Genomic DNA, 72,089 nt, shown 5'->3' on the forward strand with positions numbered 1-72,089 from the left:
GAGGGCCCTTCCCACTTTTGAAGTGGGAAGGAAGAACAAGAAACCCAGAGAGGCCAAGGTTCTGCATTCAGTCCTTGAACCTGGCCTTGGACATTAATATCACCACTCCTGACCCCATACCTTTCAGTGCATCTCTCTGTCACTGAGTAGATTTGAGGGACAGTCTCTGAGGATAGCAAGGTGTGTGTTGGTGGATATACTGGTAGCTCTCTCTCTAGGGAGGCAGAAGAGAGCCATAGCCCCAGACCATGGCCCAGCCAGGAGAGCCAGCCATCTATGACCTATACCCATGCCACACAGTCTCTTCGTTCCCAATTTCCTCCCTGAAATCAGCACCCCGGAGCCACTCTTGAAAACACAGTCAAGGTCCACAGTCGCTCAGAGGCTTGAGTTTTCCTGTTATTCTCTAAGGCACTGGGGGACCAGAGCCTGTTGAATGCATCATATGGCTTTACTGCCACTTGATCTGGCCCCCGCTAGGACCCCTCCACTCCAGTGTGGCTGTTCTCTGGTCCTAGGCAGTTATAGCTCAGATAGCCCCTCTTTTCCTTGTCCCTTAACTTACAGTCTGACAAGTCTCCTGAGATTTGGAAGGTGGACTGGCAGGGCAGTTATAAGCCCTGGGTGCTTGAAAGCAGGAGAGGGTTCTTGGTCCCAGCAGGCAGGAGAGAGGGGCCTTGAGTATGTGCCAGACCCAAAACAGCTTGGAAGATAAGGTCAGCCTTTAGCATCTTTAGTTCTGAGGCCAAGTCTGGTGTTCACATACCAGCCCCCACAGTGCCTGGGATGTAGGAATGCAGGGGAGAAGGACAGACAACTCACTAGCTAGGGAAGACTGGGCTCTGGAGCTAGCCCTGAGTCCTTAAGACTTGAGTTGTCCCAGGATTGAGTTATAGCGGAGAAGGACTTACTTGCATTGACAAATGGCAATTAACAAAGGAGGTGATTAAAAGTGAGAGAAGCTACAGTCTCAAAAATGTCAGCGGTTGGTGTGCAAGAGAATTTCTTCATTGAAATTTCCTCTGCCTTTTCTTCCCTCCCCTTTTGCTCTTCTTCCTTCTCCTCTGCTCTCCTCCTGCTTCCTCCATCCACCCCCACCCGCAGCTACTGATGTGATTTCTCATGATCTACAGTCAAATGCCATTAATCCCGACAGGCTCACGAGGGTCTAGCTAAGCTGTCTGATGAACCAATCCTGTGAGCAGACAGACCAGGGGAAGCGGCAGGCAGACCACCCCCCTCACCCCGCCCCTCAGGGTAATGGAAGCTAAACCAATGAACTAGAGTGGCTGCCCCGAGAATAATCAATAAATCACTCGGGGTCCGAGAGAGGTGGAAAACTCCCCAGCAAACAGTGCTCAGGACATATTCCATGGCCTCCTCTTCCGTGAATGTTCATGGCGCACCAGCCGCACAGGCCTGGCCTAACTCTGCTTTCAAGGTGCTGCTCCCAGATTCCGCCTGGCCCATCTCGGTTTCAGAGGGAGGTCATTCATTCCAATGGGATGTGACAGGTGCCATCTTCAGGCGCCTGGCTCTGCTCCCAGTGGCAGGGACTGTTGTTGACTGCAAATCCCCCAAGTGCCATGCTGGTCTGAAGAGAGCAAGCCCTGGGATGGGCAGATGATCTTTCAAGAGCCCACGAATCCAAGGTGAGATGACAGTGTGATGTAATGGACCGAGCCCTCGACTAGGAGGCTGGACACTTGGCTTCTAGTTCCATTTCAGCCACTAACTTGCTCGGCGATGTTAGGTAAGTCACTTTCCCTCCCTGGATCTCAGTGTCCTCCCTGGGATGTGAGGAGGTTGGACCGGATTATCTTTAATGACATTTCCAACCCTGATAAGTGAACCCTGCAATTTAAAAAACAAGCAAACTATTTTTGGAAAAATTCCAGCTCTGATTAGATTGTGGGGGGACTCTTTCTCTAGGGCTTCCATTTAGCTGTATTGCCACAAAATCCCTCACCTCAAACTCCCACTCAGTACATGCAGCCATTTTCCCACCACTCAAGCTCCATCTAAGACATCAAAACCAGTCATGGGTCCAGCCTGTCCCTCCTGCTGAGCTAGTTCTATGCTTGGGGCTGGGACATTCTGAAGGAGTCCCTGTAGGAGGGAATGTGCCACTGACCCCCAGATTTTAGCATAGGCAGGTGGAGTGGCTAACTAGGTTGGAGAGATTTCCCCCAAGTTTGTATTTTCAAACTTTTTAACGTACAGTAAAATTGAAAGAATGACACAAATATTTGTACATGCCCTCATTAATAATTTGCCATATTTGCACACTCTCCCTTCTCTCTTTCCTTCCCCACCCCCTCTCCTATACTGTAGACGTGATGGCACTTCACTTGCAGATACTTCAGCATATATCTCCTGAGAATAAGAATGTCCTTTGCCGGGAGGCATTTAAAGGACCCTACGATGCTCACCTAGGGGAAAGGCTCCAGTCTCTAGAGTCCAAAGGAGATCAAAAAGTATATGAGGTCTAAAGACCAGATTTAAATCTGCATATGGGTAGTGTGAGAAGGAGCTAAGCACAACAGAAGGAGGCACAAACAGTGCTCCAAGTGCAGAATGACCTTGGGCAAGTCACTTCCCTTTCTTTAGCTTCACTTTCTTCATCTGTAAAATGGGGATTGTGCTAATCTCTCTCCTGCCAATCTCCCAAGCTGTATGAGGCTCAGATGTGAAAATAGATATGAGAGCACATGGGGACCTGCCACACTTAAACATTTAAGGGCAAGTGATTTACAGAGATGACCTTCAGAGCTAGTAAAGAGCAGGAGCAATAACTTCCCTGGCCCCAGTCCTGGATGCCTCTGGTAACACATGAAGTCGATAGTCCCCCAGCTCAACCCCCAAACTCTTGTTACTGAAAGCCACAAAATTTTCATTTATAATGGAAATTTCAGTGGCTCACATCTTTTGCAGTTTTTCAAAGGCATAAACACTCACCCCAGTTCTTCTAGTTCTTTTTTCAGATAACTCCATTTTCTCTTACTGATTACAGCACAAAACTAAAAGATTACCTCTCTACTTTTTCTTCTTCCTGACATTTTCTTCTGTGCTCCCCCTTAATTCCTACTATTCTGCCCCACCCTGTCAAGACTTCTAAGACTTAGAAAATTCTATCATCCTAACTACCTTAGCTCAAAGAGCAAAATGCTTTACAAAATTAAGTGAGCATTGGGGATTTTTAACTTGATTTTATCTTTTCATTCAACCAGAGGGATATATGTGTGGGAGATGCACTTGTCAACTAAAAGCAATTTCTCTGCCTCCTTGGGGACCAAAGCGTAATCGTAGCTCTGTCTTCCTGGTGTCAGGATGAAACTTGCATTTTCCTGAGTGGTGTCAGCACGCTGACAGACAGCTCCTGGGATCTATTGAGGGGTACTGGAAAAGAACGGGCAGGGGGGGTGAGAGATCTCGAGGCTGGTCTTGGCTCATCTCTCCTCCCCTGGGTGACTTTGGGCTAGTCACTTACTGTCTTTTGCCTCAGCTTTTCTAACTTAAGAAATGGGAATAATTTTCTCCCATTTCTACCTCACAAAGATGGTGCCAGGACCTTGTCAGGCTTTGGTGGTACGAAAATGCTTGGAAGTAATAGAGCTGTGGGGAAAAAAATAAAGTGCTGCAGAAGCAGTGTATCCTAGGAAAGCTAAGTAGCTGCAAAGGAGCTTCAAGTTTTCTTGGTACAACTCCACTTGAGAAATGAGGAAACCAAGGTCTTTCTGAGGTTGAGAGAGGTCCCAAATGGTCCCCCATGATTTTGCTATACGTTCACCATGAGCCCAGACAAACCCTCCCCAAACAGAAAAGCAGAGAGGCAAAGTCTTGGGGTTCTAAGGCTTATAGCCCCCTTTAGAGAACATATATGACCCTATACACACCATGTGGACCTTCTGATAGGACTCCTCAAAAGGGGGTGTTGGGAGGCAAGCTTGCTAATCTCCCAATTCCTTCCATGGGCCTGGGGTTAGTTACCTTTGTTATCTCACCCCTGAAATTGCAGAGACCTTCATAGCAACCTGCTGAGGAAGTTGGGCAGGCGGACAGGGACCTTCATTTCATAGAGGAGGAGTCAGGGGTTCAGGTTGGGAAGCAGACATACTTGCATCCATTCAGTCAACATGCCCAGCCTCACTCCTAATATTTTAGCTTTAAATGCCATACTCTTTCCACGGTGCTTCTGCTGCCTCTTGCCTCATGTAAGGACCCCAAGCAGGGAATCCAAGTGAGATAACCCGACTGAAAAATGCTACAAAGACATACACAAGGATTCTTAGAAAATACAGATGAATGACCTTTATGGTGTAGGCTCATTTTGAATGCCACTAGACCCTATCAGGAGTCAAGTTTTGAGGTTTGCTCAATTTCTCATGCTACATATTTACCCATACACCCAAAGGAAGTAGAGTGGGGTTAAAGGGATCAAGTTCTCCATAGGGCTGCCCCAGTGTTCCTTGTAGCTGGAGTGCAATGGGAAGAGACAGTGGTGGAGGGTTTTCAGGGAAAGACTTCTTTCCTCTATACTAGAGTTTCTCTAACTTTATTGGGTATAAGAGCCCCCATGGGGAGCTTGTTAAAAATGCTGTTTTCTGGTCCCCATGCCCAGAGATTCTTGTTCAGTGAGTCTGGAGTGGGAGCAGGGGATTTGCATCATTGCAGCGCATCCCAAGTGATTCTGATGCAGCTGGTCCAAAGGACCATACTTTGGAAAATCCTGGTCCATGACAAAGTTTACAGGCCTTTGATGCTTGGAATCCCATTTAAATAGCAACTGTCTGCCTGGGTGCCAACTACTTTTGAGCTTCAGGAAAAAAGATAGAAGGTTTGAAACCTTTCTTCTCAAAGTCAGCAAGCCCCCAGCTTGACTTTATCATCGTGCCTTCTTCTTAGCTAGAATATGTTTTCTCCCTGCTAAAGACTTCATGGCAAACAATGACCTAAGTTAGGAGCAGTGTGCTTGGCTTTTAACTGGAATTGCAATGAGACACCCTTAAGAGGCAGCAAGCTGTCAAGCTCTAGGGTGAGGGCATATATACCCAATGTGCCCCTTGTACACCTTGGTGTGAGGGGTTGCAGGTCCAGGCTAGCAGGTTCTTGGCTGCTCAGTTGGGGTGCTAAGGACCTCTGAATTCTTGGAAAGGAGATACCATAACGGGTTATGTGGCCCTGCACAGGACAGGAGTTCTACATTTTACTCACAGACCGACTTTTAGCTTTTTCTGGGTCACCAAAGCCAGGCCCAGTGTCCTGTACCAAGAGAACAATTCCAGCATAAAGGCCCCAGTCTTTCCCTTACCTAACCTCATCCTTTATTCTGTGGACAAGGTTATAGTTTTTCTCCTATCAGTAGCATTTTCTAACTCCAGAAAAAGACATATAGAAAAGTTGGAAAATACTAAAATATGGAAATAATAAAACAGTTTAAAATTGCCCATAATTGCATTGCTTAAACAATCACTACTAAGATTCTGGTGTGTTTCATGTTAACACTTTTTTCTATGTATAAGTTTATTATTTATTTGCACTGTTTATATAATAGTGTGCACACATTTTGCATTTTGATTATTTTTCACTTAAAATAATCATAAATGTTTTTTTCAGATTATCATATAGGCTTCCAAATTATACATTTAAAAATAATTCATTGAGTGAATCAACATCATATACATAGCTCAATATCTTGCACACAGAGGACATTTCATAAATATTTGTTGAATGAATGGATGGATTGATGGATAAATGCATTCCCCTATTATGTGACGTTAGTTAAGGGTAAATATTTTCAAAGGAAACAACACTAAGTAATTAAGTGGCAGAGGAGGTAGGTCAAAGAAAAAGGAGTTGGGGAGAACTGCTAACTTGACTGCTAAATAAGATTTTTTGAGAATTCTGAACTCTATATTTCCCTTTTTCTTTTTTCGAAATGAGTAGGCTTTGGTTTGCCAGGAGCTTGTTCACAACTGTTAATATCCCCATTTTACAGATAAGGAAAACTAAGCCTCAGAGAGGTTAAATAATCTTCCTAAGATTACATAGCTAGTATGTAGCACAGTTGGGCTTCCAATCTAGGTCTGTGAGCATCCTTAGCTTTGTTCCTTTACTACATCACACCTCCTGCAGAAAGAAAACTGACCAAGAGGGATACTGGTCATGAGTTTGTACTTTAGGTAGAGCTATTTTGGAAACAGAGAAACTTCAGTTACTGAGGGCCATTGGATTGGACTGGGCAGGCAGCCTTTATGCCATGAGGGAGCCCCCCGAAAAAACCTCATTCAGCTGGAAAAAAAAGAAACCCATTGAGACCATTACAAAAGCTGGTGGTGTATACGCTCATGGGGAGAGGTAAGGCTGAGATTTCAATATCCAGAGCCAGAAACTGGACATTTCTAGATGTCAGACTTGTTTGGCTTGGATGACTGGGTATTTGTACAGCAGAAATTGGTAAAAGAGCAGGTCTGGTGAATGTTTGTTGACTCTGATTGCTTTTAGAAAACAGAGAAAATTGGAAATGATTTAGAAATTGGTGTAAAGGCAGAGAAGTACCATGTTTCCCAGAAAGGAAGGAAAATGAATGGAAGCCCTTTAAACTCTAACTACAGCTCTGCTTTGCTAAGAATTGCATGGTGAAGTACAGGCGATTTTTTCATTTTACGCACCCCTTTTGCTGCATTAATGCTAATATCAGTGGTTAGCAAAGCAAATGTAATAACTGCTCTCCTCAAAGGACTTGTGATTGCAGCTTCCACTCCTCAAGCCTGCAATCGAGCTGTTGGAAGAGGATTTTGCATATTACTCTCTACCTCCTCACTAGCGTTTTGATCGACAGAGTCCCATTTTCCCAGCGGAGAAAAACAAGGCACAGAGTCATGTTTGTACAACTGCCAATGGAGAACTGGGGGAGAAATTAATTTGGGGCCCTGAACTTGAATAGAAAAGGAAATTTCGATTAGAAGCCCTTCTTGCTCAATATGGTCCATCTCTGGTGGCTGCTTCTACTGCAGGATTTGGAGGTAGGACTTGTTTACTACCACCAGATCCCCCAAACACTGAACCTATAATGGTATGTGTCCCCATATGTATTTAAATTTTAAAAATACAAAGCCATAAAAGAAGTGCAACGAAATCCAACACAGTACCACCCCCCACATTGAAATATCAAATATCAAATTCTTTCTAAAAATAAAGGTTGGTGCCCCTCCTATGCCAGTGCCCTGAGCAAAAGCATAGGCGGTGGAATCCGTAAGTCAGTGGCAACTGGGGTGCACCCCATATTTATACACATTTGACACCGTGTTCTTTTATCTCAGGGATCAACCCCCTCAAAACAAAAGTTCCCAGGCAGGAAAGCATCTCCCTCTTCCCCGAAGGATCTGCAGGGCAGGAACATTAAAATTACTTTTAACTTTGGGGCCCCTTGGGGAGCAAAACTCTTTTCTCCTACTCACATTTTTGATCCTCGAGAACAGAGCTGTGACATAACACATCACATCTGGAGCTACTCACAGCTGAGGTGATGCCTCCCCTAAGACGGGGGTCCCCAAGGGCTGAGGCAGTGCCTCCCCTTCCGGTTCAGGGCTCCTAAGGCAGACACCACTTCCCGCCTAGATTGGCCCTCCTGAAGGCTGAGATGATGTGTCCGCTAAACGTGGGGGTTTCAGGGCTGGAATACAATCTCACCCTCAGATCTGCGGCTCCCAGGGGCAGGTGCACTATCTCGCCCTCAAATACCAGCTTCTAGGGGACAGGCTTGCTTTTACGTGCCAGAGTAGGGCTCCTGGGGGCAGGGGCCTCCCTTCCCTCTCAGATTCGGGGCTCACCAGGGCAGAGATGGCGTCTCCCCTCAGACTCTGGGCTCCCTGGGGATAGGGGCACGGTCCCGCTCTCAGAGTCAGGGCTTCCCGGGGCAGGAGCTGTATCTCGGCCTCCCTTTGCGTGGGGGAAAGGGGCTGCAGGACCAGCGGCCTCTTCTCCGGCGGGAGGGGGGGGGCTCCCCTGAGGCCCTGCCCCCTTCGTGACAAGCCCGAGGTGTCCGGTGACCGAAACACTCTTAGCTGGGTGCAGGGTGCGGCTCAGGGCGTGGTCACCGGGGGCTACTTAGGGTAGCTGGCGCGGGGGCCAGCGCGGAAGCCGGCTGCGAGGCTGCGGCGCCGAGCGCTGGCCATGGCGTGGATGCTGGACTGCCTTTTCGCCTCGGCCTTCGAGCCCCGCCCCCGCCGTGGTGAGTGGGGCCCACCGAGTCCGGGGGCTGGGGTCCTTCGCTGGGGCTGCAGGCGGCTGCAGCCCCGGCCAGGCGCCCTGGGGCTTGGCTCGCCGTCCCTTCGCCTCCCTTCCCGCTGGCTTTTAGCTAATTGTTCCTGGCTCAAGGACTGCCCCGTCGAGGCCCCGCATAAATCACCGGCTTTGCCGGGAACAGCGAGCAATCGCGCTAATGGCTCGGCGGGATGCGGGTCGAGCGCGGGGGCGGAGTCGCTGGCTCAGCCGTCCTCGGGGACAGCTAGAGAGTCGGGGCCAGACGCGTAGGAGCACAGTCCTGAAACCCAAGGGCCCTAAAGGCCCAAGGATGAACGTCCCTGGCCGGGCAGCTAGGGCCCGCGAACCCTGAAGATGGAGGTGGGGGGATCCTTTTGCCTTGAAGCTTGTCCCATCTTGTCCCAATCTCAACTACCGAATATCGACATGGGTCCCTCAGAGTCATCGAATTCAACCCCTTTATTTAAGAGATGGTGACGTTGAAGGCCAGAGATGGCAAAGGCCTGCCCAAGGTCATACAAGGAGTTGGCAGCAGATCTGGCTCTGCTGAGGCCCTGCCAATTGCCCACTGCCCCAAAGCTCCCAATGGCAGAGGCCTGGGGTCTTTAGTCCGGGTCTTCCCTTGGGTACTTTGATATCAGTGCTGTTTTCCCTATCCTTGCGGAGTTGAGGACATAGGTGTGTGAAGGATCACAGCACCACTGTGATACGTGGGTGGCATTTCACCCCCTTCTTGGAAGTGCTTCTATAAAGTACGTTTTGGAAACTGATTATTTATTTTTCCTCCTTAAAGTTTCAGGAGACTTATCTTTTCTGTTTGAGATTTCCCAGGACCCCCACCCACACTGTCCTTCACTCCCCCTTGGTAGGCCCCACCCCCTCGAGGCTGCCACCTGCCCCCACTGCCACCTGTTTTTCCATAGTCTCCACCTCCAAAATCTATATTGGTGAGACTGCGTCATTGGTCGCCAGCCATAGACCAAACCTGGGCTTGTCTCCTCTTTCCTCTGCCCCCTCACAGGCGGGGGAGAAGAGGCAGGGAGAGGAGGGGCCTCAGCAACTTAATTCTGCAGAAACCCATGTTTAGTCCTTGCCAGCCCCAGCACCCTGAGAACCATCCCAGGAGTCTGACCCACTACTAAGGGACTGCAGCATGCTTAGCAAATTCAAGAGCTGTCTCTGGCAGGCCGCAAGTTCTCTGAGAAAGCAAAAGATGTGCATACACACAGAGAGTTGTTTTGTTCTGTATATTTTTTCAAGTTTATGTGATCGCGGTGAATCGAAAAAAATTAAGGGTGTTTTCTAAGATGCCTTTTAAGGCCTTACAGCTCAAACACCCTACCCTTGTAAAGGGGGTAGGGTGAACCATTCCATCCCTGTCTGGCCTGCAAGGCTGTCGTGTGACTCCAATAAGATCAAGGATATGAAGTCTCCTTTATGAATAACCCCATTGGGAAGGGGTCAGTATCACACAAGGAAGCCCATCCCCATCTAAAAACAGTCATTTCTATTAGAATTAGGAGGCTTTTCCCTAAACTGAACCCAAATCTCTGTTTTTCTGGCTCTGGCACTGACCTTCATGATCCTTCCAAGAGAGCAGCGCCAGCCCTTCCCCCACCCCCACTCACCCCTGTTTTTATCCAGGCCAAACCTCCCCAGTTCCTTCATCTGTTTAACATGTGATATGGCTACAAGGCTCCTACCCGCATCTAGCTGCTCTTCTTTGAGCATGCTCCAAGTTGTGAATGCCCAATGACCTGTGGCCAAAAGAGGATTTCCAGCTGTGTCCCTGTAAATATAGTCCTGGATGGCTGACTTTCCCTCTTTTGGAAGCCCACGTTCACACTCATGGTACACAGACACATAGCCACAAATACATACATACATACACATTCCCACACCCGCACATGCCCACATACAAAGTCACCAACGCACAAACACATACTTCACATGCATCACGTACTTTTCACACACAATGCAACATAACCACATCACACATGCACGCACTACACACAAATCCTTTGTACATGCTGCGTAGTTCACACACAAATAGCTAATTTATATTGGAAGTACTTTCTTCACCTGAAACTACTCATTTTTTAAAAAGTAAACTCAAGTTCTTTTCAGAGTCTCCATTCTATATTTTGTTGTTTGAATCCAAGTGCAAGACCTTATATTTACTACTGCATTTCCAGTCTGATGAGACCTGTCCCCCTACATATGCCAGTGGTACACCACTGCCTACCCCAGCTCTATTACTTGTACACAGCAGCTAATATATGTGAAGTAGTTCCCAGATGCTGGGCCCTAGTCTCAGCCCTTTACATGTATGATCTCACTTAAGTCACACAACATCACTTTGACATAAGTAATTAGTCTTTGGGTACAGTTTTTGACCAGGTAAGAACTCATTCACTGCAACCCTCCCCCCGTCCCACCAAGAAATGCTGTGCAATATGAAAGGTAACTTTGTGCATAACTATTGATATTCTGTAGGGCTACAATTGCCCTTGGTGCCTCCCTTCAAATGCCTTCCAGAAATCCTCAGGAGTCAGAGGGAGGGAGTAGCTGGCCGATGATTGGGAAGAGTGGGGGAAGTATTCTAAATGTTCCTTCACCCACCCACCCACCTCTTGCTAAGGAGATTGTTGGTACATCAGAACAATCTTTTGAGGGTTGCAATGGGCAATTGACGACCATATGAAGACATTTTGGAGATGCATCATTGAGATCTGGGAAGAAGGGGGACCCAGAAAGGTCTTCTTTCCCAGGGAAAGGGACAGCACGACTGACCCACTTGAAATTCTCTCTCCAGTTCACTCCTGGCATTGGATTTAGCGTCAGACAATTGGACTTCTGTAAAGCAGCCAAAACTCGAAAGCTGAAGGGACCCTAGGGCCCACTTTACATACAAATTTGATCTTTTCTTGGGGATGGGACCCAATCGATTCGCTGAGGCCAGGCCTGGTTGAGCTCCATAGGATTATTTTCCAGAGCTGGGGTGAGTTTGCCAATGAGACACCCCACTTCCCTGGTCACGGCATCAGACGAGCACCCTCATCCACTAATGGCAGGACTTCCCAAAGTTCCTTTGAAGATCATTTGTTTCCACTTCAAAAGGCATTTCTCCATAGGAAAATAATGTGACACTCTATAGAGCTTAGGTTCCTAGGTTAGGCCACGCTTTACCCACCATAAGGATAGAATGCAGAATCTGTGTGATGAAAACTGGTAGAAAACAATACTCTTGCAAGTGTACCTCAGGCTCCAGCAGTAGAGCTGACATTCATCAAGCTTAAATATCAAATGACAGGAAGCATATTGGGCATTGATAGAGCAGGATACCAGGTCCCTGAGGGTGACGATGGCAACAGGAAAAACAGTTTCGTTCCCTTTTCCACACTTATCAGCCAAGACAACCTAAATGTCCAACTGTAGTGGAATGGTTAAATAAACTATACGACATATCCACTTGTTAGACTAGTCTACATCCATAAAAATGCTGTTCATGAAGAATATGTAGCGGCATGGAAAATGGTATGATTTATGTGTCAAATATGCATTTTTAAAAGACTGGAAGAAAATTCAGCAACAAGGTAAACTAAGAGATCCTTTTAGGTTGGTGGGATAATAGTTATTTTCTTCTCTGTTTCCCAAAATCTCTATTAAGTTTGTTCTTAAATTACTCTTATAAGTTAAAGAGGTGCTTAAAAGGCTAACTGAAGGCCTATAGTATACAAATAGCCCATACAATAATTACAATGCTCTAAAATCCCACTATACATAGTTTAATCTAAGGGATTTTTTCCTTCAAATTTTAGTTTAAGTGTAATGACTAAATCAGGTCAGCCAAATGTGATCCTCCCAGTGATCATGAAATGTCCTCTAACACTGGGTGGGAAAAGGTAGAACTGGATTGAAACTGCTTTCATAGTTTTGCAATAAGCAAGTTTCTTAGCCTCTTTTAAAATAATAATATCTATATTTCCAGGTTATAAATTATAATCGTTATGATTTTAATAACTATTTACTAATAGTTATATTATTGTTATTGGAGATATCATTATATTAAGTGCCCTCTATGGTTCATGTATCAAAAGATGTGTTTTAGTCCTTCTTCAAATATTTACTGTGTACCAGTCATCTTACACAAATGATCTCATTTAACTTTCATAACAACTCTTTGAGGTAAGTATTATCATCTCCATTGAAAAGACAAAAACTCAGAGAGGTTCAGTAACTTGCTCACGGCCACACAGTAGCTGAGCAAGGATTACAACCCCTTTTGGTCTGATTTCAAAGCTTAAGTGAGATTAAAAGAAATAACACATGCAAAGCTTCTAGCACTATTGCTGATATAGAGCAGACATTTACTAGGTGGTCAGTACAATGTTGCTGACGTTCCCTTGCCCAGAGTTCAAATTCTGGTCTTTGATCTGCTTGACTACTTATAGATTCCTTTCTATGAAAAGGTGCACATTTCAATTGAAAGATGCAATGCAAACACCACCTGTGTCCTTATTGCTGGGGCTCTGAGTCACTAGGAAACGATTTCTGTTTCCTTCTGGCAGTATCATTTGTTCTCACATGTATCAGCAGAAGTAGGTACACGGCATGTTTGATGAGCCTTGGCAGCTACTGTCACGTCTCAGATACACTTCTTGAGAAACCATGCAGCTTCCTCGGGATAGGCACCTGCTACCCAGCAACTGGTAGGTCCCTGCACTCAGGGATGCTTATTAAATGGCTGGGGCCTATCTTGAACCCCTGTTCCAACAATTCTCTGTATAGTTTGGCTGACCCTTAATTGTTACCCCTCCCACTTTCCTCCACTAAGCAGGGGCTGCGGGACCTCCTCAGAAGCCGACAGGGGTAGGAACTAGAGAAAATTTTAAATTCCTAAATCCTCAGAGGGACTCACTAATAGATTATCTTGCATGGTGGAGTCTAGGGTCAGTGAGGAGTAGCATGCAGGATGAATAAGAGAGGTGAAGGAGAGGGAGGAATTGAAGGCGTCCTCCAGAGACTGGGAGCACCTGAGGCCTGGCCTCTCAGAGCTTTTTCTGCCATGACTCTCAATACTTCTCTACTCTGTAGCCTCTTTATCCCTCCCTGAGATTATATCCACCCCCTACCCTCAACTTCTTAACCTTCGCCCACCACTCTCTGCCCAAATGCAGCTTCAGCTTGTAGTGACTTATTTTTGTCTCTAGAGGGAGGCAATAGCATCAGGGAGGAAAGGGCACAGATTGGGGTCTTCTCTTACTTTACCAAAGGGTAGATTTTATTTTCCTTTAACTGTGAACAGGTAAATAACAACTAATTGGAACAGTATTTTAGGTGCTGCAAAATATATCTCAGAGAAACGTCATCTCTCCCCTCATCTACCCCCCAACCTTGGTGGCTGCTAGAAGAAGGGTGGCCTTGGGAGCCCCTCCTAATTTCTAGGTTAGAGGTAGAAAACAAAAACAAAAACAAAAAAACAAAACAGAAGTCGTGGGGGCAGTTTAGCCAAGGAATATTTATGCTGTCTTTCTCTTGGGTACTATGGCACACATTTAAGAGACAGGGTCTGGACTGGGTGTGAAGTGAGGGTTGGGGAGCTCAGTCCATAGTTGGGGTGGGAGGAAGTCTAGATGCTGAGCAGGTAGTTTGAAACTTTCCTGTATGGAGTATTACGTCTGAAACGTTGGTTTCATTAACACTGCCAGGAGAAACTGCAGAGTGAGAATTGGACTTAGGATCCAGTTCTTCCGGGCTGCATTAGGCTGATAAAAACATCACCCTAAAAGAAGAGGGGCTATTTCAAGAGTGTCAGACACAATAGTAATGAGGGAAATTGGCTTAGTCAGTCAGCTTCAGTACCTGAACACCCCGGTTGAGACACTCTGGGCTATATGGGCAGGGCGTGAGTAAAGCAAGAGAGGGAATTAGCCTTTTCTTGAACATTTATTAGACATGTTAGACATTTGGCTGACACTTTCCATATTTTACCTCCTTGTCATCTGAACATGTCTAAGGCAGGTGTTAACAGCTCCAATCTACAGATGAGAAAACTGAGGTTCTGAGAGATGAAGTAACCTTCCCAAGATCACATAGCAAGTAAGTGATGGAGCTGGGATACAAACTCAAAGTTGTCTGAAGGTCCTCATCTTTAAAGGGTTTTACTCACATTTTTCTTGTGAAAACCAAGGTTTCCCTCTTCAATAAAATTCACATTTTGGTTCCTTGCCTGTAATGGGGGTTATTAAAGCATCTTGGAGCTTTTTAGGTTCTTCAAAGTTGAAGTTTGTTCCCCATTTCACAGGTAAGAGTACTGGACTGGAGCGAACCAGACAGTCTTCATGAATTCAGGTGGGACTTACACAAAGGAATTTAGATAGGTGGTCCAGTGGTTGAGTGTATGTGTGTAGGGGCGGGAGGCAGAGGCCTCACAGGATCGACTGTGAGGAAGCGGAAGTGGAGCTGGTATATTCAGAGGAGAGTGAGGAGGTGTCAGACTGGCCCGCAAAGCAGCAGGAAAGCCAAGTGCCTGAGACCAGATGCTGGGAGACACCAAAGTTTGCATGAACTTCTGGTACAGATTTACCAAGGGGCTTCAGCTACTCTGTGCCCTGTGTGACTTACACTAGCCTCTCTAGCAACCCCCACCCTGCACTTTAAAAAAAAAAGACTTTCTGGCTATGTAGTAGTTTAGGCAATGCTTTTCCTGCCCACCCAGGATGAGGTGCTGACCCAGGCCCAGCTGGGGGTGAAGCTTTACTGATGTTACAGCTGCTTCTCGTCTGCACGCCAGGCTCATTTGTGCCAGTTGGAAGGGCACAATAATAACAGTAGCAATTTAAATCGTGTTCCTCGCTTTCTGCTTTCCCCCCTGAAAAGTGGCGAAGTGACTCACCACTGTTGAATTGTCTCTCTCTATCCACTCCCTGACCTCTTTGCGGCAGTCTAGGCTGGTTCCCTGGGGGCCGAGCTGGAAGTCTGTTCTTCCAGCGGCCCTTTAGCTGTGACAGAGCCACCCCCCCAATAAATGTGTTCCCCCAAAATGGGATGTATTGTTTTAATTTGAAATTCTCAGATGAGGCTGCTTGGAAGGCATTAGAGCAGCATGAACCCATTAGGTAAGCACAGTTCTCCCCTCCAAACATGAATAATACAAAATGGGACCCATTCTGGAATCTTTTGAGGGGGCTCTGCTTGTTTTTCTATATGCAGTTTCATATGGAGACGACTGGTCTGCTTGAAATTTACTACATACCAACTTCTGGTGGTAATGCCGTAAAAATAGGTCCAGGGGAGCTGTGAAATCATTCCCTTACTCCATCCTGACCCCTCACCCCCATCCCCATCCATACCCAATTCCCCTGACCCTATGGCTAGAAAATGCTCATTCTCTGCTCTTTCTTTCAGCACCAGCCTAAGGAGAGCTCCCAGAACTGGAGGTGGTGAGGTGCTTATGAGCCTAGAGTAATTAAAGATTTTGAGGTGTCAACAAAGCAGGTAATTAGGTGGAGAAGGTATCAGCTGTCTGAGAGACAAAGAAAGTAATTATGCTGAGCACTCTTGGCACTGTCAGTAAACTCCAAAGAAAGATTTGTTGGGAAGTGATACTGTTTGATAGAGACTTCAATGCCTAGCAGAAATGAGGGACTCTTGGTGAGGCTGCCTGGAACAGGAGAAAGGTTTAGGGAGCTTGGCAAACGTGGATTCAAATACCAGCTCTGCCTTCCACTGGCTGTGTGACCCTGGAGAAGTTACTTAACTCCTCTGAGTTCGATTTGTGATGTGCGAAATATTGATAAGTCATAGCTCTAATTACCTCATTAGGTCATCGTGAAGACTCAAGGAGATAATGCATGTAACAGCACTAGCACAATGCCTGGTATACAATAAGTGCTTAATAAATGGTAACATTATTATCATGATCACTAGTATTATTCTTACTATATACCAGGCATTCTCTACAGGAGCCCAGAGTTTAAAAGGAGAGACAAATAATCACAGTTATGTATGTTCGTGTCATGAGAAGTATGAAGAGGGTAACTATGATGGCTCAAAGGAGGGAGCCCTCAACTGGGAGGGAGGGGTACAGAAAAGCAGAGAAAGTTTTGTGACTCCTGAGTTAGGTCTTAAAAAAATAAGTAGGAGTTTGTCACGAGGCCCAGGGGGAAAGGGATTCCAGGCAAGTGTATCTGCCCACACAAAGCCAAAGAGGTGTGAAACAGCCAAGCCTTGAGCTAATAGTTGGGCTTTGCTGGGCACGAACTGGGATCTCCTGGGGGAGGGGGGGAATCAGTGACCAAGAATCTTTCCAGTTTATTCCCACCAGCCCCTGAACCGCGCCTTAGGCGCCCTACCTGGCCAATCACGTGCGACGCCCTCCTCTTCTTTCCTCTAAGCCGTCAGGTAAGCTCACACCCAGCCCCCAGCGGGCCTGGTGCACACAGCGGGGGGTCGGCGGACCCAGACCCGGCAGATCAGGCCAAGGGGAGACTGTGCCCAGGTCGCGGGCCCCTATCTCCTTCCTCGTCCCGGTCCTGGTGCAAAGCCCCCCTCCACCCCCAATTTTAAAAAAAACTGCCAAGCACACAGCCACTTGGGTTCTTTAGACAACCCTGTGCTCTCTCACACACCACACCCGTAAACTCACGCCGCGACCCCCTCCAAGAGACACACGGTCTTCAGCCCTCCATCCTAGCACATACATTGGCTGCATGCGTCCCCACCACACACATGAATACATCACACTCAAACACACACGGACATTGCACCCTCACACACACAAACCTTTGAGCACACACGCCTTAAGTAAGCTCACATATAAAGACACCTTGCTCACAAACACACACAGTACACACAACCACCGCCCATAAGCCCACATTGACACAGCACAGCTAAGGGTAAACACACACCAAACAAATATATACACACAAGCTTCAACGGGCACACACACATACACACACTGCATACACATGCACACTACAGCACGACCACAAACCCCGGCAGAAACATACATCGAACACACCCATATCCAGACCGCACCCACAGAGTCACACTGTCATCGGGCAGAAACATACAACCTACAAACGTGCACACACAAACACCGCACAAACACACGCTCCACGTCCGAGCGCAAACCAAATACACTTCACACCCAGCACTTGGACTAAAACATGCAACACGCACACACACCCCCACACCCAGCCACACACGTAACTCACAGGCGAACCGCACTTGCGCGCGCGCACACACGCGTACATGCATACATACATACACATACAGCCCGCCCCCTCCTTCCCTCAGGGCGGAAGAGAAGGGGGCGAGGATGGGAGGAGGGGGAAGAAAGGAGGGGGGGATGGGCGGGCGAGGCGCTGCGAGCAGAGACGCTCTTTTCCCTTTGACCCGGGGTGTTGTTCCCATTAACCCGGCTGTTCCCCATTCCCGAGCAAAGGGAGTGAGTGAGTTGGGTCCAGACGGGAACCAGTCAGAACCAGGGAAAACTGGAAGGGCTGGAGAATCCGCCGGCGGGCGGAGGGCACGTGAGCTCCAGCCGGGACCCTGCCGGAGGCTCCTCCCCCCAGCAGCCTCCCTCTCAGACCCCTTCGCAGCTTTGACCTCTGCTCCCCACCGCGGGGGGAGGTGGTGGAGGGGGTGGAGTGCTTCTTCCTCTCCTACCCGAGAGAGTGAACAACTGTTAGGGGTGGAAAGCTTTACTGGTTTCAAGAAGTAAGGAGTTTAGATCTGCAGAAAAGCTTTTTGCGAAACCTGTTCTAATCTAGTTTGAAGACGTCTCCTAATAGAGAGCTCACTATTTTGCAAAGCAACTAATTTTTACATAAAAGGCAATGGCTATTAGAAATCACCGACTCCGCGCTGGACACATAGTAGGGCGTTGTAAATGTTCCTCCTTCCCGCTTTTGTTAACAAATCTGGCAGGGCTGTCTGCAGCCCAGCACCAGCCCGCGACAGCTCTGGGGCAGTCGGTGAGCTTTTTCTAGCACACAAGCCCCTGGAGAACAGCCGCCTTGGCCAGGGAGCCATCGGCGGCAGGGGGCGGTAGTGTCGCTTAGGGTGCTTTGCACGTCTGGCGGCATAGCCCCCGCGGGACAGTCTGAGGTCCCCTTCCTCTGTGGCGGGCTACAGGGGTCACTCTAGAATACTCCGCGGCCAGATGAACATCTGGCTCCTGTCCTCCGCCTGCCCCCTTTCTGTAGAGATGGACAGCGGGTGAAGGAGAGGAGGAGGAAGAGGACTTCCGCCTGAGGCGGCGCATTGTGTAAAGCGCCTTGCGGTGCAAAGTGCACAAGCTTCGGAGTCGGTACAGGTTCGAATCCCAGCTCTACCACTTCGCAGCTGACTACCTTGGCAGGTCACTGTCTTAAGTTGCGGGGTGGGTGTGAAATTTAAAGGAGGAAATATATGTAAAGTGCCAATTCCAGTTAAAATCCAAAGGATGTACATTCCCTTCCATTCCCTCTCCCTAACCCTCACCAAGGATAAAGATTTGGGAGTTTGAGGAAGAGGGGGATCAGAGGCCAGAGATATGGCCACCAGGTAATGCCTCTAAGCCAGAAGATGGACAGAGGTTCAATCAGCGCTCAATTTCTTAAGCAATGTGCTGTATTTAAGGGAAATGCCTGCACCAGTGATTTTAGTGATGCCATTCACTAGCCACAAGACATTTCAGTTCACAGCCCCAGTCCTTGGGGCTGCAGTGAGGCCACTCTGCCCATCACCTCACCTCTCACAGGGACTTCCTAAATCATTCCCACCCCCACCCCGAATTCTTCTCCCCATTTCCAGGTTGCTGAGTTATTTTTTCATTGTAGTGAACACTCATTGGATGCCAGGGACATCTTCTCTTACCTTATGCTTTGCCAGTGCCTAGCACAGTGCCAGATACAGCACAGGCTGTATACATGCAGCAAAGTGATGCCCTGGGTGAAATCCCTTGGAAACACTGAGACTTAAGGGCACATAAGGAGTTATCATAAGGAATTGAGAGAAAGGATTCCAATAGTAGCACCCCAGGCACTGTCGGGATGGAGGGCAGTGGCTTTTGAATAGGGGGCTATTCCATTCCTCCTCAAAGCCCTCCAGCCCTAAGCTTCCCTGGAAGGGGGTTGTCTCACTGTGGCTGAGGCTTCTGCAGTCAATTAAGAAGAGAGCCTCTTTCCTGGAGGGCAGAGGCCCTGGGCAGCTAGAGGGTGAGTCACTATCTCAGAGTTGGGCAGCAGAGGTGGCACTAAGGTGACAATGAATTAGTCCAAGATGGCAAGGGGATATTACCTGAGTGATGATCTGGAGGAGGATAAAGCAGAAGCCTGAGCCCTTGAGGCTGGGATTAAGTGGTAGAATGTCTATATGCTTAAACATAGCACCTAACCCACCTCCACACTTCTACCCCTCCAAGTCCCAAAGCGTAGCCAGGCAGCTTCTTAGAGGAGGAAGTGGCGTGGAAATCATCCTTTGGGAGACCTGGGTTCCAATCCTGACTTGGATACTTGCTGTATAACCTTGGGCAAACCCTTTTCCTTCCTGTTCTCAACACCAGAAGGAAGTTAAGTGGGCAAGGGGCTCTGTGCTGGGCCCTGTGCTAAGTATTTTACCAGTGTTATTTCACACACTGTTCCCCATAGTGCTATGTGGTGAGCATTTATTCCGCTATTTTGCAGTTGAGAAAACTGAGGCTGAGTGATATTCAATCATCTACTTTCTAATATATCGTGCAGTCTTTATGTATTTATGTTACCAAGGCAATCACTGTAACTCAAGCCAATAACCTGCCAGTCCTCTGCCTAAATTGGCTCCTTATGCACTCAGGTTCATATCACGTCTCCTGGCTGCCCCCAACGCCAACCCGTGTTGCTTTCAAGGCAGTTGGCTACCTGGGTGGGTTTCTCTTTTCATCTTCGGTGACACCCACCTACCCCCAATTCAGATCTTTCCCTGGCATATCAGCATAAGATCCTACATTAGAAAGCAAGCATCACCAGAAAGATGCGCCCCAGTATCAGTCCCTTATCACAAGGGTGGGGGATCTGGCTGCAAGATGTTGCAGTGAGGAAGGGGAGCAGAGCTGCCAGGGCCAGAAGGAGGGGCTGCATAAAAAACCAAGAGGAGAGAGAGAGAGAATGCCAGGGACAAATTGGACCATCCTCAAACTGCTGCTCCCTCCCTTTTCCCCCCTCTCCTGTTCTGGTGCTCTAGAATGTATAAAGGGGCAGCACCCAGCCCATTTTCAGCAGGTGGAGAGGGAGAGATCCTCTCCTTCAAAGGAAGGGAAAACCACCCTGAGCATTCAAATTACATTCCTGTGTCGGGTAAGATTTATTTAATTCCTGAGGGGTGGGGGTAGGAAAGAGGAGCAGGGAAGAGGGCGCCTTCTTGATAGTGCTGGTGCCCAGGTGGTACTTTTAGTGAAAAGAGCGCCACCCATGCTGCTGTCAGAGCCAGAAGCTCTCTCCCTTTGCTAGGAGTCAAGAGACACTTGCCACTGGGCTTCTGGATCTCATTTCTAAGCCAGATCCCTATGAGCCACATCTCTGAGCCTTTGGGGAATAAGTCCATGTCTTCCTTGGCTACCTCAGTACCCATGTATGCCTGGGGTCAGCAACTGCCCTCTGTCCTTCCCCCTCCCCTTCTTTCCTCCTCTCCTTTGCCTAGGCTCTGCTCCTTCTTCCTTCTTGCTGGGCTAAACTAGAGTCTCTGACATTCTTGATTCTCTTCTCCTCTTTCTTTTCCATCCAGTCAACAACACTCTCCGTTCATCCATTTACTTCATCCAGGAGAGGAGAAAATTCAACTGGGAGGGAGTGTAATTGTGTATTTGAAATTCTCCCCACTTGAGATCTTGTGCTTATAACCCCGTATTGCCCTTCTTGCGTCAGATGAGAATATTTTGTGCTTGTGAATAATACATTTTTGCTTGGCTGAATAGTGATTTGAATATATGATTGTTGAGCTGCAGATTAGAAGAAGGCGTTTTTGGAAGCAGTATTAGAAGGTAAGATGGTGTGAATGGCCTTCTGACTTCTCCAGGTGCCAAGAAGATAGAAAAAGAAAGATGAAGACTATAGTAGTGTGTGTGTGTGTGTGTGTGTGTGTGTGTGTGTTTGTGTGTGTGTGTGTGTGTGTGTGTTGGGGGTGGGCTACTGAGACCGTTCTCATCCAGATAGGTAGAGGAATTCTGTTTGCTCTTGTTGTTCATTGAACTCTGAACCAAATGATCTTCCTTGTCTCTGAGTTTGGAAGATCAGAGGCCCTGGACAAGATGGCGAACAAGCAGCAGGAAGGGTGAGGCAAGGAGGGGCAGGCAGTTGTTCCTTGTGCAGTCCTTGTGTGCAAAGGGATGCCACCTGCCCTTCAATGCCCTACTAGTCAGGGCAGAAGGGAAGTGATGAGGGGTAACAGAAAGTGTGCTGAGCAGGGTTCCAGGAGTTTGGGGCCTTCCTTTTGGCTCTGCCAGTAATTAGCTCAGTGACCTTTGGTAAGTTTCTTATCCATCTGAACCTCCACCTCTGCCTTTCCTTCACCTGTAATGTGAGATTGTGCGGCATGGCCAACGGAAGAGAAAGGGAGCCCTCAAAGGAAGGGACCCTTGGGCTGAATCTTGAAAGAGAAATCAGCTTTGAATAAAGGGAGAGATGATTGTGGGGTATGATGAGAGACAGTGGGAGTAGCCCCGGGAATTTAGCAAACAGGTATGCGTAAGGCACTGAGTTGGCTGCTGCGTAGAAAATTGCTATGAATCAGCTCCTGCCCCACCGCGGGAGCTTCAGAGAGAGAGAGAGAGAGTGAGGGAATCTGCGTGGCAGAGCTAAGCGCTCACAGTGCCTGCAGCTCGTCCCAGGACGGGTCGTAGTCGCGCCGCAGGACTGACCAGCGGGTCACACAGCCATTTATTCCCTGGCCGGACCAAGAGAGTCGCCAAGAGGTAGTGCAGGGGCAGGACTCCAGAGGCCTGAGTGCAGCCCCTCGAGGCGCTGAGTGGGAGGTGAGTGCACTCCAAGCGGAGCGCCCGACGTGCGGGAGGGAGAGGAAGCCTACGGGTCCTGGACTAGATGCCCAGCTTTTCGCGTTCAATGGCTCAAACGTGGAGCACGCAAGAAAGATTGCATTTTTCAAATTCTCGGCAGCGGCAAGCAGCAAGAGTGGTTTTGGCGCGCGGCGGGGCTTTGCTTAACTTTGCAGGTTCTGCGCGCTCTTGAGCCACGTAGGGGCGAGACGCAAGGGGCGCAACCCCGCCTGACCACGCTCCGCAGCGGCAACCTGTGGCCTGGGACAACCCTTCGAGGGGAGGGCGCAAAGTCTTGGCTGGCCGGTTCCTGTCCCTTTCCCCCTCACCCTGCTCCCCCTGCCTTCACCTTCACCTAGCTCTGGGTAGAGGGCAGACTACCGGGCTAGGGCTCCATTAGGGAGGGACAGGGAGACCAGCTTAGACCCACTCTCCACTCTGGCGCCCAGAAACCTGCAGAGGGGGGGCAGGGATGCTCTCTCTTTCCAGCTGTGGACAGTGGCCACAGCGTGGCCCTGTGTCCTGGAGGTGGCTAAGTCCTGTAGAAGAATCAAGGACTAGGCAGAAGTGAGGACTGTGTCTCTGCCGTGTTCTTAGATAAACCGGATAATAATAAATGACACTGGCTGTGTTTTGGGGCTGGGAGATGCTCACAGACTTGCCCAAGGCCACTCAGCTGCTTAGTAACTAGGCAGACCTCCTGACTCCTGGTCTAGGGTTTTTGTTTGTTTGTTTTTTTCTTTTTTGCACTGCGTCATAGCCAAGACAGTGGTCTAATTTTGAAGGAGGATAGATACAGGTAGGTAGACATTGATTATTTTTTAAAAATACATTTATTTAAATGTAGTTTTAAAATACCATTCCTATCATAAAAACTATCAGGAAAACATCTCCCACAGCCCCAATTCCCTATGACAGCCATTCAGACAGGGTTTTGAAAAAGAAAACTGCAGAAAATTGAATGCTTCTTGGGGGAGATACAATCAAAGGAGAAGGGAAGCAGGTGGGAGTGGGGGAACAAAGGTGAAAGAGAGGTAGCTCTCAGCACAGATTTGAAGAACAACTTTATTCTGAAGGTTTCCTTGACAGATCTCTGTCCAGATGGTTTGGGGAAGTGTCCCTTCTGGTCTTTCCTCTCTCGTGCCCACTCTGTAGAAACCCCAGCTGTGGTCTAGAGGGGCAAATGTTTGATGGTTCTTTTTTTTTTTTTTTTTTTTTTTTGCGGTGGCCTCTCCCGTTGCGGAGCACAGGCTCCGGACGCTCAGGCTCAGCGGCCATGGCTCAGGGGCCCAGCCGCTCCGTGGCATGTGGGATCTTCCCGGACCGGGGCACGAACCCATGTCCCCTGTATCAGCAGGTGGACTCTCAACCACTGCGCCACCAGGGAAGCCCTGATGGTTCTTTCTTTAATTCAGAGTCTCCTCCTTCCCTCTGTTGTAGCAAATACATTGGGTAAGTCTATTCTGTGTGTGTGTGTGTGTGTGTGTGTGTGTGTGTGTAAATGCATGTGTGAGAACGCATGAGGATGTGTGTGTGTGTGTGTGTATGTTTGTGAGAGGAAATGTGTGTGTCTGAAAGGGAATATGTCTTAAAGAAGGGGGCTTGGGACCAGGGGAGTTGAGCAGATGGGAAAAATGAATCAGAGTTTACCGAATGCATACTATAAACCTGCAGCTGAATAAGGGTCTGAGTAGTGCTGGTGGACCTGAAGAAATAGTCAATTCTTAACATTCCTTAAAGGAACAAAGGAGAGGAAATGTATTTAAATGAGGGCAGGGAAGGATGATGTTAGACCCATGTCAGACTCTTGACATTTATGTGACCTCCAACTAGGCTGTAAGACCCCAAGGACAGAAACTGGGACTTTCCACTCCAGAGGGCTCCCCCCTTTCCTCCACCATCCCTAACATGGATGGCTTGCACCTTGTGCTGAGGAAACCAAAGGTAGGGACTAAATCCCTTTTGTGGGCCAACTAACTTTTTTCTACATTTCAGAGCCTAGACTGATCCCCCCACAACCCCCACCGTTAGTTGTCTTGCATTCCTGATCATGAAAGACCCAGTGAAGAAACAGTTCAACTCATCCCCTCTGAAAGTGAGATACCTGCTGACAGGATGTGGTACCCACTTTTACCTTCTATGGATGGTACAAGGGCATTCTTCAATGGGGGCACTGTCTGCTTCATTCCAGATAGCAGCACTTCTGCTCAGTCTTCCTTTCAAATATGACTCTCAGGTATTTGGCGGGGGGGACAATTCCTCACCTTGGTACAGCACTGTACCCTTTGGAGGATTCTTTCATGTCACCCTGTCTTTTATTTAATCTTTACCATAGCCACACCTCAGAGCTATCATGGTTGTTACTTTGTAAGGTGATGGAACTGAGGCTCACAAAAGTGAGATAATTAGCTCTAAGTGACTTGGTTGGTGAGTGTGTGAACTTACAGGTGGTAAGGCTGGGATTTGAACCCAAGTCCTAGTCCATAACTCAGGACCTTTTCAGGATGCCATGCTGTCAGCTTGGGGAGTGGGCTGAGGCAAGAGACGTGATGGGAGGAATACATAGTGCTTTTGATGCTTTTCTCTTCTATTCACTCCTCTTCTCTACCTTTCATAATAGTGTTTTTCAAAACCATGTATATCTGTATCTTTCTATCTATCATTACCTACCTATCTTATTTACCTATCATATCTTTCTTCTTCTTCTTCTTTTTCTTCTTCTTCTTCTGTCTATCTATCTATCTGTCTGTCTATCTATCCTGTCTATCAATCATCTACCTTCATTCCCATTTCCCAAGAATAGTGTGTATAAAGAAAGACCTCAAAATCTAGCCATCTCCTTAGGAAAGAAAATAATCTTGACTCAGGCCATCCCAGTTCCAGGCAGCTGTGGTTTGGTGGGAAGGGCAAGACCAGGCCTGGGGATAATCTAGTTCCCAGATTGTATTTCTTCATGGCATGTTAGTGCAACTTCAGTTAAGTTACAACCTCTCTGGAGTCCTAGTTTGTTGTTATCTGTAAAATGGGAACATACCACCAAACCTACCTCCTTCCCAGGGGTTGTTGTGAGAATAAAGTGGCATGATTCATTTATCCATGAATCACAAATAGCTGTTTTAATTACAAGACCTTTATATTCTCTCAAAACTGTCAAGAGTTTATAATCCTATGATTACCCAACAAACACATTGAACACCTACTGTGTGCTAGGACCTGGAAATAATGGACATGTGGAAAGCTTTTGAGAACATGAAAAGCACAACAAAAATTAGACATTAAAAATTACCTTCTGTTGATGGAACATCTTATTTTTTTTTACTTTTTCTGCCACAACATAATAGAAGCAGCAACCGAAAGGGAAAAAAGAGATAACGGGTGACACAGCTTGTGATGCCAGCACTATTATGCACTCTGACACATACTGCAGATAATACTGAGAATATCTATATCTTGTCGTACCTTCGGATGTGACCTCCCTTGGTTTATCGAATCAGGCTTTGATTATGTGTCCATTCTTTTGATTTCATTATTTAGCTATGCATTATTTTGTAGCTATTAAGAGCAAAGGTGGATGAGGCAGTGGAAAGAGCCCTAGGTCTGAGAACTGGGTTCTTGTCTAGATTCTGTGTCAAATTGCTGTGTGGCCTTGGGAAATCTCCTGTCTCTTTTTGAGCCTCAGTTTTTTGAACTCTAGAATGGAAGCTTTGGGCTAGGTGATGGCTAAGGTCCCTTCTATCTCTGATCCATTCTAATCTAAGAAGTTCTGGAAACACTTTTTGATACCAGAACTTTTCTGAATGTATTTTAACAGTACTACCTTTGGTTTATGAGTTTCTGTTATGGTATGATGGACTGACTCACGTATTGAAGAATGCTGCCCCCAAATTTAATTATTTTGGGGCATTACACCGCATAGGGTAAAATGAGACATTTTGTTCATCACGACTGCAGCCTTTTCTGAAATGGAGGTTATGGGATAGCAACTTAAAGGCTAACTCATTAATGCTCAGGGACGAATGAGGTAATGTGACAGCAGACCAAATTGGTGCCTGAATGTTTTCATCTACAGACCTGTATCTCTTTCCCATGTTGTGATATATTAGTGCGGATGTCTTTATCCATTGTCACTGCCTGTAGACATTTGAATACCGTAGATGCCATACCTTTTGGGCACTCAGCCCTGCACACTATCAATTTCTCAAAGTCCAAATTCTCTCAACGGCTAGAAGCAAAATTCTGATGGTGCCATAAAGTGCCTAATTTATTAGGATTCTATCAATGGCATCAGTGCAGTCCTGCTTTTCTCTCAGAGGTGTTTACTAGTTAGCACTGCACCACCCTAACTATTTAATGGGGGCAATGGAGTAAATTAGTCCTCCAAATTGTGAAGGCTGTGGATTTATGCCTAGCTGAAACATTTCTGTCCTCACAATGTCGAATAGGGTGACGTTTCTGATGTTAATTTGTTTCTCCATCTGTGCCATGCGTTTCAGGAGGACGTGAGGAACAAGCTTGATGCCACTCATGTGTGTTTTCCCTCTTCGTATTGCTGGAGAGTTGATCTGGTTGTGCCTCTACTCTTTGTTGAAATTCTCTCCCTTGGTAGCTGCTAATATCCTAGCCCCTTTACTGATCCAAATGAAATTATATGTTATTTTGCTAGTGATGATGTGAAATTGGATGGTTTAAAAGATAGATAAATTTTTGAGACTTGCAAGCATTTTACTAATCTGAATAATAGCATTTTAAAAATGGACCTATGCAGTTAGTTTTTCTAAATTTTATAAGATAATTTTTTATACTTGACCCTGATGTCATTGGAGATTGAAGAAGAAAGATTTATTCACAACAATCTCCCAAGATCCTTTTACCCATTTTAATTTAATTCAAATTTAGCAGAGATTGAACTAAGTCAGATGCATTGATACAAATTCTAATTTTATGTAATTACTTTTGAAACCTGATATTTTCTGGTAAAGTCAGGCCCTCTGCAAAGAACCTTCAATATCAATGTGTTTATTAAAAGCCAATGCTAAATACCACATGTACATTATTCATTTAATTCTTACACAGTTGGTGAAATGGATACTGGATCATTTCCCCATTTTATAGAGGAAGCCACTGAAGCTCAGGATTCAACAAGCTTTCCTAAGCTCACACAGCTAAGAAATCACAAAGCTTGGCTTTGAACTCAGTTCTGTTTAGCTCTGACTCCAGGGACCATTACAGATATTTGTCTAAGGAGATTGTTTTTGCAAATGTGTTGAATTCTATGCTGAAATTGAGAGGGCTTACTTTCGTCTTCCTTCTTCCTTTTTGATGTCATGGTCACTTCAGGCCAATGCCAGGGCATGCTGAGGGGGAAGGGGAAGACACTTGGGAGCAAGAGAGGTCTCTTAGCACCTTGTTCTCTGTGAAGAGCCTCCTTTTGTGATCAGCTCATAGTGTTGAAGCCTAGTTATTGGTCCCCCCTCCCCAACCTGCTCATCTGCTTCTTATCTAGGCACACTGGACTTCCTAATTCTGCTTCTGTCTGGTATTCTACTGGTGCCTTGAGAGTATTGAAGGCAAGCAAGACAGTGTCAATTTTGCTGGCAGAATTTTGGCATATGATTGCTCTTAAGTTTAGCCCTGTATCTTTGAGCAGGAGGCAATGACAAACAGTTTATTCTAAGGCCTTTGATTTCCTTTGGAATTGTAAGCATCTAGGCTGACTCATCTCTCAAAGGCTTCTCTCTCTCTCTCTCTCTTTTGGCTGACGTTGTTTTGAGGTTCTCTTATTTGTTCTCACCTTATTTTGGGGGGAGAAGAGGGATTGATTTTCATCTTCATTTTTGGGTGAAAGAACCAGCTATATACTCTTCGGATGACCAGATTGTAACCCTTGGCAAGAAGAAATAGCTGCAACTCCAGAACAGGTACAAAAATGTCTAAATTGGGGTAAAGGGAAAGAGGGAGCCATGTAAAAAAAAATAATCCAGAGCTAGGCTGTGTGTGTCAGAATGAGACCCTTGGCTAATAGATTTTGGACCTGCAATTGTGAATGGGGGATTACTGGCTGCTTAGTTTGGGACTGTGGTTAGGTTCTCTGCATGTGCATTTGGTTAAGATGGTCATTTTGTGGATGCAGTTTGGTGGTTGGGCTTAGGTGTTTACTCTGGGTCCAGGGGATATTGATTTTCCGTTGAAGGGACTTTAAAAAATATGTATGCTAAGAATTTTCCTCTTAGCTCAGTTCAAAAGGCATAGAAATACTCCTCATCCTATCTCATACTGAACTTCAGTTATCCGGCAAGTGTTTATTTCTGACATGTGTGACTTTGGCCATTAAGGAAAGTGGGCAAAAGAGGATTTTGGAAACAAAAGAAGTGAGGGATTTTTTTTGACAGAGCTCATTTATATAGACTATTGGATGATAAACTTCTACCTACCTTTTCTCTGTCAAAGCCACATTACCTGATCTTTGGAGTTTAAGCACCCCCCCCAATAATATATAGAATATTATCATAAAACTCCATGGGCAGGGGGAGCTCAGAAAAGTAGCATGTGACCACTTCCCATCTTGCCAAAAGGTTTAGTTCCCCATGTCCTGAATTATCTTCTCTTAGGAAGAAGCATCCACACACTCACCCAAACCATAAACTTCGGAGCTATCCTTTCCATTACAATAAAAAAATTTCTCTAAGTCCTGTCAATTATACCCATAAAATCCATCTCCTGCTCCAGCCCCATTGATACTGACTTGTGTCAGCATCTCTTGCCTCTTGGCCGATCTACCTACTTCAGGCTTTCTACCCAAACCAGGTTTTTCACTGCTCTGCGATTTTTCCAAGCTGCAGCTCTGACTCTGTCACTTCCCACTTAAAACCCTGAAGTAGTTCCCTATTGCCTTCAGGAGAAAGTCCAGCTCCTTAACATGGCTTATAGGGCCATTCATGACCTCATTCCTGCCTATCCAGATTTATCTCCTTCCATCCTCTTTATACAGCTTTAAGAATATAACAACCTCTCTCCCATCTCTTTGCCTTTGCACAAGCTGTTCCTTCTTTCTGGACATTCCCCCCTCCCTGTCTCCAGGCAGACTTAGATGTTTCCTCCTTTCTGCTTTCACAGTAGTTTGTTTATACCTTGGGCAATTGACTTATCACAAGGTTTTGTAAATTGTTGTTAACCTGTGTATCTCCTTCACTGCACTGTTAAATTCTCTATGAAAAGAGTATTTATTATTTTGCTCATATTTGAATCTTTAGTGCCTGGCACAAGGTAGACAATTAATGCAGGTTTCTTTTCTTTTCTTTTTTAAAAAATGCATACATGAAAGAACAAACTAATAATAGAAGTGAGGATGTGCAGGATAGGATGCTGTGTGGGGTGCAGGGAGATCCCCACTGGGGTATCCTGTGCAACCTGGGAGCAGTTTGAGATAGTGGGCACCATGCAGAAGGGATATGTAAAAGAGGTTTGCCAATACACCAAGAAACTTCACTATACCAATCCTGTATAGAAAGTCTCATTAGAAATGGCCTGGAAATGATGTTTGTTTTGGTACAAACTGATGTTGTTGTTTTTTTCAGGAAAAAAATAACATAATCAAGTTGCACAATTTTTGGTAAATAGATAAAAGGCAAACCAAATCCCACTATTTGATACAGACACCATCAGTAATTGGGTGCATTTCTCTCAGTCTTTTATTTCTTTGCATGTTTTTCTTCACATCGTTGTAATCATAATTAATACAATTCTGTATTTTATATTTGTTGTTTAAAAGCTCCCATCCCTTTAATGATTGCACAATTTTCCATACTGTGGCTATTCCATAATTTATATAACTAGTCTTGCTGCTGGGCTAGCTTTTTTCCCTTAATTTTTTACTGTTATGGCTCATGTACATATGGTTTTTCCTGTCTGTAGGAAGATTTCATTAGGATGGATTCCTAGAAGGGGAATTACTGGGTCAAAGGGCCTGGGGATGATTTTTGGCTTCAGACTCATGTGTCCAGTTTGCTTTCTGGAAGAGTTGTACAAAATTTACAGAGCTCCTAACCTAGATGAATGTGCCCATTTCACCCAAACTGGACAGCATCAAGCATTATTATTAAAAAATAAACTCCATCAATGTTCCTAATAATTAATGGAAAAATATTACCTTATTCGTATCTTAATGTGCATTTTAAACTTGTAAGGTTGGTTTTTTTTAAATATATTTTTTTCTTTTTTCCTTTTTGCCTAATTAGGTTTTCTCTTTTCTGGACTGTCGGTTCAGGGCTGGCTTTTTTTAAGTTGGATTTTTTTTTTTTTAATAAGCAGCCAGAGGCAGCTCTGCTTGAGGGTGAAGCCACCTCCCAGTTTCCCCTCCCCCTTTACCACCCTCCCCCCCCCATAGTTCCCTCCACCAGGTCTAGTGACAATTGGATGATGCAGTTCTGATAATCATCCGATTCCAGAATGGGTGGCTGCATTCCCTTTCTGAAGGCAGCAAGGACACTGTGCCCCAGAATCATGCCCCCTTTGCTGTTGTTGTCCGCCTTCATTTTTTTAGTGAACGTCCTGGGAGGAGCCCCAGGACACAACCCGGACCGCAGGACCAAGATGATCTCAATACACAGCCTCTCCGAGCTGGAGCGTCTGAAGCTGCAAGAGACTGCTTACCACGAACTCGTGGCCAGGCATTTCCTCTCTGAATTCAAACCTGAAAGAGGTGAGCAGTACCCCGGGATGTGGCATCCTCGCCTTCGGGCCGAGTGGACCCCCTGGGCGGAACGGGACGAATTGGGAGTCCAGGAGGGTGGGAGGGACTCTCCTCTGGTCTTGGACCTGGCCGGTTCTCTTGGATCCTGAGGAACTGAGGGAGTGGGAGTTGAAGGGTGTTTGGTGAATTGGGAAGAGGTAAAGATTAGTTGAGTTGGGTTGAAGCCTGGGGGCTTGAGAGGCAGTGAGACAGGCAGATACCAGGGACAGACAGGTGGACAGAGGACAGGTGAAAAGACAGACGCACCAGGTGAGGTGCCAGAACAAGTCGGAATGAGATGGAAACGCAGAGGGACACTCAGAGAAGACTGGGACAGACAGAGACAGCGCGGTTGAGAGACGAAGAGTTAGAGGGAGATAGCGAGACAGTGAGAGAGAGACACGGGCCAATCCGGGCGAGTAGCGGGAGGACGGGTGCGGGTGCGGGGGGCGGCGGCAGGAGGTGCGCTGGGAGCGAGCGGGACCCAGCGCAGGACGGGGGTCGAGCGCGCCAGTGGTCTCCGCGGTGCAGGCGCAGATTCTGCGACTGAGGGGAGGTGGGAGGGGGTCACGCGAGCCGAGGGTTGCCGCTGCAGTGATGAAAAGTGCAGGGGGCCGCAGGTTCGCCCGGCGCAGCCTAAAAGGAGCGCAGCAAAGGGCGAGGAGACCCCGCGGGCAGCCGCCACTGCGGGGGTCGGAGTGCGGAGATAGCGGGTGTCACCGCTTCTCCCCCGGCCGCAGCGCGGGGAGCCGACGGCATCCCGGGAGCAAGCGCGCCAGCAGTAACTTAGCGACCCTTAGTAGCCGAGGCGCCGCAGGCAGAGCCCCTCCCCTCGCCTGTTGCGCTGTCCCGCGGCCTCGGAGCCCCGGAATTTATGTTTTAAGCGTTGTGTTGAGATACTGCTGGTGCGTAACAAGATGCGCGCTGCGCACGCGGCGCCTTAAATGATCTGGTTTGGTTAAATTCTTGGAGTCTCATATGTGGTAGTTAGGATTGGTCTCGTTTTCAAATGGGGAAACTGAGGCTGAGTGAAAGCAAAACACTTTTGGGGGGCTGGACAGAGCTGTTTGCCCCTCTCCCCCAGTCTCTGTGGATCAATGCATTACGATGTTTTAGTCACTTATAAATCCTATTTGTATGAGAATGCGTGTGTTTTCTTTTTCTCTTCCCATAGCTCTACCTATTGACCGTCCAAACACCTTGGAGAAGTGGTTTCTGATTCTGAGAGGACAAGAGAGGGGTGAGGGTCTCTCATACTGTACTTTCCTTAGTAAGGAAATAGAATGCTGCACCCCTCCTGTACTGCGTCCCAGGCTACTGGAGACTGGGCGGTGCCCACTGCCCCTGGGGGGGGCTCACCCCCCCCACCCCCCCACACCCCCACACCCCCCCACCCCGCTTCCAGAAACCCCGCAGGGGATGATTTCAGGAAATGGCGCACTAGCTGCAGGCGTGCTGGGCAGTCCCATCAGATATACCTAAGCTTTCTGCGTGAATCTACCCCAGACAGTTTGCCCAGAAGAAATTACCCTCATTGCTTCAAGGTGGTCACCCCCTGGCAGGAATTAAGGTGGAGACCCCGTCGGGGTAGTTGAGTGGAGCTGAGTCGTTCAGCCAGATCATCGCAGGGTCCCTTTGGCTCCCTCCCCAGGGAGGGGCGCTGCGGGTCTGGTGGGGTGGGGTTGGCTGGGGGCGGTTGCTTAGAGGAGTGCTACAGCCCCTGCAGTTCCTCCTGATTTAAGCGCTGCGGAGCGTTGACGTTTCTCATTCTTTCTCTCCCTGGCTCCCCAGCGGTATCACTCAAGACGTTTGGCATTCGACTGGAAGAGGTGCTGGTGAACGAGCTTACCCGCCGCAAGCAACTTGAACTGAGAGCCGCGATGCAGATTGAAGAAGCCACCCGTCAGGTTGCGGGCCGTCGTCGGGGAAACGTGGTGCAAAGGATGTTTGGCCGCATCAGGCGCTTTTTCAGTCGCAGGCGGGCTGAGCCCTCCTTGCCCCGGGAGTTTACTCGCCGTGGGCGTCGAGTGAGTTAAACCCTCCAGTTTTCAGGCAGGGACCCTTCTTGAAGTGTCCAGGGATGTGGGGCGGGAAGGTCAAGGCCTGTGTCCTCAGAGGGAAGGGGAGCCGAACAGAACATGTTGGAGGGGTGTAATTAGCCTGCCACAGAGAGAATGTCTCCTGTTGTGAATGTGATGCAATCTTCAGGAAGGTCCAGAGTGACCCTCCTGCTCCCCCATTTTAACATAGTGGGGGTTTCTCCACAGGGTGCAGTCTCTGTGGATAGCCTGGCTGAACTGGAGGACGGGGCCCTGCTGCTGCAGACCCTGCAACTTTCCAAGACTTCCTTTCCAATTGGCCAGCGACTTCTGGGATCCAAAAGGAAAATGAGCCTCAATCCGATTGCTAAGCAAATCCCCCAGGTTGTTGAGGCTTGCTGCAGCTTCATTGAGAAACATGGTAAGGGGCCAAGAATGATGGTTAAATCAAGGTAGGAGGCAATTCAAGAGAAAGAATGGTGTTCTAGAGATGGGGAGAGGAAAGAGGTCAAGGGATGAAGGGCTTGAAACATTCCCCTGCCACCAGTTGGGGTTGGGATACAATGGGGGAGGAAAAGGGAAATGCTAGGGGTGGGGGCAGTGAGCACAGATACTTAGCATCCCCTGGTCTTTTCTTTCAGGCTTAAGCACAGTGGGGATTTTCACCCTGGAATATTCTGAGCAGACAGTGCGTAAGGTAAATCAGCTATGTTTATGCTTTTGTTCCTTAGGTGAGAAAAAACTGGTGGGGGTGGGGGCTCCCCCATAGACCTGAAGAGAATGTCATGCTTCGTGAAGGGAGCACAGTCTTCTTTCTAGCCCCCTAGGCACACCGTATAGCCAACTACCTCCACTGAAGCCTGAGACTTACTGAAGGAGTGGCGAGTAGAGAGCCTGTGATGGGCAGAGCAGCCACCGAATGTATTCTCTCTCTTTTTCTAGCTCCGTGAAGAATTTGATCAAGGTCTGGATGTAGTGCTGGATGACTCTCAGAATGTGCATGATGTGGCCGCACTCCTCAAGGAGTTTTTCCGTGACATGAAGGACTCTTTGCTGCCAGATGATCTGTACATGTCCTTCCTCCTGACAGCAAGTGAGTCTTCTGCTCTCCCTCGTTGGGCAAGGAAAGGAAATAGTACAGGGCATGTGGGGTTCTGGGGACAGAGCTCAGGCTGCAAGACCCCAAGGAACTAAGGCAAAATGAACACCAGAAGATGAAAACACCTCTCCAGATTCCGCTATAAGTCTGTTGTTTGGAAATCTCTCTAGAGCTTCTTGAAGCTGTGTGCACCCTCTCAGGGCAAAGAAGAACCTAGGTTCTGTAGGGATGGGGTCTGATTTTTACTTTTTTTTTTGCGGTACGCGGGCCTCTCACTGTTGTGGCCTCTCCCGTTGCGGAGCACAGGCTCCGGACGCGCAGGCTCAGCGGCCATGGCTCACGGGCCTAGCCGCTCCGCGGCATGTGGGATCTTCTCGGACCAGGGCACAAACCCGTATCCCCTACATAGGCAGGCGGACTCTCAACCACTGCGCCACCAGGGAAACCCAGGGGGTCTGATTTTGATGGGAGCACTTCTTGCTTTTAGGAATCCTGAGCTCAAATGCCATGAGAATGAGCAAAGAAAAGATGCTTGAGTGCTTTATCCATAGCCTTTGGCACTTTTCAACCAGAATCACACCTTTCTTTGTATCAGGCTGCTGCCAAGGCTAGCCCCCTAAGCCAGTGCCTGTTTTCCTTCCTCTAGCTCTGAAGCCACAGGATCAGCTTTCTGCCTTGCAGTTGCTGGTTTACCTGATGCCACCTTGCCACAGTGACACCCTGGAGCGTCTCCTGAAGGTCCTGCATAAGATCACTGAGAACTGCGAGGACTCCATTGGCATTGATGGACAGTTGGTAAAAAGCTCTGGGAAAGGGTAGTGAGATTTACAGAAGGGGAGATGTGTGGGAGTATATGAGAAAGAGACAGAGACAGAGAGACAGAGGGAGAGGGAAACAAGAACAAAAAGAGACATTTCTGTTTGTGTAACTTCCATTATTACTTCAGAGTTGATCACTTTCTGCTTTCCTTTACTTAGGTTTCAGGCAACCGTATGACTTCCACCAATTTGGCTTTGGTGTTTGGATCTGCTCTCCTGAAGAGGGGGACATCTGCCAAGAGGGAGTCCAGGAAAACAAGACTGGGGATTGACCACTATGTTGCTTCTGTCAGTGTGGTCCGTGCCATGATTGATAACTGGGATATCCTCTTTCAGGTAGGTGGAAGCTTTGGACACACTTATTTCACAGCTCCTTCACCTCTTCACAAGGCAAGAAAGAGTTCCACATGCATCCCTGGGGGTATCCAAAGCAGGCAGCCACAAATCTCCCAGTCTAGAAATCCTTCCTACATTAGCTGGGCATGGTGTCTTCAGTTCTGGGTACCTGATAGAGATGAGTATAGATTTTAAAAATGTTGTGTAATAAAGGCTAACATTGCTAATTTTACCCTCAGGTGCCTCCCCATATTCAGAGGCAGGTTGCTAAGCGTGTATGGAAATCCAGTCCTGAAGCCCTTGATTTTATCAGACGCAGGAATTTGAGGAAGATCCAGTGAGTGTTTTCTTGGTTTGTTCATGCTTAGCCTGAAGGAGAATCACCTATGGGGGCTCCCAACCTCAGGCCACCTTTATGTTAGTCAACCCAAGTATACAAACTAACTTGCTTTTTCAAATTCATTCCCCTTCAGGAGCGCACGGATAAAGATGGAAGAGGATGCTTTACTTTCTGATCCAGTGGAAAACTCTGCTGAAGCCCGGGCTGCTGTCCTTGGTCAAAGCAAGCCCTTTGATGAAGGTCAGTTCCCTGCTGGCGGTCAGACCCCTGGTGAAGGTCAGGCCCTTGCTGAAGGTCAGTCCCTTGGTGAAGGTCAGGCCCTTCCCGAAGGCCAGGTCCTTGCTGAAGATGAGCCCCTTGAGGAAGATGAGTCCTCTGAGGAAGATATGCCAGTCAATGAAGAACTAGTATTTGAATATCTCAATCAAGGAGTAGTCTTTGGTGAAGTCCAAGGTCTCGAGATTCCAAATGACCTTGAGATTCCAGGCCCACATCTCGAAGGCATTCCAGAACTTGATGAAGATGACGATGATGACGACAACGACGATGATGACAATACCCTGAATTTTGATCTTCCTCCCCTTGAGGACATTCTAGACCCTGATGATGAAATTCTAGAACTCATTGAAATCCAAGACTTTGAAGAAATACCATATTTTGATATGGTTCCAGACCCTGAAGTAGCCCGAGATGTGCAAGAAATCCCAAACCCTGGAGAAAACCCAAACCACGACCTTGAAGAAGGACCAGATTTTGAAGACTACCAAAACCTTGACCTAGCAGAAGTTCCCTATCTCGATGTAATCCCGAACAATGAAGAAGCCTCAGATACTGATGAAATCCCAGACAATGAAGAAGCCCCTGACACTGACGGAATCCCAGACCATGCAGATGACTCAGATAATGATGAAAACCCAGATTCTGAAGAAGACCCCAATCTTGAAGAGGTCCCAGCCCTTGATGAAATCCAAAATGATGAAGCCTCAAATGCTGAAGAAGTTCCAGACCATGAAGAAGCCCCAGAGGTCAATGGGATTTCAGACTCTGGTGAAGACCTTGATTTTGATGAAGTCCCAGCTCTTCATGTGGTCCCAAGCCCTGAAGAAGCCCCTGGTGGTGATGAAATCCCAAATCATGAAGAATCCCCAGAGGTTAATGGGCTCTCAGACTCTGAAGAAGACCCCAGTCTTGAAGAGGTTCCAGCTCTTGATGGAGTCCCAAATGATGAAGAAACCACAGATACTGAAGAAATTCCAGATTATGAAGAAACTCCAGAAGTCAATGGAATTGCAGCCTCTGAAGAAGACTCCAACCCTGAAGAGGTCCCAGCCCTCCATGTGGTAACGAGCCCTGAAGATGTCTCTGATTTTGATGAAATTCAGAACCAGGAAGAATCTTCAGTTGTAAGTGGAGTCCCAAACGATGAAGAAGCCTCAGACGCTGAAGAAATCCCAGGACACAAAGAAGACTCTGATGTCAGTGGAATCCAAGACTCTGAAGAAAACCCCAATCTTGAAGAAGACACAGTTCTCAGTGTGGTTCCAGAGCCTGAGGGCACTCAAATTTGCAACAAAATTCCGGATTCTCAGAAAGACCTAGCCAACACTTTTGAAGAAGATGAAATTACAAATATGGCTCCAGAGCCTGAAGATGTTTCCATTCTTAATACAATTTCAGACCCTCAGCCAGACCTAGCTGTCAATCTTGAAGAAATCATGAATGTGGAAGCAGTCCCAATGCCTAGTAATCTTGACTCTAAAGAAGTTCAGAGTCCAAAGACCATCCAGTTCTGCAAAGAAGATGCAGCTGTTACATTTCCTGTAGATACCGCCTTCCTTAAAAACAAGTCTCAACCTGGCCAAGTCATGGACTACAGGTCCTCCTCAGAGTCATTGAAGACCGACACCTGCTTTCTCCCCTCCATGAAGTTCTGTAAGCTTCCGGCTCCAGCTTTGTTACTCATTTGCTTAGTAAAATTAGTCAGGCTGGTTGTAGGGTGGTGGTGGTTGTTAGGAGGACGCCCACTTCCTCGCTTCCCTGGTGGTATTGCCCGTTTGCTCTAAGCATGGGGTATCTGTCTCACTCTTTCTGTTCTCTAACATGGCCCTGCCCTCCTGCCCCCCCCCCCACACACACCCAGCTTCCACAGTGGGCCTAGATTTAGAGATGTATGTTCTACTGTTAGGCTGCAGTTTTCTTACATGTCAAATGGGGGTAATCATTTCTGCCCTAACTTCTTGCCTCATACTGTATTTGAAGCTCAAAATTAGGTCTTAGTTCCTTGGGTGCTGTGCAAAGTGTGAAGTCTAGAAACATAAGGAGTTAACATTGTTACTATTTTCCAGGTTCCTCTGAGGAGCCAGCTGTGCCTCCCGGCACTGCCCGTTCCCATGACGATGATGAAGGAGCGGGTAACCCCCCCATTCTGGAGCAAGACCGCCCATTGCTCCGTGTGCCCCGGGAGAAGGAGGCCAAAACTGGCATCGGCTACTTCTTTCCTTAGATGTTTTTCCTTCTATATGGTGCCAGACAGGGGGAAAGAGTGGGGGTAGACCTGGGATGTCACAGGAAACATTAAGGAGAGTCTTGAAGGTAAAGATCTGAGGGTAAGAAGGAGTTCCACCTGATGCTCGGGTCAGGCTGTGAATTCCAAACACACTACCAGCCCCTTTCCTGGGGATGCTCGGTCCCTTCAGCTGGTAAAAGTGGAGATGTTTCTGTGTCATGCTCAGGCGCCCTGGTGCTACCTTGCCTCTCTCTTTTACCCCTGATCCTGGCTTTCCCTTACTACAGCCGTTCCTTTAATTGATGTGACATTTGTGGTAAACACCTGTCCCAGAGAAGCTCACAAATCTCGAGGTGCTTTCCCTCCCCCAAAGAGGATTGCATGCTTTTCCTGACTTTCCTACCCTCCTCCTAAGAGCTCAATTGGAAAGGCCCTCAAGAGGCATGCTAGGATGTTAGGTCAGCCTACTGACAGCTGACAATTAATGCTAAACCATGTCACACCAACTCATAGCCGTGTCCCTGCAGCCACTCCACCGCCTCAGGATAATTTTGTCCAAATTATTTAGACCAATGGCTCATCAAACAGCCACTCCCCAAATCCTGAGAAACCCAACTAGCTTTTCTGGGGTCAAAAGTTAGAGGAAAAAAATTGATTTTATTACCTAGATCTGCTTTACAGATAGCTGGCAGCCACATCCTGTTGTCAGCAAAACAGCTAGTTAGGTACAAACACATAGTTCCAAGCAGTAAAAGTCACCTGATTACAAATGTTCTTAAATATCGTCTCTGTAGTTCCTCTATGCAGGACGGTACAAATTTGCGGGACGTGCTCTGGTAACACGCAGATATGGGTTATGTATGACATCCAAAATTATAGCTGTTATTGAGGGGTAACAACTGCTAAGGTCCATAGAATGAAGAATGTATTGTATTGAGGGGTAGAAATTGATCACACAATGGGTAACAACCGCAGAGCTCGAAGATTTGTGATTGTTAAAACTTCTCTGGCATTTAATCATTAATAAACATCTGTATTGTGACAGCAGCATATTCATGGCTTACTGTGTGTGTGTTTTTTTAATTTGAAATTTTGTTGGTGAGTTGGGAAGCTCTAGCTGGAGCTGAAGGGGAAAGAGAGGTGGGGAAGAGGAACGAAATAGAAGAGGGTGATGTGGAATAAAGGGCAGGGGTGACATGGTGTAAAGGGATGGAGTGAGTGAAATAAAGGGGAAGGGGTGATTTGGAATAAGGGGATGGAGAGAGATGGAATAAAGATGTGAAGTGGAATAGAGGGTAGTGATGTGGGGTACAAGAGAAGGGGTGATGGAGAATAGAGGGGAGGGTGATATGGGATAAAGGGATGGAGAGAAATGAAATAAAGGGAGGTGATGTGGGATAAGGGGGGTGAGGGGGATAAAGGAGAGGATGTTGGGGAATAAAGGGGAAGGGGTAATGTGGAATAAGGAGATGGAGAGAAATGGAAAAAAGGGGTGAGGTGGAAAAAAGGGGTGTGGTGTGTGATAAAGGACAGTAAAGTGGAAGAAAGGGGAAAGAGCTGTAACTGAATAAAGAGAATGTAGAAGGGATGAAGGAGAAGTAGGGGAAAAGAATAAAGCTTAAGAGGAGGCCCTCTAAAAGGAGAAAAGAGGGGAATAAACGGAGAGATCACTAGGTGCTCTCAACTGAGAAATTCCCCCTGGATTGGTCAAAAATTAAAACCTAGAAATATCCTGAGACATATGATTTCCAAGAGTAAGAGAAGAACATGCTCCTGTTTGATTGATGGGACCTCCAAACTTTCTTGAAAGCTTAAGACTTCATGACATGCTTGGAAATTTCACATGTCAGAGACAGAGTTCCAGAAAGTGGAACGATGTGTATTATTTATTTTTGCACACTTTACTTCAGGATATTTCCTTCTGTAGAGTTTTACAGACAGCAGAAAGGTAATGTTGGGTCCCTCCTATAATAATGATTATTTTACAATAATAATTATAATGATAGTTCACACATATCGAGTTCCTAAATGTGTTTAAAGCTTTACTTGCATCATTTTATTTAATATTCACAGCAACTCTATGAGATACATGTTACTGTCATCCTCATTTTCTTCTTGAGGAAGATGAGATACAGAGTGGTCAAATAACCTGCCCAAATTACACATCTGCTTAGTGGAAAACAGCCAGTCTTCAAAACTTTAACGACTAGATTATACTGGCTTATCCTAAAATTTTAGGATTCTTCCTTTGACACAAAGATGCACTGTGATGTCAGCAGTCAGTTTTTTGGGTTTGGATTTGCACTTTTAACAAGCAAGCTTCAGGTTCCTTCCTTATAGGTCCTTTTATCAGACAAGCCATTAGACAACAGCTGTGATATCTCAGACAGACCCTAGCAGTTGTATCTAGGACTCACAGATATTAAACCCAGCAGAAAATATAAAGCTCATCCATTCCAACTCTCTGTTATATGTATGGTCACAGTAGGGCTCATATTTGGAAAGGACTTACTTGAGGTCAGAGATCTGGATTAAGATCCAGACAGGCCTCTGACTGCCATTCCAGGACTTTATGGAGCTAAAATAGTGTGATATGTCCTTGGAAGAGTTCACCTGTGCTTTTCCCACTCAGCTTGAAAATCAGCAAATAAACCAGATAACAAGTAGGTAAGTAGATTGATTCAAAACATTCCCTTCACTTCCTGGCCTTCCCTGAAACCAGGTTTTCTCCTGATCTTATTGCTTCCCCTACATTCCCCCCTAGTGCTGACTACCAACCAAGGAGTTGGGGCTGAGAGTGGTGAGTAGATATGGGCATTATCCTCACTCTTCCCCATACTCTAAGGACCAGCTCAACGGGCTACCATGACACTCCAAGTCCTGTCCTCATCCTAGGTGACCTCAACAATATCTACGTGGAAGACCCATCCCACACCCTGGCCTTTCATCCTTTAACTTAGCATTTCAACCACCTGCAGCCACTTGGCATCACTAGGCATGACATCACTTCCAAAAGACTCAACTCCAGTATTCCACTGTGACTCAAGTCTCCTAACAATGGCTGGATTCCACGTCTTCTGCTATTTGGTCTTGTTGAGATGTCCAGTGCCTCAAGGCTTTTCTTTTCTCTTCACTTCTTTCCTTGTCCAGGCAGGATCTCAGGGCGTATTAATTTAGAACTGACTCAATCTTCATTCCCTTGCTCTTGAAATACCACGTCTGCACTATTTACTCTCAGCCTTGGGTCCCTCCAAGCATCTGATTCCTCCAATCTCATAATGACCACTGTGAGAAAATGTAGTAGCCCTCCAAATATTGGTTCATCTAATAGAATTTCCAACCTCAGCTGGGCCTTCAGGCCACTCAGCAATTCTCTTGCACACCCCAGGTCATGTCCTTCTCTAATTCTCCTCCCATTCATATTCCATTTCAATATCATCCCCCTCAAACAACAGCCCCTTTCACTCTAACTCATTCCCAATACATCCTCTCTTCTGCTTTATGCTTGTTTATTTTCCTCTTCTTTTTCTAGTTTCTTTAGGTAGGAACTTAGATTATTGATTTTCTCTTTTCTAATGTAAATGTTCAGTGCTTTAACAGTGTACCACAAGTTTTGATGTGTTGTATTTTCATTCAGTTCAATATATTTTTAAAATTTCCTTTGAGACTTTCTCATTGACCAATGGATTATATAGAGGGTTAGTTTACTTTTTAAGTGTTTTGAGATTTTTCTGCCATCTTTCTGTTATTGATTTGTAGTGCTGCCTGGCTCACCTGTGATAGGTGGGACTTTCATTTGATCCAGAAAAAGAATGAGCCTACCTGGGCCACCTTATGTTTCTAAAAATAAGCTGGTGTTCAGGAAATGGCAGTCCTGGGTCACTTTTCTTTCTTGGGTTAGAGGTGATAAGACAACTTTGTACTGTGCTGTTTCCCTAGTCCTAGGGTCCTAACCTTCCTCTTATATCTTTTAGAATTCTACTTTGGTTTTCTCTGAAGTTATTTCCAGGGCTTATATTTGTACTTGATAGGGCGGATCTTGGGAGCAAAAGGGCTATGTGATCTTCTCCTGAGCAGAAGTCTCCTGGTTATTCTTAAAAAGCTTTATTCAGATATAGTTTCCATAAGTTCCAATCTATAGTTTAGAGTGTACAATATTGTTAGTGTATTCACAGAGTTGTACAACCATTGCCATAATATAATTTAATAATATTTTCATCACTCCAAAAAGTAGCCACATACCAGTTAGCAGTCAATCTCTATCTTTCCTGTCCCCCAAGTTTAGGCAACCACCAAACTACTTTCTATCTTCATAGACTTCCCTATTCTGGACATTTCATATAAATGGAATCACACAGTATGTAATCTTTTGTGACTGGCTTCTTTCATGCAGCATAATATTTTCAAGATTCAACCATGTCATAGCATGTAACAGAACTTTATTGTTTTTTAATGTCAAATAATATTTCATCATTATTTTGGATATGCCATATGGATATGCCATATTTAATTCATATTTACCTACAAATAATGATGTTGAACATTTTCATATTTTCCCCCATCCTTTGGTCATATATCTTCTGCCTATTTTCAAGTGAGATTTTTGATTGTGTTGAAAGTTTTTTTTATATATTCTGGATAATTTTTTTCCTGTCTGTGACTTGTTTTTCATTCTCTTAATGGAATCTTCTGAAGAGCAGAAGTTTTCAAATTTTTTTGAAATTTATTTATTTTTGGCTGCATTGGGTCTTTGTTGCTGTGCATGGGCTTTCTCTAGTTGCAGCGAGCAGGGGCTACTCTTTGCTGCAGTGTGTGGGCTTATTGCAGTGGCTTCTCTTGTTGCAGAGCACAGACTCTAGCTGTGCGGGCTTCAGTAGTTGTGGCATGTGGGCTCAGTAGTTGTGGCTCACGGGCTCTAGAGTGCAGGCTAGAGTGGCACACTGGCTTATTTGCTCCTCGGCATGTGGGATCTTCCTGGACCAGGGATCAAACCCGTGTCCCCTGCATTTGGCAGGCGGATTCCCGAACACTGCACCACCAGGGAAGTCCCAGAAGTTTTTAATTTTAATGAAGCTCAGTTTACCATGTTAAAAATGTTTAGAATTTTACTTTTGGTGTCATTTCTAAGAAATCATTGCCTACCGCATGCTCACTAAGCATTCTCTCAAAGTCTGCACCAGACCAAGGAGATGATTGGTCTAAGGTGCAAAATTTAAGGAGTATCTCTCAAGGTTGCGCAAATCCCCGAGAGTGAGGACGTTCTTAAATTTTGCACCCTAGGCCCCTCATTTGCCTGGTCCTGTTTTCTGCTATGTTTTATCCAATAAGTTTTATAGTTTTATTTATCCAATCATCAGTTGAGAGCCAAATGGGTTGTTTCCACTTTTCTTATTGTAAATAATGCTGCTATGAAATTCATGTACAAGTTTTTGTGCAGAGATACGTTTTCATTTTTCTTAGGTATGTACCTAGGAGTGGAATTGCTGGGTCATATGGTAACTCTATTTTTAAACACTTTTGGAAACTGTCAGTTTTTTAAAGTGATTCTATCATTTTACATTCCTACCAGCAATGCATGAGATTTCCAATTTCTTCACATTTTTGTCAACAATTTTTATTACCTTTTTAAAAAGTTATTATTGCAGTCCTTCTAGTGGTGTGAATGGTTTCTCATCGTGGTTTTGATTTACATTTCTCTGAAGACTAGTGATGCTAATCAATGTAATATACCATATTAAGAAACTAAAACTTTAAAAAATTTTAGTTTTTCTATTTCTGCCTACAATTTATTTGGAGTTGAATTTATATACAGTGTGAAGTATGGATTGAAATTCATTTTTTGATTCTATACATATATGCACATTTTCTAATACCATTTAATGAAAAGACTATAATTTATCCATTTAATTGCCATTATAACTTTGTCAAAAATTGGTTGATCATTCATTTTGTGTATATTTCTGCGTTTTCTCTCTGTTTGATGGATCTATTTTTCTATTTTTATGTCAGTACCATCTTTCTTGATTACTGTAGACTTATAATAAATCTTTAAATAGGGGAGTGTCAGCTGCCTATTTTTGTCCCCAGCTTTATTGAGGTATAAATGACATATAACGTTGTGTAACCTTAAGGTATACAACATGACAATTTGATACATGTCTATTTCTCAAAATGTTTACCACAGCAAGGTTAGTTAACACAGCTTACCTCACATAATTACCATTTTGTTGTAATGGTGATGGTGGTGAGAACATTAGAGATCTACTCTCCTAGCAACTTTCAAGTATACAATACAGTACTATCAACTACAGTCACCATGCTGTACATTATATCCCTGGAAATTATACATCTTATTCAAAGTTTGTGCCCTTTGACCAATACCTCCTTATTTCCCACCCCTCAGCTACTGGCAACCCAGCCACCATTCTACTCTTTCTATGAGTTTGATGTTTTTAGAGTCTACATATAAAGTGAGATCATACGGTGTTTGTTTTTCTCTGTATGACTTATTTCGCTTAGCATGATGCTTTCAAGGGGTATCTACGTTGTTGCAAATGGCAGAATTTCCTTCTTTTTTATAGCTGAATTATGTATCTATATCTGTATCTACCTATCTACCTGTATAGATAGATATAGATTTAGATACAAATATAGATATAGATCGCACATTTTCTCTATTGATTTATCCATTGATGGACACTTAGGCTGTATCCATGTCTTGGCTGTTGTGAATAATGCTGTAATAAACATGGGAGTACGGATACCTCTTTGATACCCTGTTTTCATTTCCTTTGGGTATGTACCCAAGTGGATTTCTGGGTCATGTGGTAGTTCTATTTTAATTTTATGAGGAACCTCCATTCTGTCTTCCACAGTGGCTTTACAACTTACATTTCTAACAGCACTGCACAGGGTTCCTTATTCTCCACATCTTCGCCAGCATTTGTTATTGCTTATCTTTTTGATAACAGCCATTCTAAAAGGTATATGAGTAATACATCATTGTGGCTTTGATTTGCATTTCCCTGATGATTAGCGACACTGAGCACCTTTTAATGTATGTGTTAACCATTTATGTATTCTTTGGAAAATAAATGTCTTTTCAAGTCCTCAACCCATTTTTTTTTACATCTTTATTGGAGTATAATTGCTTTACAATGGTGTGTTAGTTTCTGCTTTATAACAAAGTGAATCAGTTATATATATACATATGTCCCCATATCTCTTCCCTCTTGCATCACACTCCCTCCCACCCTTCCAGGCGGTCACAAAGCACCGAGCTGATCTCCCTGTGCTATGCAGCTGCTTCCCACTAGCTATCTACCTTACATTTGGTGGTGTATATATATCCATGCCTCTCTCTCGTTTTGTCACAGCTTAACATTCCCCCTCCCCATATCCTCAAGTCCATTCTCTAGTAGGTCTGTGCCTTTATACCTGTCTTACCCCTAGGTTCTTCATGACATTTTTTTCTTAAATTCCATATATATGTGTTAGCATACAGTATTTGTCTTTCTCTTTCTGACTCACTTCACTCTGTATGACAGACTCTACGTCCATCCACCTCAGTACAAATAACTCAATTTCATTTCTTTTTATGGCTGAGTAATATTCCATTGTATATATGTGCCACATCTTCTTTATCCATTCATCTGTTGATGGACAATTAGGTTGTTTCCATCTCCGGGCTATTGTAAATAGAGCTGCAATGAACATTTTGGTACATGACTCTTTTTGAATTATGGTTTTCTCAGGGTATATGCCCAGTAGTGGGATTGCTGGGTCATATGGTAGTTCTATTTGTAGTCTTTTAAGGAACCTCCATACTGTTCTCCACAGTGGCTGTATCAATTTACATTCCCACCAACAGTGCAAGAGGGTTCCATTTTCTCCACACCCTCTCCAGCATTTATTGTTTCTAGATTTTTTTGGTGATGGCCATTCTGACTGGTGTGAGATGATATCCCATTGAGGTTTTGATTTGCATTTCTCTAATGATTAATGATGTTGAGCATTCTTTCATGTGTTTGTTGGCAGACTGTATATCTTCTTTGGAAACATGTCCATTTAGATCTTCTGCCCATTTTTGGATTGGGTTGTGTTTTTTTTTGTTATTGAGCTGCATGAGCTGCTTATAAATTTTGGAGATTAATCCTTTCTCAGTTGCTTCATTTGCAAATATTTTCTCCCATTCTGAGGGTTGTCTTTTGGTCTTGTTTATGGTTTCCTTTGCTGTGCAAAAGCTTTGAAGTTTCATTAGGTCCCATTTGTTTATTTTTGGTTTTATTTCCATTTCCCTAGGAGGTGGGTCAAAAAGGATCTTGCTGTGATTTATGTCATAGAGTGTTCTGCCTAGGTTTTCCTCTAAGAGTTTGATAGTTTCTGGCCTTACATTTAGGTCTTTAATCCATTTTGAGCTTATTTTTGTGTATGGTGTTAGGGAGTGATCTAATCTCATACTTTTACATGTACATGTCCAGTTTTCCCAGCACCACTTATTGAAGAGGCTGACCTTTCTCCACTGTACATTCCTGCCTCCTTTATCAAAGATAAGGTGACCATATGTGTGTGGGTTTATCTCTGGGCTTTCTATTCTGTTCCATTGATCTATCTTTCTGTTTTTGTGCAAGTACCATACTGCCTTGATTACTGTAGCTTTGTAGTATAGTCTGAAGTCAGGGAGCCTGATTCCTCCAGCTCCATTTTTCTTTCTCAAGATTGCTTTGGCTATTCGGGGCCTTTTGTGTTTCCATACAAATTGTGAAATTTTTTGTTCTAGTTCTGTAAAAAATGCCAGTGGTAGTTTGATAGGGATTGCATTGAATCTGTAGATTGCTTTGGGGAGTAGAGTCATTTTCACAATGTTGATTCTCCCAATCCAAGAACATGGTGTATCTCTCCATCTATTTGTATCATCTTTAATTTATTTCATCAGTGTCTTATAATTGTCTGCATACAGGTCTTTTGTCTCCTTAGGTAGGTTTATTCCTAGATATTTTATTCTTTTTGTTGCAATGGTAAATGGGAGTGTTTTCTTGATTTCACTTTCAGATTTTTCATCATTAGTGTATAGGAATGCAAGAGATTTCTTTGCATTAATTTTGTATCCTGCAACTTTACCAAATTCATTGATTAGCTCTAGGAGTTTTCTGGTGGCATCTTTAGGATTCTCTATGTTTAGTATCATGTCATTTGCAAACAGTGACAGCTTTACTTCTTCTTTTCCAAATTGGATTCCTTTTATTTCCTTTTCTTATCTGATTGCTGTGGCTAAAACTTCCAAAACTATGTTGAATAAGAGTGGTGAGAGTGGGCAACCTTGTCTTGTTCCTGATCTTAGTGGAAATGTTTTCAGTTTTTCACCATTGAGGATGATGTTGGCTATGGGTTTGTCATATATGGCCTTTATTATGTTGAGGAAAGTTCTCTCTATGCCTACTTTCTGCAGGGCTTTTTTAAAATCTTAAATGGGTGTTGAATTTTGTTGAAAGCTTTCTCTGCATGTATTGAGATGATCATATGGTTTTTCTCCTTCAATTTGTTAATATGGTGTATTACGTTGATTGACTTGCGTATATTGAAGAATCCTTGCATTTCTGGAATAAACCCCACTTGATCATGATCTATGAACCGTTTAATGTGCTGTTGGACTCTGTTTGCTAGTATTTTGTTGAGGATTTTTGCATCTATGTTCATCAGTGATATTGGTCTGTAGTTTTATTTCTTTGTGACATCCTTGTCTGGTTTTGGTATCTGGGTGATGGTGGCCTCGTAGAAGGAGTTTGGGAGTGTTCCTCCCTCTGATATATTCTGGAAGAGTTTGAGAAGGATAGGTGTTATCTCTTCTCTAAATGTTTGATAGAATTCGCCTGTGAAGCCATCAGGTTCTGGGGTTTTGTTTGTTGGAAGATTTTTAATCACAGTTTCAATTTCAGTGCTTGTGATTGGTCTGTTCATATTTTCTATTTCTTCCTGATTCAGTCTTGGCAGGTTGTACATTTCTAAGAATTTGTCCATTTCTTCCAGGTTGTCCATTTTATTGGCATAGAGTTGCTTGTAGTAATCTCTCATGATCTTTTGTATTTCTGCAGTGTCAGTTTTTACTTCTCCTTTCTCATTTCTAATTCTATTGATTTGAGTCTTCTCCCTTTTTTTCTTGATGAGTCTGGCTAATGGTTTATCAATTTTGTTTATCTTCTCAAAGAATCAGCTTTTAGTTTTATTGATCTTTGCTACCGTTTCCTTCATTTCTTTTTCATTTATTTCTGATCTGACTTTTATGATTTCTTTCCTTCTGCTAACTGGTTTTTTTTGTTCTTCTTTCTCTAATTGCTTTAGGTGTAAGGTTAGGTTGTTTATTCGAGATGTTTCCTGTTTCTTAATGTAGGAATGTATTGCTATAAAGTTCCATCTTAGAACTGCTTTTGCTGCATCCTATAGATTTTGGGTCATTGTGTCTCCATTGTCATTTTTTTCTAGGTATTTTTTTATTTCCTCTTTGATTTCTTCAGTGATCACTTCGTTATTAAGTAGTGTATTGTTTAGCCTCCATGTGTTTGTATATTTTACAGATCTTTTCCTGTAATTGACATTTAGTCTCATAGCATTGTGGTCAGAAAAGGTACTTGATACAATTTCAATTTTCTTAAATTTACCAAGGCTTGATTTGTGACCCAAGATATGATCTATCCTGGAGAATGTTCCATGAGCACTTGAGAAGAATATGTATTCTGTTGTTTTTGGAAGGAATGTCCTATAAATATCAATTAAGTCCATCTTGTTTAATGTATCATTTAAAGCTTGTGTTTCCTTATTTATGTTCATTTTGGATGATCTGTCCATTGGTGAAAGTGGGGTGTTAAAGTCCCCTACAATGAATGTGTTACTATCGATTTCCCCTTTTATGGCTGTTAGTATTTGCTTTATGTATTGAGGTGCTCCTATGTTGCATGCATAAATATTTTCAATTGTTATATCTTCTTCTTGGATCGATCCCTTGATCATTATGTAGTGTCCTTCTTTGTCTCTTCTAATAGTCTTTATTTTAAAGTCTATTTTGTCTGATATGAGTACTGCTACTCCAGGTTTCTTTTGGTTTCCATTTGCATGAAATATCTTTTTCCATCCCCTTACTTTCAGTCTGTATGTGTCTCTAGGTCTGAAGTGGGTCTCTTGTAGACAGTAAATATATGGGTCTTGTTTTTGTATCCATTCAGCCAAACTGTGTCTTTTGGTGGGAGCATTTAGTCCATTTACATTTAAGGTAATTATTGATACATATGTTCCTATTCCCATTTTCTTGTTTTGGGTTCGTTATTGTAGGTCTTTTCCTTCTCTTGTGTTTCTTGCCTAGAGAAGTTCCTTTAGCATTTGTTGTAAAGCTGGTTTGGTGGTGCTGAACTCTCTCAGCTTTTGCTTGTCTGCAAAGTTTTAAATTTCTCTGGCAACTCTGAATGAGATCCTTGCTGGGTAGAGTAATGTTGGTTGCAGGCTTTTCTCCTTCATCACTTTAAATATGTCCTGCCAGTCCCTTCTGGCTTGCAGAGTCCTGCCAATCCTTTCCGGCTTGCAGAGTTTCTACTGAAAGTTCAGCTGTAAACCTTATGGGGATTCCCTTGTGTGTTATTTGTTGTTTTTCCCTTGCTGCTTTTAATATGTTTTCTTTGTATTTAATTTTTGACAGTTTGATTAATATGTGTCTTGGTGTATTTGTCCTTGGGTTTATCCTGTATGGGACTCTCTGTGCTTCCTGGACTTGATTAACTATTTCCTTTCCCATATTAGGGACGTTTTCAACTATAATCTCTTCAAATATTTTCTCAGTCCCTTTCTTTTTCTCTTCTTCTTCTGGAACCCCTATAATTCGAATGTTGGTGCGTTTAATGTTGTCCCAGAGGTCTCTGAGACTGTCCTCAGTTCTTTTTTTTTTTTTTTTTTTTTTTGCGGTACGCGGGCCTCTCACTGTTGTGGCCTCTCCCGCTGCGGAGCACAGGCTCCGGACGCGCAGGCTCAGCGGCCATGGCTCACGGGCCCAGCCGCTCCGCGGCATGTGGGATCTTCCCGGATCGGGATACGAACCCGTGTCCCCTGCATCGGCAGGCGGACTCCCAACCACTGCGCCACCAGGGAAGCCCGTGTCCTCAGTTCTTTTCATTCATTTTTGTTTATTCTGCTCTGCAGTAATTATTTCCACTATTTTATCTTCCAGGTCACTTATCCATTCTTCTGCCTCAGTTATTCTGCTATTGATCCCATCTAGAGTATTTTTAATGTCATTTATTGTGTTGTTCATCGTTGTTTGTATAATCTTTAGTTCTTCTAGGTCCTTGTTAAATGTTTCTTGCAATTTGTCTATTCTATTTCCAAGATTCTGGATCATCTTTACTATCATTATTCTGAATTCTTTTTCAGGTAGACTGCCTATTTCGTCTTCATTTGTTAGGTTTGGTGGGTTTTTATCTTGCTCCTTCATCTGCTGTGTGTTTTTCTGTCTTCTCATTTTGCTTATCTTACTGTGTTTGGGGTCTCCTTTTTGCAGGCTGCAGGTTCGTAGTTCCCGTTGTTTTTGGTGTCTGTCCCCAGTGGCTAAAGTTGGTTCACTGGGTTGTGTAGGCTTCCTGGTGGAGGGGACTAGTGCCTGTGTTCTGGTGGATGAGGCTGGATCTTGTCTTTCTGGTGGGCAGGTCCACGTCTGGTGGTGTGTTTTGGGGTGTCTGTGGACTTTTTATGATTTTAGGCAGCCTCTCTGCTAATGGGTGGGGTTGTGTTCCTGTCTTGCTAGTTGTTTGGCATAGGATGTCCATCACTGTAGCTTGCTGGTCATTGAGCGAAGTTGGGTGCTGTTGTTGAGATGGAGATCTCTGGGAGATTTTTGCCGTTTGATATTATGTGGAGCTGGGAGGTCTCTTGTGGACCAGTGTCCTGAAATTGGCTCTCCCACCTCAGAGGCACAGCACTGACTCTTGGCTGCAGCACTAAGAGCCTCTCATCCACTCGGCTCAGGAGAAAAGGGAGATAAAGTAGAAAGAATGAAAGAAAGAAAGATAGATAGAAGGAAAGAAAGAAAGAAAGAAAGAAAGGGAGGAAGGAAGGGAGGGAGGGAGGGAGGGAGGGAGGGAGGAAGGAAGGAAGGAAGGAAGGAGGGAAGGGAAAAAAGAAAGAAAGATAAAGTGAAATAAAATAAAGATAAAATATAATAAAGTTATTAAAATAAAAAAAGTTTTTAAGAGAAAAAAAAGAAAAAAATTTAAATAAAAGGACAGATAGAACCCTAGGACAAATGGTGGAAGCAAAGCTATACAGACAAAATCTCACACAGAAGCATACACATACACACTCAGTAAAAGAGGAAAAGGGGGGAAAAAATCATAAATCTTGCTCTCAAAGTCCACCTCCTCAATTTGGGATGATTCATTGTCTAACGGAGGGAAGGAGGCAAAGAAAGAAAGAAAGAAAAAAGATAAAATAAAATAATTAAACTAAAAAATAATTATTAAGAAAAAAAATTAAAAAAAAAAACAAGAACAAAAGAAAACGGATGGATAGAACCCTAGGACAAATGGTGGAAGCATAGCTATAGAGACAAAATCTCTCACAGGAGCACACACATACACACTCGCAAAAGAGGAAATGGGGAAAAAATCATAAATCTTCCTCTCAGAGTCCACCCCGTTAATTTGGGATGATCGTTGTCTATTCAGGTATTCCACAGATGCAGGTACATCACGTTGATTGTGGAGCTTTAATCCGCTGCTCCTGAGGCTGCTGAGAGAGATTTCCCTTTCTCTTCTTTGTTCTCACAGCTCCCAGGGCTCAGCTTTGGATTTGGCCCCGCTTCTGCGTGTAGGTCGCCTGAGGGCATCTGTTCTTCGCTCAGGCAGGACGGGGTTAAAGGAGCCGCTGATTCAGGGGCTCTGGCTCACTCAGGCCAGGGGGAGGGAGGGGCACGGCGTGCGGGGCGGGCCTGCGGCGGCAGAGGCCGGCGTGACGTTGCACCAGCGTGAAGCGCGCTGTGCGTTCTCCTGGGTAAGTTGTCCCTGGATCCCGGGACCCTGGCAGTGGCGGGCTGCACAGGCTCCCCGGAAGTGGGGTGTGGATAGTGACCTGTGCTCGCACACAGGCTTCTTGGTGGCGGCAGCAGCAGCCTTAGCATCCCATGCGCGTCTCTGGGGTCTGCGCTTTTAGCCGCGGCTCGCGCCCGTCTCTGGAGCTCCTTGAAGCAGCGCTCTTAATACCCTCTCCTCGCGCATCAGGAAACAAAGAGGGAAGAAAAAGTCTCTTGCCTCTTCGGCAGGTCCAGACTTTTCCCCGGACTCCCTCCTGGCTAGCCGTGGCGCACTAGCCCCTTCAGGCTTTGTTCACGCCGCCAACCCCAGTCCTCTCCCTGCGCTCGGACCGAAGCCTGAGCCTCAGCTCCCAGCCCCGCCCGCCCCGTTGAGTGAGCAGACAAGCGTCTCGGCCTGGTGAGTGCCTGCCGGTCGGCCCCAATTCTCTGTGCGGGAATCTCTTCGCTTTGCCTTCTGCACCCCTGTTGCTGCGCTCTGCTCCGTGGCTCCGAAGCTTTCCCTCAACCCATTTTTAAATAAGACTATTTGTTTTTGCTATTCAGTTGTATGAGTCTCATATATTTTGGATATTAACCCCTTATCAGATATGTGGTTCACAAGTATTTTCTCCTATTCAGTAAGTTACCTTTTCATTTTGCTGATTGTTTCTATTGCTGTACAAAAGCTTTTTGGTTTGATTTAGTCCAGCTTGTTTACTTTTGCTGTCGTATCCAAAAAATTGTTGCCAAAACCAATGTTGAGGAGATTTCCCCCTATGCTGTTTTCTTCTAGTAGTTTCACAGTTTTGGGTTTTACATTTGTCTTTAATCTATTTTGAGTAAGTTTTTGTGAGTGCCATAAGATAGGCATCCAATTTCGTTCTTTTGCTTGTGTTTATCCAGTTTTCCCAATACAATATTTTTGAAGAGACTATCCTTTCCCCACTGTGTACAGTTGACCCTTGAACAACACGTGTTTGAATTGCATGGGTCCACTTATGGGCAGAATTTTTCAATAAATTCATATTGCAGGACTACATGATCTGTGGTTAGTTTAATACTCAGATTTGGAAACATGGATAGAGAGGGCTGACTGTAAAATTATATACAGATTTTTGACTGTGTGGGGGTTGGTGCCCCTAACCCCCATGTTGTTCAAGAGTCAACTGTATTTTTGGCCTTCTCATCAAATATTAGTTGACCATATATGCAGGGGCTTATTTTGGGCTTTCTACTCTGTTCCAGTGGTCTACACCAGTAATATACTGTTTTGATTACTTTAGCTTTGTAATATAGTGTGAAATCAAGAAGTATGATGCTTCCAGCTTTGTTCCTTTTCTTTCTTTCAGAATCGTTTTGGCTATTTGGGATATTTTGTGGTTCCATACAAATTTGGGGATTTTTTTTCTATTCCTGTGAAAAATGCCACTGGAATTTTGATAAGAATTGCTCTGAGTCTATAGATTGCTTTAGGTAGTATGGACATTTTAGCAATATTAATTCTTGCAATTCAAGAACACGGGATAACTTTCCATTTGTTTGTGTCTTCAATTACTTTCATCAAAGTCTTGTAGTTTTCGGTGTACAGATCTTTCACTTCCTTGGTTAAATTTTTGCCTAAATATTTTATTGTTTTTGATGCTGCTGTGAATGAGATATTCTTAATTTCTTTTCAGTTATTTTACTGTTAGCATATAGAAACACAACTGATTTCCATATGTTGATTTCATATCCTGCAACTTTACTGAATTCGTTGATCAGTTCCAACAGTTTTTTTTGGTGGAGTCTTCAGGATTTTCTATATATGAGATAATATCCAATAAGTGGTGCTGGGAAAACTGGACAGCTACATGTTAAAGAATGAAATTAGAACACCCCCTAATACCATACACAAAAATAAACTCAAAATGGATTAGAGACCTAAATGTAAGACCGGACACTATAAAACTCTTAGAGGAAAACATAGGAAGAACACTCTATGACATAAATCACAGCAAGATCTTTTTTGACCCACCTCCTAGAGTAATGGAAATAAAAACAAAAATAAACAAATGGGACCTAATGAAACTTAAAAGCTTTTGCACAGCAAAGGAAACCATAAACAAGACGAAGAGACAACCCTCAGAATGGGAGAAAATATTTGCAAACGAAGCAACTGACAAAGGATTAATCTCCAAAATATATAAACAGCTCATGCAGCTCAATATTAAAAAAGCAAACAACCCAGTCCAAAAATGGGCAGAAGACCTAAATAGACATTGCTCCAAAGAAGACATACAGATGGCCAAGAAGCACATGAAAAGCTGCTCAACATCACTAATCATTAGAGAAGTGCAAATCAAAACTACAATGAGGTATCACCTCACACCAGTTAGAATGGGCATCATCAGAAAATCTACAAATAACAAATGCTGGAGAGGGTGTGGAGAAAAGGGAACCCTCTTGCACTGTTGGTGGGAATGTAAATTGATACAGCCACTATGGAGAACAGTATGGAAGTTCCTTAAAAAAGTAAAAATAGAATTACCATATGACTCAGCAATCCCACCAGTGGGCATATACCCAGAGAAAACCATAATTCAAAAAGACACATGCACTGCAGTGTTCACTGCAGCACTATTTATAATAGCTAGGTCATGGAAGCAACCTAAATGCCCATTGAGAGACAAATGGATAAAGAAGATGTGGTACATATATACAATGGAATATTACTCAGCCATAAAAAGGAACAAAATTGGGTCATTTGTTGAGACATGGATGGAGCTAGAGACTGTCATACAGAGTGAAGTAAGTCAGAAAGAGAAAAACAAATATCGTATATTAACGCATATATGTGGAACCTAGAAAAATGGTACAGATGAACCGGTTGTCAGAGCAGAAATTGAGACACAGAAGTAGAGAACAAACGTATGGATACTAAGGGGGGAAAGCAGCGGGGGTGGGGGTGGGGTTGTGATGAATTGGGTGATTGGGATTTACATGTATACAGTGATGTGTATAAAATTGATGACTAATAAGAACTTGCTGTATTTTTAAAAAATCAGCAATGAAAAAAAAGATAAAATCATCTGCAAATAAAGATAATTTTACATCTTTTTTTCCCAGTTTGGATGCCTTTTATTTCTTGATCTTGCCTGATTGCTTTAGCTGGGACTTCCAGTACTATGTTGAATAAGAATGATGAGAGTGGGCACCCTGGTCTTGTTCCTGATCTTAGAGGAAAAGATTTCAAACTTTTACCATTGAGTATAATATTAGCTGTGGGTTTGTCATATATGGTTTTTATTGTGTTGAGGTATTTTCCTTCTATACCCAATTTGTTGAGTATTGTTTTGTTGTTGAAATCTGATTTGTCTGTTTTATCTTTTGTCATTTGTGCTTTAGTTTCATATTAAAGAAACCATCTGCTAACACCAAAATCATGAAGATTTTCTTCTAAGAGTTATAGTTTTAACTCTTATGTTTATGTATATGATCCATTTTGAGTTAATGTTTGTGTATGATGTGAGGTAAGGGTCTAACTTCATTCTTTTGCATGTGGATATTTGGTTATCTGAACAGCATTTGTTGAAGAGAATATTCTATGCCCATTATCTTGTCTTGGTATCCTTGTCAAAATCAATTGACCATGGAGGTAGAGTTTATTTCTGGACTCAATTTTATCCTATTGATCAATATATCTATCTTTATATAAGAACCACACTCTTTTGGGTATTGTAACTTTATAGTATGTTTTGAAAATGGGAATTGTGAGTTGTCCAACTTATTTCTACTTTGTCAAAATTGTTTTGGTATAAAATGGATAACTAATAAGAACCTGCTGTGTAAAAAAATAAATTAAAATAAAGATTGTTTTGGCTTTCATTTCCATTTAAATTTTATGATGAGATGGTAAAATTCTGAAAATCAGACTGTTGGAATTTTGACAAGGATTGTGTTGAATCTGCATTGATATTAACATTATGTCTTCCTAGTCATGAATGTGGAACATATTTCCATTTATTGAGACCTTTAATTTCTTTTGGCAATATTTTCTAGTTTACAATGTATACATCTTGCACTTCTTTGTTAAAATTTATTCCTACATATTTTCTTCCTTTTGGCACTATTGTAAATGGAATTGAATTCTTAATTTAATTTTCAGATGGTTCTAGTGTATAGAAATACATGTGATATTTGTGTATTCATCTTTTCTCAACAGGCTCAATTCATTTATTAGCTTTAATAGATTATTTTTGTGTAGATTACTTAAAACCTTCTATATATAATATAATATTATCTACATATAGAGATAACTTTACTTCTTACTTTCCTATCTGGATACATTTTATTTCATTTTCTTGTCTAGTTGCCTTAGCTTGTCCCTCCAGTTTGGTGTTGTGTAGATGTGGTGAGGATGAAAATCCTGTCTTGTTCCTGATCCTAGGGTGAAAATTTATAATCTTTCACCATTAAGTATGGCATGAGCTGGGTTTTTTCATAGATGCCCTTTATCAGCTTGAAGAAGTTCCTTTCTCTTTGTAGTTTTTTGAATGTTGTTATCATGAATGAGTGTGGTATTTTGTCACATGCTTTTTGTTCATCTGTTGAGATATCTGAGATTTTTTGTCTTTTATTCTGTAAATGTGCTATATTACATTGATTAAGTTTTGGAATCTGAACTAAACTTGCATTTCTAGGATAAATTCAACTTAGTCATGTTGCATACTCATTTCTTTATATGTTTCTGGATTCACTCTGCTGGTATTTTGTTGAGACTCTGGTATTAGTGTATATATCATAAATGATATTGGGCTGTAGTCTAATGTGTTTTTATGATTTTAATAGTATCAGTGAAATATTGGTCTCAGTATTAATTGAAAAGAAGTGATTATCTTCTATTTTTTAGAAGATTTTGAGAAGGATTGGTGCTAATTCTTTAAAAAGATTTTTTTTCACTTTAAAGAAATTTTATGGCACTTACCAGTGAAGCCATTCAGTCTTGGGCTTTTATTTATGACAAGTTATTGATGACTGATTCAATCTCCCTACTTCTCTACACATATTTTCTATTTCTTCTTCAGTCATTTTCAATAGTTTGTGTCTTTTGAGGCATTTGTCTATTTTGTCTTATCTAATTTGTTGTTCATACTGTTCTTTTATAATCCTTTTTTATTTCTATAAGGTTGGTAGTACTAGTGCCTCTCTTATTCTTTGCTTTAGTAATTTGAGTCTTTTTTCTTGGTCATCCTAGCTAAATGTTTGTTGATTTTGTTGATCTTTACAAAGAACCAACTTTGGGTGGTTTTATTTTTCTCCATTTTTTTCTATTTATGATTAATTTCTGCTCTAATCCTTATTTATCCTTTCCTTCTATTTACTTTGAGTTTGATTTACCTTTCTTTTTCCAGTGTCTGAAGGTGGAAGGTAAGGCTGTTTATTTGAAATTTTTCATCTTTTTTATTGTGCATTATACAGCTCTCAATTTCCCACTACTGCTTTCACTGCATTTTTATGTTTTTGCTTAATTGATAGGCTTTATGTAGTTTTTTTTCAGTTTAAGTTTACAAGAAAAAGTGAGGAAAAGTACATAGATTCCATATACTCCTCAATACCCCCAACTTCCCCTATATTTAATATCTTGCATCACTGTGGTACACTTGTTACAAAGGATGAGACAATATTGATACATTATTATTAAATAAAATCCATGGTTTACTCTTAGTGTTGACATTATAAGTGTATTCGTCAATACAGTATCATACAGAGGAATAGTTTTATTGCCCTAAAACTCCTGTTATAACGCTGTGCTAATTCATCCCTTCCTTCCTCCCCCAGAACTCCTGTCAAGCACTGATCTTCTTATTGCCTCCATAGTTTTGCCTTTCAGAATGTCATATACATAGTTGGAGTCATACAGTATGTATGTAGCCTTTTAAGATTGGCTTCTTTCACTTAGCAATGTATACTTAAGATGCCCCTATATCAGAGTTTAGGATCTAAGCACAGAGGGGACTGTGAAGATTGCTTTGTGCTCTACAGCCTGCTGCTCACTTCAAGAACTATGGAGGATTTCTCTGTTTCAGAGCTTGGATGTCAGCTATTTGGTCCTCTGATTAGTTCTCTTAGGTCTCCAATCCTGTCTCCCCTCTGGGTTTCTGTGCTTCAGGAGATACCACTTTATACTGATGTCTTACGTCCTCCCCCCCCCTCCCTTTTTAAAGGACTACTTTAGCTGCTATCTTGTATTAGTTGAAGATTTGGATTGTTGCAGAGAGATGTCTTTCAACTACCCTGACCCACTGCTGGCTTTCATCAGCCTCTGACTTAGATTCATAGAAGACCTGCAGTGATTCATAACAGTTTTTCTGTTATGAATGTACAGAAAAACAGTTTTCATGCACAACACAACTTGATGTGGGATATCTCTGTCAGTTTTAGATTTTAGTGTGTTACTCCCATGCATTTAGTGAAGGCTTTGTGAAGTAGTTTGTAGGTTGGTAAAAATTAACTAATTGAATGAGATTCCTTGGGAATCTAAAATGTCACACCAGACAACATGGGACATTTAATGTTTCTTTAAGAAGTTTGGCTGGTCTCTCCTTACCACTGTCCATGGGATTCTTCTAGGGATAAAATGACCATGAATCTCTCAGGAATGGCTTATCATTTTCTGCAAAAATAGTTCTTTTTCTTCTAATCCTTTGCAGCCTCAAATCTCTGATGGGATTAGAAAAACACTATACTTTTGTATGTTATCCAGCTTGTTCTCATTTGTAGAGTGAGGGTTATGGTCTTTTGTGATTTTCTTTATTCTTTTTTTTAACATCTTTATTGGAGTATAATTGCTTTACAATGGTGTGTTAGTTTCTGCTTTATAACAAATTGAATCAGCTATACATATACATATATCCCCATTCTACATTCTAAATGTTTAAATGTTTTTAAAAATAGTTTTCTGTAGGTAAAAGGTTGTTTTGCTGAGGATAGTGTCCACTGTGTTCCTTAAACTACCATTCTGGAAGTCTCTCCAAAGGTGATTTTTTTCCATATGGATATTCACTTGACTCAGAACTATTTATTAAACATACCATCTTTTCTTCAAAGTACTGCAGTTTCTTCTTGTCATAAATCAGATCATCATATACATATGTGTCTGATTCTGGACTTTAGATTTTGTTCCAATAATTAGTTTGTTTAACCTTTTGCCAATACTACAGCTCTTGGATTGCTGTTTTTTTATAATAAGTATTCTTATCTGGTAGTTACTTCCTCCTCTTTCCTCATCTTCTTCAAAATCTCAGTTATTTTTGACCCTCTGCATTTCCTTATGAATTTCAGGATTGCCTAGTATATTTTCCAAAAACATACTGGGATTTTCATTGGGATTGTGTTGAATCTATATATTATTATAATTAGGGGAGAATTTATATCCTAACAATAGTCTTCTGATCCATAATATATCCATTTACTTATGTCTTTAAATGTTTTCTCAAAATGTGATTTTAATATTCAGTATAAAAGTCTTTCACATTTTCATATCTGTATCTACGCCTTTGATTTCTTATACAATTGTAAGAAAAGTCTGTATCAGTCAAGGTTTCATCAGAGGAATGGAACCAGTTTAAATGTGTTTAATCTGCCCAGTGGATTTCAGACTTGTCCCCATTTCACATAAGCTATTCTCTCTCTCTCTCTGCTCTTATGGCCTTTCAACAAACTCAATCGGGACCACCCATATTTAGGATAATCTCTTTTGGCTTCGAGTCAACTATATATCATATCTACAAAATACATTCACAGCAACATATAGATTAATATTTGAATAATTGGAGACTAGAACCTAGCTAAGTGGACACAGAACTGTATCACAATGTCATTAAATTTCCTTTTCAATTTTTTATATTATATTTTATATTTATTGATAATATATATTTTTACAATATAATATACTTATATATAATATATTTATATACTTATTTTATATTACATTTGTATATATTATAATGGAGACTTTATTTTAATGGTGGAGACATTATAAACAAACAAGTAAATCAGATAGTAATAAATACCAAGAAGAAAATTAAAGCAGGAGGTGGGTATACACATCTGTCAAACGAACTTGAGGTGGGGGAAGTAAATTTAGAAGAAAAATTGTGGTGGGTGGCATGAAAATAGGATGAAATAGGATGGCCAAGGTGCACTCCTCTCAGGTAGCAGCTGTGTGTGATGGCGCCTGTGTGAAGTGAACAAATGGCACAGGAAGATTGCTGGAAGGAGTATCCATGTTGTTCAGGATGATAAAATTTCCTTTTTAATTTAAATGTTTGTTGCTGAAATAAATAAAATTGATTTTTGTATCCTGACTTGCTAAATTCACTTAATTTTAAGAGTATGTTCATAAATTCCTTGGTTTCATTAAGTATCCAATCTCGTGTGTAAATAATGAAAATTTTATTTCAACCTTTCTCATCCTTATGACTTTAATTTCTTTTTCTCGTTTTATTGTACTAGTTTGGACCTGCAGTACAAACTTGATTAAAGGTGATAATAGAAGTCATCCCTGGTGTTTTTTTTAATAGTGATGGTAAAATATTTCATTTTTGCCATTGAATGTAATGTTTGCTGAAGTCTTTTTGAAATGTTTTTTCTTAGAATGAGCAAGTTGCCTGTCATTCCTATTTTGCTATAAACGTTTACCACGAGCATGTTTTAAATTTTGTCAAATACCATTTCTGCCTCTATTAATATGGTTCTGATTTTTCTCTTTTTACCTTTGGTAATGTGATGAACTACATTGAATGATTTTTGAATGATAAACCACCCTTGGATACCCAGAATGAAGATCACCTGATTGTGATATATTCTATTGTTTTATTTATTGCTAGATTTGAAATGTTAAAGGTTTAGTAAGGGTTTTTTTTTTAACATCTATATTCATGAGAGAGATTTGTCTTTCTTTCAATGTCCTGATCAGATTTTGGAATCAGAGTTTTGTTGGTTTCTTAAAAAATATCTGAGATGTCTTTCTTCTTATTTAGTTATGTGTATGAATTTTGCAAAATTAATGCTATTTCTTTCTTAAATGCTAGGTCTGGGGTTTTGTTATGGGAAAGTTTTAAGTAATAGAGTAAATTTCTTTACAGATATTGGATTATTCAGATTTCCTGTGCATTATTTTTTCAGCTTCGGTAAATCATATTTTCAAGCAATTTGCTTTTTTTTCTCTAAATTTTAAATTTAATTGCATACATTTGTTCACAATAACCTCATTAGTTTAAAATATCTTTAGGATCTCTTGCAATATGCCTTTTTTCTGATATTAGTAATTTCTGTTTTCTCTTTTTCTTAACCAGTCTTACTAGACATTTTATCAATTTTATTCAGCTTTTCAAAGAACACAGTTTTGTCCCTTTCATTTTTCTCTATATTTTTAAAATTAAATTGATTTATAACCAGATATTTCTTATTTTCTTCCTTATAATAGTCTAACGTTAAACTTTACCATTATTTTTCTAACTTCTTATAATGTAAACTTAAAAATTGATTTTCAGTGTTTCCTCGATTGTAATATGAGAATATATATATATATATATATATATATATACATACACATATTCTACTAATGTCTGTTAAAGCTGCTTACCACAAATTTTGACATATTCATTGTATTTATTCTATTTCACTTTGAAATATTTTCTACTTTTACTTGTGATTTTATCTTTGATCCTTTGATTATTTAATAATGTAAAATATATTTTATTTATTGTTTTACTGTTGGTTTCTAGGCTACTTCCATTGAAGTCAAGAAGATGTTTTGAATGATTTCAGTCTTTATAAGCGTGTTGAGGCTTTCTGTGTTGTGAAACATATGATCAATTTTGTTAAATGCTCCCTATACCCATGAAAAGCAAATGAATCCTGCCATTTTTGGTTGGAGTTGTTCTATGCATGACAAAGAGGTCACGTTTCATTATGTTCATCATACTTTCTTTGTCTTTATTCATTTGTATGTGTGTGTTAGTGTTTTATCCATTTTTTAAAATGTAGTGTTTTTGACAAGGGTGCTTGTCCACCCTACTAGGAAGCAGAAGTCCTTCCATTCCTCTTAATCAAATACCACATACACATTGTCAACTCTTAAATATATTTCCAGCTAGACCTTTCATCTGAATCCAGGCTCATATATCTAAATGTGTAACGAGTATCTTCACATCTCTCTGATACTTCACATTCATGTTAAAACTAAAATCATCATCTTCCACCCCAAACTTCCCCCTGCCAATCTTCCCATCTTACTGAAAGAAGTACTATCAATTAAGTTGTTCATGTAGAAAAAAATAAGAGAATTAAGTTTAGACTCCATTCTTGATGTCCATTGCACATGCAGAAAGTCAGTAAGTTCTACCTTTTTGACATCTCTTTGATCTATCTCCTCTCCATCCCCACAGATACTGCTCCATTATCTCCTATTTGAACTCTTTCAGAAGCTTTTAATTGCTTTCTTGCCCTCAGGGCCCTCAGGAAGAGCCTTGTTCTGTCTGATTTGCCCTCCATATAATTGCCAGGGTTATCGTTATAAATCATAAATCTGACTTATTACTTCTTTGCTTAAAATCCTTAAATTGCTTCTTATTACCTGCAAGACATATTTTAATCATCTATGTCTTTGCAATAATGTTCTTTTTTTCTGGAATGTCATTCTTGTGTTCCATCTCACTATTTTGTCCACTTGGAAAACATCTTTTCTATTGTGCAAGAATGAGTTTGTGTCAAGTTCTTTGCCCATCCTCAACTAGAATGGCATATTTCCACCATTGTTCCCTTACTAAGTCCATTATGGCCTTTTATCACAAAACCTCTAAAACTTTATTTCACTTAATTTTACATGTCTGTGACACCCATCTACTCCAAGACTCTGAACAATTCAATAGAAAGAACTTTGACTGATTCATCTTTGTGTAATTCAGTATTGAACTTGGCAGTTACTGGACACACAGTAAATATTGCTTGATTGAGTAAATAGAAATTTTTAAAAAGCTACATACAATTTGCTGTATTTTCACCCATTTAATGTGAAACGTTTTATAAATGTTAATTTTAATCCATTAATCTGGTTATCTCCTATATTTGATCAGAAACAACGTTATTCTGTGAATAGCTCTGTTTTGTCTGTGAAGTCCTAACTGCTGTAGGCCATGTCTGGTATTTCAGTTAATCAATTAAGCTACCATAGAAATAAGTAAGAGGATAAATGACTTAGACAGAATCTTTAATGTGACATCTCTCATGAGAACTGGTTCATATTACCATGTAGCAGAGCAGAGAGAGTGATAACAGCCATGTAGGGTGATCCTGAAAATAAATGCCTTTAGAATTCCCACAGGTTAAACTCATTGTCTTCCCACAACCATCTCCCCTTTCCACTCTCTGTCACAGTGATTGGCATCGTCACCCATGTGGTTGCAAAATCATACCCCTTAGGGTCATTTTTTCACTTTCACCTTTTCTTCACCCTACATTCTTCAATCCATTACTAAGTTCTATTGATCTTACCTCTAAAATAGTTCCCAAATCTGTCAATTTCTTTCCCTTTTCACCGCCACCACCCTCTTCCAAGACACCACCATCTTATAGCATATGTAATTCCTTACCATAGTATTTATTGTGTATTTCATTCTTTCTTCTCTGTCACCAATAGACTGTGAGCTTCCTGAGAACAACGTATATTTCTGATACTCTATCCCTCCAGGAACATGTTGTCATCAAATATGAAAGTGGGTGCTAATAGTTAATGTATTACTTTCCCCTAAGTGTTCTATTTGCATTTTAACAATAGCCTTCCAGGAATGATGCTTTAGAACAATGTTTCCCAAATGATAGTCTGTAAAACCCTAGTCAGGTATTCTGGGTTAAATAACTGGGGAAACAGCAAACTTTATCTCCTTCTTGGATATAGTATCCATTTACTATATTAAAGGTTTTGAAACATACTGCAATAAAGCATACAGATTAATTGTATATAGCCTAGTATTTTCCACACTGGCTAGACCAGAGAATCTCTTTTTCATGGCATATCTATTAACATCTTGTTGAGTGGTGTATTTTGGACACAGTCTATAAAATGACTCATAAATGATCAACTTTGGACTCCAACTGTCCAATGTAGGACAGTTATAAACGGCAAGAGGAGCTTGCCTTAGCCCTGAAATGCTCTTGAAAGGCTGAGGGTGTCTCCCAAATGACCTCAACAACCTCTTAACAGCTTGGTATGACTATGCCATCCAAAGACCATCTCCTTAGTCTAACATTTGGTCTTTCCAGTGTTGTTTCATTCCAGAATATCTGAGTACCCTTGCAGACTTTACATAACAATGTATCTGTTGGGAATACCAGGTGAACCATCTTGTTTCTTCTTCCCATAAAAATGTTCTTTTTAAATTGTCAGTTCCATTGTAGCTCGTTAGGTGTTTGATTATTTTTCCCTGGGTAGAATGAGAAACTTTTTGAGTTTCACTACTCAACTGCCTTTCTTCAAACTTGGCATAAATAATCCTCAGGGAAAAGCATTCCCGACCATTGTAAGTTGACTGTGGTTCTCTTGTGTGTGTGTGTGTGTGTGTGTGTGTGTGTGTGTGTGTGTGTGTGTGTGAAAGAGAGAGGATTGGATATATTGATTTTTATATACAGCTTCTTTAGAGTCTGTGAAAATCACAACAATTCAATAGCTTGGGAGCTTCCCTGGCCCATGGAAAACCCTTGGAGACTTTGTCACTCAAGTTACCCTACCACTGACCCAAGGCCATGCATATCTTGCTTCACTGTCTTCTAGTCCTCAGTCTTACTATTGCTACATCCCCTAAGAAGATCACTGGCATTACATTTGTCTTCACAGTGCAGTCTCCTGGCAGAGAGTTATCACCTTTGTGTTAGCCTCTCCTCCCAAGAAAGGGGTGTCCCTCTCCTTTATAAGACAAATTCCTACCCTGAAAATCTCTTCTCTCCAAGATCCTGAGGGATCTTGCTCCTATATTTTCCATTTACTCATGTATTCATTCACAAATAGTTATTAAACTATTCCTATGCTCCAGGCACTGTCAAAGGTACTGGGGTCTACAACTGAGAATGAAATAGTATTGATAACTGTCCCCGCCCTCCTGGAGTTCACTCATTTCAGTTCTTGAATGCCTTCCTCTGCGCTGTCTCCTTCCTTCCCCTCAGCCCTCAAAAATAGCCATGAGTGTCACATACAGAGAAAAGCAGTTGTCTTTTCAATGGCCATCTGATTCCTGTCATATACTGACCCTACTCCTTTTCCCACAGTTTGTAAAATGACCTTTCTAAAGCATAAATATGATTTCCCATTACCTAAAGCTGAAGCTCCAATTTCTTAGTAAAGCTTGCAAGACTTTTCACAATATGGCCCCAGTCTGGTGTCTTGATCTAAATTCTTCCAGCTCCCCATTACAAACCCTGTGCTCAAAGCTGGGACTAGAGTGAGGTGCCTAAGGTATGAACCTAAGAGTGAGTGCTTCCTTAAATTTTTTGTGCCCTAGATGCTTCACTCAGTTTACCTGAGTCCCAACCCTGCTTATATTGGGGCCACACTTGATGGGCTCTGAGTCCCCAGACACATGATGTGCATTTACATCTCTGTGCCTTTGCAATGTTTCCCTTGTTTTCACCATCCCTTCCTCTCTCATAATTAAAGGCAACTAAAAATTTTTTAGTTATGCTTATTTGAGTCACACCTAACTAGAATATAAGCCCCAAGAGAGCAGTGGTTGTGTTTGTGTTGCTCACTGTTGTATCTCCAGCAGTTAGGAAAAGGAAGGGTAAAATGAATCCAGTTCAAAAGCCACTTCATCCATGGAATCCTCCATGACACTTCTGTCCCTCTGCAAATTCAAATGCTCTTCTTCTGTGCTCACACAAGGCTCCAAGGATATAACTCAGTTTTAGCTTTATCACATTGTAAGATATTTTCACTGTCTCCTTCCGACTATATGATATATATGATACAGTATTATTAGCTATAGTCACTACGTTGTTAATCTTATAACTGGGAGTCTGTACCCTTTGAGCAATATCTCCTTGTTTCCCCCACTCCCAACCCCTGGTAACCACCACTCTATCCTCAATTTCTCTGAATTTTTCCTTTTTAGGTTCCACATATAAGGAACTCTCATTCATTAAGTATGAGAATGAAAAATGATACAGCCTCTTTTGAAGACATTTGGCAGTTTCTTACAAAACTAAACAAAATCTCACCATATGACCCAGCAATCATGCTCCTAGGTATTTACTCAACTTATTTGAAAAGCTATGTCCACACAAAACCCTGCAGGAGTGGTAATCCATATTATGATCCCATATAATTCACCCTGCAAAAATCATATGGATCTTGGCAGATGAGGATAAACTAACATAAACTTAACACAAAATAGCCCCTAGTAGTGCTTCTGTACTAGATATGGTGTTCTTACTGTAATGGATCATTAATATATCCTCTGGTATTTGGTATGTGACTTTGATATAGCTAAAGGATTTGTTTGAATATTCATCAAAAAGAAGGATGAGAAGTTATTCACATTCACCTGGATAGATAGTGGCCTATATTAATGGTCTTCGTGCAGGTCTATTTTAACTCTCCTGCTCTTTGTCAGAATATTCCCAAAAGAATTTGATAGTCTGGAAATTCTGTAGGATCTCATGCTAGTCCACTATATTGATAATATCAATTTACTTGGCTCTGATAAAGAGGAAGTAGCAAATATTTTGGATTCATAAACTCCAGAGGGTGGTAGATAAATCTCATAAGGACACAGGGACTTGTCATTTTGGTGAATTTTTAAAGGATCAAGTTATCTGGACCACACAGGCATGCCTCTTCCTTGAAAAGGACATGTTATTGTACCTTGCATCTCTTACTACTGAGAAGGTACCACAGTGCTTGGTAGGTCTGTTTGGATTTTGGAGACTACATATACTGTAATTGGGAATACTGGCCTGACCCATCTATGAGATGACTTTGACATGTTAAGTGGGACTAAAAGCAAGAAAAGGCATTGAGGAAGGTCTGGCTATAGTACAAGTGGCACTGTCTCTTGGGATAAACCTTCTGGCAGATTCCATGGTGCTAGAGATATTTGTGGTAGATGAAGATGCCATATAGAGTCTCTGGTGAACCTGAACAGTAAAGGTGAAGCACAAACCCCTAGGGTTCTGAAGTAAGTCCACCCTGTCTACCACAGAGAAATATATACCATTTAGAAAGAAACTGCATATTTGCTATTTGGTTCTGGTAGAGAATGAATGAGTGTCTGTCCATGGGACATGAATCGACTATGCAACCAGAACTTCCCTCGTGAACCGGGTTCTGTCAGACCCATAAGATTGGGCCGTCACAGCAGCAATCCATGGTATGATAGAAGTAGTGTATTTGGAATTAGATCTGAGTATGTCCAGAGGGAATGAGTAAGTTACTTGAACCAGTGCCCCAGTCCCTGTTGTTGCAATAAGGCCTCTCTTTCAGCTCACATCTGTGGCCTCATAAGGCCTTCTCTATGACTGGTTGACAGAGGAGGAAAAAGCCTGAGTCTGGTTCCTGTGTTGATGTGAACAAATAATGAATGACAGCTGCACTACAGGCCCAGTCTGAGGCAACTCTGAAATACAGTAGTAAGGAAAAATGCTTCAAGTTGCAGAGCTGATCAATCATCCACTTTGGGTGGAGACATAAATAAGCATATATATGGACTTCTGGGCAGTGGTGAATAGTTTGACTGGTTGGTCAAGTTGTTGGGAGAAGCAAGTTTGGAAGGTCAAGGCAAAAGGAGAGGCATGTGGATGGACCTAAAGGCGTGCACACAGTGCGAAGATCTTTATGTCTCACAGTAAGGCTCATGAGAGAACATCTACTGAAAAAGAAGCATTAAACAAGTCAACAGAATGACTTTCTCAGTAGATGTCAGCCAGCCTCTGTTTTTGGAATACCAGCACTTGCACAATGCACCTATGAATGGAGTAATCATGATATCAGAGATAGAAACTACATATTGGACCAACAACATGGGCTCTCTCTTACCAAGACTTATTAGCTACTACCACTTGGTATCTTGAGTATCTTTCTGATCTTTCAGTACCAGAGGCCAATGCTAAAACTTCAATATGGTACTTGCCCTTGAAGAGACAAACCAGACATTTAGTGGCAAGTTGATTCCATCCTGCCCTGTAGATTTAATTTTATCCTGAGTAAGGACTTACCTTTCTTGCCTGCAGTGCATCAGACAACTCTACTGTTTGAGTTCTCAGAGAAAGTCTGATTTTCCAACATGAGGTCCTGCATATTACTACTTTGCATTAACGAATTCACTTCATGGCAAAGGAGGAATGACAATGGGTGTGTCACTATGCAATCCACTGGTTCTATCATATGTCACATTACCCAGAAGCTGCCAGCCTAAAAGAGTACTAGCATAGTCTCTTGAAGGCTCAGATAAGGCAACATCTTAGATATGATGCCTATGATTTGGAGATTCTGTCCTTTAATGAAGCAGTCTATGTCTTGAACGAATCCTCATTATATGGTGCTCCATCTCCAACAGGTAGACTACATAGATATGGGGGAAATGGGTGGAAGAAGGAGTGGCCCCACTCACCATCATTTCCAATGACCCACTTGAAAACTTTAAGTTCTGTGGTTCTAGGTGGCCTGGTTTCTAGAAGGTGGCTACATCTACCAGGGGACACTGTAAGATTCCTAATAAACTTAAAGCTATGGCTGCCACCTGGTGATTTGGGGTTTCTCATGTCAATAGAACAGCAGGTGAAGGAAGGGATTAACATACTGGAAAAGCTAACTTGACCATCATGAGTAGGTAGAGTTGTTATCCCTATATCCATTTGTTAACTGTGAATGGACAGTGGACCTGGAAAGAAGGGGCTGGAGACCAGGGAGGCCAGTTATGTTTCTTCCATGTCCAGCCTTCCAGAGATCTTGAGCTCCTCAGGACTGATTCTACCTCCACAGCAATGAGTTTAGAATATGGCAGGAAACGAGGTCATCCTCAAGGTGACCTCCAGAAGCTATCTCCAGAAAGCACCACCATGAAACATTCCCAACCATTATAAGGCCTGCAGAGTGGCTCCACTATTAGGGAAGGAAATGTGTTCATTAACTATGGGCCAAGAGGGAATACGGCAATTAGGCTCTGAATGTCACGAAATAGTGCTATAGGTAGAAGCAGAGAGCTTGCCCAAAAGCCAAACTGAAGAAATTGTTCAGTGCTGACTGAAATGGCCACTTCTGTGGCTTGTGAGAATTTGACTTCATCAGCCAGCAGAGGAATCAGCTTGATGCATCAGAGATTTTTCAAGGCTCTATTGGGAAACTGGATTCTTTTTGTTTTTTAACATCTTTATTGGAGTATGATTGCTTTACAATGGTGTGTTAGTTTTTCTTTATATAACAAAGTGAATCAGCTATACATATACATATATCCCCATATCTCCTCTCTCTTGCATGTCCCTCCCACCCTCCCTAACCCACCTGGACTTGAGGACACGGGGAGGGGGAAGGGTAAGCTGGGACGGAGTGAGAGAGTGGCATGGACTTATATATACTACCAAATGTAAAATAGATAGCTAGTGGGAGACAGCCACATAGCACAGGGAGATCAGCTCGGTGCTTTGGGAAACTGGATTCTTATTTTGGAATTCTCCTTTTTCTGTATCCTATTACTTGGCACCAAGTATTCCTCACTTTGTTCCATATTTGTTCAACGTTCCTTATATGCTGAGTGCCTACAGTGTGCCAGGCCCTGTGTGGTTCAAGTAGTGGTGAGATTGGGGGAGTGAGATTGGGGGGCCAGGATAAGATACAAGGTTGTGTTAGCCATGGCACCTTTCCTTGAGGAGCTTGAGATCCAGTAAGGCAGACAGAACTTTGATCAAAAACAGTGTAAAGTTGCTAGAGTAGAAGTCTAAGCACAGCACCGTGGGACTCCAAAGGAATAAGAAGCTGTTTAGCTGCCTGGAGATCAGGGAAGTCTTCACAAAGGAGAGGATACTTGAGCAGAGGCTTGATTAATAAATAGAAGCTTAAGGTTGAGAAGAGGAGAAAGGTCATTCTTGGCAGAGAGAACTGAGTGTGCCAAGATACCAAAATAAAAAATATGGCTGTATTTTGTGGGTAAGCGAGCCTTTGTGGGAATCTGATCCATTACAAAGTTGTGCAGGCTTGTTCTCTGCCTAAGAGTGCCTGGCCCAAGAGGTCACATAGGTGCCGATCCCCAGCTTACATTCTGCTTGTCAACTCAGACATTCTAGAAAGAAGCGGCTTCTTCCTAGAGAAAGGGGTTTTATTCTATAAGTTTTTATTATCAGTGGACCCAGTCTCTCCATTATTTTCCTTCTGTCTTAAAGCTTCATCTCAGAGTACGATGGTGAATGACCCCCCCCCCCGAAGATATTCTCAGACTCAAATCAGATGTCAGTGGCAGGATTTTCTTGTGAATCCTTGCCAAGACCTAGGGTTGATTGCCCTTGCTTTTTTCTTGAAACCCTGACACATTCTGGGGAAGGACAATCTGGAGATGTTCTCTTTGGGAGGCCCCCTGTGGCTTTGGAGAGCAGGGTGCCCAGGAAGTGCAGAGTGACTCAAGGGAGCCAAGGAAAGGGCAGGGAGAGAGGCAGTTGGTGGCCAACACACATAAAAAATACTGCCACCCATGGTCCATAAATACATTTCATACTCAGTTAAACTCAACCAGTTACACCTGCTTCCTCCTACCCCCAAATACACACACACACACGCACACCCTTTAAGGGAAAAAAAGGAAAATGAGGCAAAACTAGAAGCTGATGACCTATCTCACAGTATCTAGAGCAGCGGCGTCCGGGGCCGGGGGCCCAGGCCGCGGAGCTCGCGGAGGCAAGGCCGAGGACAAGGAGTGTCTCCCCGTCACCAAGCTGGGCCTCCTGGTCAAGGACATGAAGATCAAGTCCCTGGAGGAGATCTGTCTCTCTTCTCTGCCCATCAAGGAATCTGAGATCATTGACTTTTTCTTGGGGGCATCCCTCAAGGATGAAGTTTTGAAGACCATGCCTGTGCAAAAGCAGACCCGTGCTGGCCAGCGGACCAGGTTCAAGGCATTTGTTGCCATCAGGGATTACAACGGACATGTTGGTTGAAGTGCTCTAAGGAGGTAGCCACTGCCATCCGTGGGGCCATCATTCTGGCCAAGCTCTCTCTCCATTGCCCCCGTGCGACGAGGCTACTGGGGGAACAAGATCTGCAAGCCCCATACCGTCCCTTGCAAGGTGACTGGCCTCTGTGGCTCTGTGCTGGTGCGCCTCTTCCCTGCCCCCAGGGGCCCTGGCATCGTGCCCAAGAAGCTACTGATGATGGCTGGCATTGACTGCTGCTACACCTCTGCGGGGGGCTGCACTGCCACGCTGGGTAACTTCACCAAGGCCAATTTGGATGTCATTTCCAAGACCTACAGTTATCTCACTCCTGATCTCTGGCAAGAGACTGTGTTCACCAAGTCTCTGTATCAGGAATTCACTGACCATCTTGAAAAGACCCACACCAGAGTTTCCGTGCAGAGGACTCAGGCTCCAGCTGTAGCCACCACATCATTTTCTATAGGAAAAATAAAGTGAATGAAGCTAGTTTAAAAAAACAAAACAAAACAAAACAACTTTCCTTCTTTCCCTCACCCACTCTACCACTTTCCTTGGACTGTTACCAAGTTTGCTCTGGCAGTATTGGGGCTGGCTGCCAGCCTCTCATGCCTACTGGAGCCACTGTCCCCCTCTGCCCCAGAGGTCACAACTTGTTATTGGTCTCTCACCACCAGTGCCCTCGACTTGGAGGCCAGATGACTTTGTGTCTCCTTACTTCTTTGTAAAG

At 43.2% G+C, this 72,089-nt stretch overlaps 1 protein-coding gene and 1 pseudogene across 2 annotated transcripts; both read left to right on the forward strand.

The window, feature by feature from the left end:
* The first annotated feature begins 8,175 nt into the window (after positions 1-8,175).
* ARHGAP36 (Rho GTPase activating protein 36) lies at positions 8,176-39,198 on the forward strand. Of its 2 annotated transcripts, XM_065900593.1 has the most exons (12): positions 8,176-8,233; positions 30,822-30,980; positions 32,185-32,250; positions 32,802-33,037; positions 33,278-33,470; positions 33,691-33,746; positions 33,992-34,142; positions 34,795-34,943; positions 35,126-35,302; positions 35,542-35,639; positions 35,776-35,882; positions 37,988-38,145. In XM_065900593.1, the coding sequence occupies exons 1-12, from the start codon at positions 8,176-8,178 to the stop codon at positions 38,143-38,145; spliced, it is 1,608 nt and encodes a 535-aa protein (XP_065756665.1). The 2 variants fall into 2 exon arrangements, with proteins under 2 accessions (XP_065756665.1, XP_065756664.1); XM_065900592.1 differs by lacking the exon at positions 8,176-8,233 and having other exon boundaries at positions 30,728-30,980; positions 37,988-39,198.
* Positions 39,199-71,068: 31,870 nt separating this feature from the next.
* LOC136142247 (small ribosomal subunit protein uS5 pseudogene) lies at positions 71,069-71,839 on the forward strand (annotated as a pseudogene).
* Positions 71,840-72,089: the final 250 nt, after the last annotated feature.

The sequence above is a fragment of the Phocoena phocoena genome, chromosome X, assembly GCF_963924675.1.
Source record: "Phocoena phocoena chromosome X, mPhoPho1.1, whole genome shotgun sequence".
Lineage (NCBI taxonomy): Eukaryota > Metazoa > Chordata > Mammalia > Artiodactyla > Phocoenidae > Phocoena > Phocoena phocoena.

Bases quoted from the DNA above. Each gene is read 5' to 3' on its own strand.
- ARHGAP36 (XM_065900592.1), top strand. From the start codon at position 30,728: ATGGGTGGCTGCATTCCCTTTCTGAAGGCAGCAAGGACACTGTGCCCC. The intron at 30,981-32,184 runs GTGAGCAGTACC...CTCTTCCCATAG, and splicing joins TGAATTCAAACCTGAAAGAG to CTCTACCTATTGACCGTCCA. The intron at 33,038-33,277 runs GTGAGTTAAACC...GTTTCTCCACAG, and splicing joins TTACTCGCCGTGGGCGTCGA to GGTGCAGTCTCTGTGGATAG.